Source organism: Macaca thibetana, chromosome 2, assembly GCF_024542745.1.
Source record: "Macaca thibetana thibetana isolate TM-01 chromosome 2, ASM2454274v1, whole genome shotgun sequence".
Lineage (NCBI taxonomy): Eukaryota > Metazoa > Chordata > Mammalia > Primates > Cercopithecidae > Macaca > Macaca thibetana.
The window spans coordinates 54,389,582-54,461,670 of NC_065579.1; the positions used below are offsets into that span (position 1 = coordinate 54,389,582).

A 72,089-nucleotide genomic window follows, 5' to 3' on the forward strand; every position below is an offset into this window, starting at 1 on the left:
GCACTGATAGTATAGAGAATTTCTGTATTACTTTCACCCATTTCCCCTATTTTTAACATATTGCATAACCATAATACATTTGCCAAAAATAAGAAACCAACATTGGTATATTACTGTTAACTAAACTCCAGATTTTTTCCAAAATTTCAGTATTTTTTCCAGTCATGGCCTTTTTCGATTCTAGAATTTAATCTATGATGACCCAATGTTTCTATTTGTCATGTCTGTTTAGACTTCTCTGGTCTATGACAATTTCTCAGTGTTTGCTTATTTTTCATGACTTCATAGTTTTGAGGAGTACTCATCAGGTATTTTGTGAAATGTCCCTCAATTTGTATTTGTCCTATGTTTTCTCATAATCAGTCTGGATCATGGGTTTGAAAGGAAGACCACATAGGAGCAATGACCTTTTCATATCACATCAGGGAAAACAATGCTTTCACCATGACTCGTAACTGATGATATTAATCTTATTCATTTGGCCAAGGCAGTTTTTCCCAGAAGTCTCTACCATAAAATTACTTTTTCCTCCATCTTTCTGTATTCCTTAGAAGCAACTCATTAAGTTCAGTCCACACTCAAGGAGCAGGGAAAACTAAACTTTATCTCCTATAGGGTCAGAGCTACATAAATTGTTTGGAATTCTTCCATAAGGAAGACTTGTCTCTTCTCTTTCATTTATTTATTCAATTATTTATTTAGATCAGTATGTCAAGATGTATTTATATATAAAACTTCCTTTTGGTCTAAAAAGTGCTATATAATATCTGAAGACAATCAGATTTTTCTGTCTTCTATTACATAAGTTATTCGATTTTTTTTTTTTTTTTTTAAGACAGCGTCTTTCTCTGTCCCGGGGTGGAGCGCAGTGGCACCATCTTGGCTCATTGCAACCTCCGCCTCCTGGATTCAAATGATTCTTCTGTCTCAGCCTTCTGAGTAACTGGGATTACAGGCACGTGCCACCACGCCCGGCTAATTTTTATATTTTTAGTAGAGACAGGGCTTCACCATGTTGGCCCGGTTGGTCTCCAACTCCTGACCTCGTGATTCACCAGCTTCAGCCTCTGAAAGTGCTGGGATTACAGGCATGAGCCACTGCGCCTGGCCTGTGCAAGGGAATTTTTAAGTTTAATAATCTTACTATTAATAGAATGTGTCAGTATTAGCTACAATGCTTTAACTTTTTTTCTTGTTATGTTGTTTACCTCACTAATATGTAGCTTCAAATCTTAATTTTTTTAAGATTTCAGGAATATCTTGAATTGTAGTTTTGAATAATTGTTCCATTCCCTTCCTTTGGTTTTTCTTTCATGGACAGTATCATTATATCTATGTTGGATCTTCTTTCCCTGTCTTCATTTGCTGTTTTTTTAAAAGTCATTCTAATTTTGATCCTAATTTCTTTTTGCATTCACTTATATGTTTATATACTATAAATTTCAACATATTTGGTATACAATACTGTGTGTTTTGGCAAATGTATAGCATCATGTAAATTTTACCATAATTGAGGCACAGAACAGCTTCGTAGCTTGAAAATATTTTCTCCTATTTCTCCCTTGTAGTCAAACCCTTTTTTTGCCTTCAGCCCCACAGAAACTACTGATCCATTTTTTTTCTGTAAATTTACTTTTTTCAGGATTTCATAAAAATGAATCATAGAGTATGTAGCCAGTAACTTCCTTTTATTTGAAACTTCTATCTCATTTTTACGCCATATTTCCCCTATGACATTTTCTGTATTCCTTGTAGCTTTATATAATTTTTATTCGCCTTTGTGTCCATTTTGGTTTAGTCTTTATTTTTGAAATGGTGTTGTTTGTTTGTTCTTTAATTTGTTTGGGGGTTCTTTATTGTGTGTTATTGACTAATTTCTGAGTTTTCATAATTCTGGTTTATGATGTTCTTTCACATTGCAGATTATTGTGTTAATGACTTTGGCTTATTTTAAAACATTAGGATATAGTTTTCCTCTGCTTTGTGGGCTTTAATTGTCTATAAAGAGGTTGTTTTGCTTATTATGTTTGCTGTTATAATGACTCTGAATGATATTTAACCTCAGTTATTTCTGAGGCTTGTTTTCACAGGAAATTCATTAACTTAGAAGTTAGTTCCTTAGAAAGGAACCATGATTTTGTGTATTTTCTATTAATAACTTTTCTTCTTCTGTTGTTCTTATAAAATATTCCATTTTATTCACACAATTTAATCCGCTTCTTTCCCCATTTCCTGCTTAATTTAGATTATTTTCCAATTTCTTCTCAGTATGGAGTTCTTTTCTGGAAGAGCCTTTGATTGACTAGTGTTGAGGGACAGTAGGCCCCAGCCTGTTCCACCCCCTTCAGGTCACACTGAAGATAGTTTATACTCAGCATAAGGCTGTGCAAACCCCAGCCAGTTTCAACTGTTTTCTCAGATTTGTAACCACAATTTCAGGTGAATATTTGTTGATTAATTCTTATTCTGTCAAATACTTCATCGCTTTCCTCTGCTTCCACCTGCACGTAGGGAAGCTTATACCACAGAGGCTTTGTAGTTGTTGATAAATTATTCCCAACATAGATGCTTGGAAGCTGGTTTGTTGTTATATTTTTGCCTCACATTTTTCTTCTTATTATGTTGTCCATAGGTTTTTGGTTTTGTTATATTCGTTTCTTTGTGAGTTCTTGTGAGGAGATTTGGGGATTTTCAAAAGTTGAGAACCTGTAGTAGAAGATTTTAACTCATTTTTTTTCAGTAACTGATAGAAAAACACAAAAATTAAGTAAAAAAAAAGTTTCAATAACACAATAAAATTGACTTAATTTACACAAATTGAACTCATACCAAATAATGTCATAATACACATTCTTTTAAAGTACATATGAAACATTTTTTTTAAGTTCTTGGCCACAAAGCAATTATCCTCAAATTTAAAAAGATAGAAATACAGAGGTTAATAACAACTTCAGACTTAGGTTGGGAGTTACAGCATTGGTTCTCAGGCCGTCACACTTAGGCTGAATTACACTATCGGCTTTCCTGGTTCTCCAGCTTGAAGATGACAGATAGTGGAACTACTACACCTCTCCAATCACATGCGCCAATTTCTACAATATGTTTCTTGTTTTATACATACATATATCTGCTTCTACATTCAGTCATGCACCCATAGCAACGTTTTGGTCAATGAAAGACTGCACATATTGATGGTGGTGCCAAAGGATTGTAATATTGTATTTTTATTGTACAGTTTCTAGGTTAAGATATTGATGTAGTTCGGCTCTGTGTCCCTACCGAAATCTCATATTAAAGGAGGGTCCTGGAGGGAAGTGATTTTATTATGGGAGCAGACTTCCCCCATGCTGTTCTTGTGATAGAGTTCCCATGAGATCTGGTTGTTTGAAAGTGTGTAGCACCTTCCCTTCACTTGCTCTCTCTCCTGCTCCACCATGTGAAGATGTGCCGGCTTCCCCTTCCACCATGATTGCAAGTTTTAAAATATTCTGTTTGGGCCAGGCGCGGTGACTCACGACTGTAATCCCAGGACTTTTAGAGGCCTGGGCAGGTTTATCACCTGAGGTCAGGAGTTCGAGACCAGCCTGACCAACATGGTGAAACCCCATCTCTATTAAAAGTACAAAAATTAGCCAGGCGTGGTGGTGTGCACCTATAATCTCAGCTACTTGAAAGGCTAAGGCAGGAGAATTGCTTGAACCCTTGAGGCGGGGGTTGCAGTGAGCAGAGATCGTGCCATTGTACTCCAGCCTGGGTGACAGTCAGACTCCCATCTCAAAAACACAAAACAAAACATAATAACAACAAAAAAATTATGTTTGTTCTTCCTTACTCTAAGGTTTGTTATTTGAGACATACACTGGGTTTCCTGCACTGTCACATGGCCTTTTTAAAAACACAGTATTCAACTCTTAGTAACTGCGCATTAAATGTTTACTAACTGCCTAGCAACATAATAAGGCTGTTGGATTGGACAGAACTTGCAGAAAATAAGTGCTGATTGTTTCTCAGAGCTCTCCTTTGTTGTTCTGCTAAGTATATTTATTTAGGCCCATGAAATAAAAAACTCAACAGTGGAATTTGTACTCAGGAAGTTATGTAACACTTTATGGCAGGACTTAAAACAATGAAAATTCAGCCACTGAATGTTTCAAACATGTATTTGCTGTGTTGCCAAAGTAGAAAAAGCAGAAGGGAAACATCATGGGAAGAAAGACTATTTTGTTTCTGATTGCAAGGGTCCTTGGGGCGTATTATGTTTATACTCCTCTCCCAGATAATATTGAGGAACCCTGTTGGCTGGTGTGGATAGCTGCACATGTGAAAACGGTAACAAATTTGGTAATTTCAGAATTTCACTGTCTCTGTGAATATTTAAGTTTAATCAGGAGAAAATAATTACCAGCTATATTATTTTTAAAACTTTCTGCTGTCTTGGAAATTTTGCTCTTAAAGTTTGCTTGACGATTTTCAAACCTAAAAAAAAAAAAAAAAAAAAAAAAAAAAAAAAAAAAAAAAAAACTTTATTCTTTAACACAGATCCCTAACAGAATAAGTATGAAGGAAGTATTCAAGTAATTTTAATTTTAAATATTAGAAAACAAAATATGCTGGCTGAGAAAAACAATTAATCTTACTGTGATTTTCATGGCATGAATACTGACAGAATGAAGTATTTATGAAGTATAAACTTCAGAAAAGGTAGAATTGAGAGGCACTGTGATTAGTTATAGAAAATTCTACACAACAATCTTGGATTCGGACATGAAAATGTATTCTTACTGAAATATTCTGTCGAAAGGTCAACTGGTAAAAGGCCAAGGGAAATGGAACACACAGCATGATTCTCAGTTGAAGGAGAGTGAGCCACTGAGGTGACAGGGCAGTTCCCTGGCTGGCTGCCCTCAGTGTCCACACTGGCCCTCGGAAACCTGTGGTTCTTTTCTAGTGAGGCTAACTACTTGGATATGAAGCCGTTCATGATTTCCTTGAAACTTCTCTGTAGCAAACTGCCTTCTTGTAGCAAAAGAAAAAGATAATTAAAGGACACTTAGCCTGGATATTTACACCTGGCTCACACTCTGTTTCCTTGCATATATTTTTTAGGTGTTTCAACATTCTCTACTGGCATTTATTGCAGCCCTGAATAAGTGTGATACATGCCTTATTCTCAGGGTTTTTGTTTTCCTTCGTTTTTTCTATTTTCTATTTTATTTTTTTTTTAGAGATAGAGTCTTGCTCTATCGCCCAGCCTGGAGTGCAGTGTTCCAATCTCAGCTCATTGCAACCTCTGTCTCCTGGGTTCAAGTGATTCTCCTGCCTCAGCCTCCCAAGTAGCTGGAATTACAGGCTTGCGCCACCATACCTGGCGCATTTTTGTATTTTTGGTAGAGACGGGGTTTTGCCATGTTGGCCATGCTGTTTTGAACCCCTGACCTCAGGTGATCCGCCAACCTCGACCTCCTAAATTGCTGGCATTACAGGTGTGAGCCACAGTGCCTGGCCCTCTTTGTGGTTTTTGTTTGTTTGTTTGTTTTAAAGACAGGTTCTTGATCTCTCTGTTGCCCAGAATGGAGTGCAGTGGTGATCATAGCTTACCGCAGCCTGGAACTCTTGGGCTCAAGTGATCCTCCCACAACTTGGCCTCCCGAGCAGTTAGGGCAACAGGCACACACTACCATGCTTAGCTATTTTTTTTTTTAACATTTTTTGTGGAGATGGGGTCTTCTTTTGTTGCCCAGGCTGGTTTTAAACTCCTGGCCTCAAGTAATCCCCAAACCTTTGCCTCCAATGCCCTGCTACTACAGGCATCAGCCACTACATTCAGCCTCACATTTTCATTTTCTATTAGTTACTTCATTTTCTAGTCATTTTATTAGCATATAGAGTTGGTCCTCTGTATATATGGGTTTTGCATACCACATATATTATATTTTTCATCCTCAAGTTTAATTTTTAAAAATCTGTGTGTAAGTAGACTCACTCAGTTCAAACTTGTTAAACGGTCCAGTGTATGTTGTTACTGGACTTGGGTCAGTTTCACTGGAATATAGCTTTAAGCCTTATTTTTAAAAAGTTATTCTGGAGTTATTTATAAAAATATTTATTTTGGGTCACTGTTTTGCTCTATTTTATTATTTGTATTTATTTTGTGTATGTGTATATATATATATTTGTATACTAAAATATGTCATTTCTCTTTGAAAGTTCCTAGTCCCTTTTTACATTTCACTTCCTTGTGTTTGTTTTTTTGTATCTATCATATATATTACCTTGAGTTTCTTTACCTCGGTTTTATTTCTGAAGTTATGTGTCTTTTTTGCCTTATTGCTTTTCTGAGTTCTACCAGTACTAGTACTAGTACTAATTTTTAGTCACTCCTTCCTTCCTTTTGACTAGCAATCATTTGCCAATATCTGCCTATTATTTGAATATGTGTTTTTGCTTTTTAATATTTCTTCTATGTTATTTTTAAAAATAACTGTGAAATAATGTGTTATATATTTTATCTTTGTAGTAACTTTTTTCTAGTTTGTTTTCTTCATGTGTCAGAACCTGTTATTACTTTTCATATAATACATAGTAACTTGCATGAATGTTATGTATACAACTTTTGTATTATTCATACTTTAATAAGATGAGTTTTCTTGGGCGAACTATTACAAAAATTTCCTGGGACATAGAGGTAGTCAAGATTTTTTTCCTTTACTTTTTGTGCCTAAAGGGCTCCTATTGCTACTCTCTCTCTCTCTCTATATATATATATTTATACATATATTTATATATAAATTTATAAATATTAAAAAATGTATACACAATTTTTATATATCAAATTACACCTATATATTGCTATACTTATATATATGACTAACATATCTGTCAATTAGATTGATAAATATTGATATAGCTATAAAACCCTCTTTCATATTTTCATCTGTTTTTCTCTCTGGTCCTCCTGAATCCCCCAGTCTATTACTGGCAATTGTTAGCAAAGTATGTAGCCACTCCTTCCCGAAGTTATCTTCCACTATAGACTTGGTTTGTCTTGAGATCAGTTACCTCTGGACCCTAGAGGTTTTGTTTTTGTTTTGTTTTTGCCACTTATCTTAGTAATCAAGCCTTGTTATGTTTCAGTCCTGCTAGCAAGAGTCTTTAAACTTGGCAAGGTGCTTTCATCTTTGGTGCCAATACTTAACATCTTTTTCGAAGATCTGCCACCTTCAGAGCCCTCCACTCTCCCTTTTTGTCTTTCATTCTGCTCTATCACAGTTGTTTGCTGTGCAGTTCAGTTGCTTTGGTTCAACACTGCAAATAATTTATAGTTCATGGGTTTTCTTTAATTCCTCGTTTCTTTGAAGAAATAGAGTTTATCACCATGATTATTGATTATTTGTTTACTTTCATGTTCTGTATGGTTTCCTGCAGAAGAAAAGCATAGATTTGAAGGAACTTAAAGCCCTGACTCCTTTAAAAAAAGAAAAGAAAAGAAAAGAAAAACACGTATTTGCCAAAGTACATCAGATTACCACAGAATCTGGCATGTTTTCAAAACCTCTATAAAATCATCACCTTTTCATGAAGTACCTTATTTTTTCCCCTTTTCCTCCAACCCTTCCAAAAAGAAAAAAAAAACCCAACAACTTGCTTGAATTTATTGCCATCTGGTCCTACCTTGTGGTTACCAATCAATTTGAGCATAATATATTAAAATGGTAATTCAAACTTTTAATAATTCAGTGATGAAGATAAATGGAAGTGACTGAGTTGAATCAAGTCTCAACTAGTCTGTGATGCAGCATTATCTTCTAGAGTAGCAATATCAATTATATTTAGCCACAGTGCCAATTCTGATAGATTGCTCAGCATGACCTTGAAAGGACTCTGAGGTTGCAATTTAGGCTTAGTAAGAAATAATACTGCAATCAAGTAACACTGTCAGACCTATCCCAGACTAGGGATTATTAGCATTTGTGAAAAGAGTTTTCTATCATTACACCAGATTGTAAGGGTTTTAAGCTTTTAGGTTTGAGGTCATTTTCAAAAAAAAAAAATAGTTTTATCTTCTGTTTTCATTCTATTTGCCATTGATTCTCACAGCCCTGCTTACTTCTTTTTCCTGGTATGGCCTACCCAAAGATACACTGGCTGGCCTCCAAAGCATGAACTTCAAAGCCCAGTGATAATTTGAGTTTCCAAATTGTTGAATAACCACACTGGGTAAACAAAGCTCTAACTTGGTGTAGCCAGAGGCCTGGACACTGTTTAACTTTGAATCATTAGAAATTCAATTTTATTATTTTTTCTTGGGTAATAGACCTTTCTACGATGGATTAAGATTCACCAATAAACAATTTTGTATGTACACTGAGGGATATAAATTTCAGAGTTAGTCAGAATTTTATTCTATACCATTTAATGTTTCAAATTTATATCAAAAATTGCTTTTAGGTTATAGTGTCAGTATAAAGAGAGCAAGATGATCAGTATAAAGATATGTCCATTAAGCCACTGCTCCAATTCATCATATTCCACTAAAGAGAAGACAGCTGAATAAAGTATAAAACTCCTGTCATTCAATTCAGATTTCAGACACCAGGCAATATGTTTTGAATGCTGATGAATCCTCAGTCTTTTGTTATATATTTACTACACTTACTAATAGAATCTAAAAACTTGTGAGATTATAGAATGCCCTTGCAAAATATTATGCTTAGTAATTTCTCCCATATGTTACAATTAGTACTTTCACAGCTAAATTCCTATTTTTAGTTTGTATTGCATATACCTTTCTGTATTATTTTAATAAAATATTTAGTTGAAACATAACAAACTTTCTTTACAGATGAAATAGCTGAGGCCAGTGATTTATGTTTTGAAAAACAGGCTTGTATTTCTGTACTTAACTGATTTAAATGCAGGGAGGACTAACTAAGCCAGCATAAATTACTTTTGTGGGAAAAAGTGGCAAACAATGCCCTCCCTGCTTACTGGTGCCCAGCAGCTGTCCCAAAGGGATGTTAGGAGTTAGACCCACAAAAAGCACACAGTTTCGAGAAAGGACTGCTGTGATGTCACAATTGAAGCCAGAAGAATAGAACTTCATGCAGGTGAGGGTGAAACACAAATGCTTAGTCAGTGTCTGACAGGCTTTGGAGGCTGATTACTCCAGCATTAATGACCCAGATGTAGCATGATTGGGCAGGGAAATGGGGTTAGCCACAGGAAACAGCAATCCTGCTAGATTCTGGGCTGGGCCCAGGGTGACCTCGATTTTAGGTTTCTGCATAGACTCTCACATCCATGAAAGTTCAACAAATACTGAGGGATTGGTGACCACTGTGTCTCTGGTCATCTTCTCTCTTCTTTGGGCCTTTCATAATGTTGGTCACTAAGGAGCAGCATATTGGCTGCTCAGGAGTGACCACTAGTCTACATGCCAGCACTTACTGCCTCTGGGGACCTACATGAACAGTGTCTTAATCACTTTTACCTCAGTAGACTCGTCTAAAAACTAGAAAGATATTACTGCTTACCAGATTTTAGTGAGAGCCAAATGGGTGCATGGATGGAAAGCAAGTATCTGGCAAGGATTAAAAACTCAATAAATAGAGTAGTTATCTGTATCTTTCTGCATAAAATTGCTAGTATTATCAGTGGATATTTGTGATTTTAGTTCCTGATGTAATCATATAAAAAGTTTTCCCAGCTAACATGTGCCAAAAAGATTAAAAAAACATAGCAAATCATGCCCAAGTGACATTTGTGGAAAAATAACTGACAGTTTTATGTAGATAAATATATGAATTTCAATATAGATATACATATGAACACAGATTTCTGTATGGATTAGGTATAGATTTAAATAAGACATAACTCAATGTAAATATACATACAGTACATTATATAGGTGAATGTATACATTATGAAGTCATTATTATCTATATCTATTTATAATAGCTGTTAGTTGGTTAATTGTTGCCTTTTGTTTTGATTATAACTAACTTCTTAACTTCAGGAAAAACCTAGTAACAACTGAATATATGATTTTGGATAAAATTAATCTGAGACAGCATTAAATAACAGAATAATAATTATAAAAGACTTTTCAATAAATGAATTAGGAAATTAGACTATTGTATAGTTTAACTCAATGACTGTTGCAAAATCACTACTTTTAAAAACAGTGGTAGGCTTGGGAGCAAAATGGCCAAATAGGAACAGCTCCAGCCTCCAGCTCCCAGCGCGAGCGACACAGAAGATGGGTGATTTCTGCATTTTCAACTGAGGTACCAGGTTCATCTCACTGAGGAGTGCCAGACAATCAGTGCTGGTCAGCTGGTACAGCTCGACCAGCAAGAGGTGAAGCAGGGCCAAGCATCGCCTCATCTGGGAAGCACAAGGAGAAGGGAATCCCTTTTCCTAGCCAGGGGAACTGAGTCACACAACACCTGGAAAATCGGGTAACTCCCACCTGAATACTGTGCTTTACCAAGGGTGTTAGCAAACGGCACACTAAGACATTATATTCCACACCTGGCCGGGAGGGTCCCACGTCCACGGAGCCTCCCTCATTGCTAGCACAGCAGTCTGTGATCTAACTGCAAGGCAGCAGCAAGGCTGGGGAGGGGCACCCGCCATTGCTGAGGCTTAAGTAGCTAAACAAAGCTGCTGGGAAGCTTGAACTGGGTGGAGCCCACAGCAGCTCAAGGAGGCCTGCCTGTCTCTGTAGACTCCACCTCTGGGTACAAGGCATTGCTAAACAAAAAGCAGCAGAAACCTCTTTACATGCAAATGACCCTGTCTGACAGCTTTGAAGAGAGCAGTGTATCTCCCAACACGGAGGTTGAGATCTGAGAACAGACAGACTGCCTGCTCAAGTGGGTCCCTGACCCCTGAGAAGCCTACCTGGAAGACATCCCCCACTAGGTGCAGACTGACATCCCACACCTCACACGGTGGGGTACACCTCTGAGACGAAGCTTCCACAGCAAGAATCAGACAGGAACACTCGCTGTTCAGCAATATTCTATCTTCTGCAGCCTCTGCTGCTGATACCCAGGCAAACAGGGTCTGGAGTGGACCTCAAGCAATCTCCAACAGACCTACAGCTGAGGATCCTGACTCTTAGAAGGAAAACTAACAAAGAGAAAGGACACCCACACCAAAACCCCATCAGTACATCACCATCATCAAAGACCAAAGGCAGATAAAACCACAAAGATGGGGAAAAAGCAGGGCAGAAAAGCTGGAAATTCAAAAAATAAGAGAGCATCTCCCCCTCCAAAGGAGCACAGCTCATTGTCAGCAATGGATCAAAGTTGGATGGAGAATGACTTTGACGAGTTGAGAGAAGAAGGCTTCAGTCCATCAAACTTCTCAGAGCTAAAGGAGGAATTACGTACCCAGTGCAAAGAAACTAAAAATCTTAAAAAAAGAATGGAAGAATGGATAACTAGAATAATCAATGCAGAGAAGGCCATAAACGAACTGAACAGAGATAAAAACCATGACACGAGAAATACCTGACAAATGCACTAGCTTCAGTAACCGACTCAATCAACTGGAAGAAAGAGTGTCAGCGATTGAGGATCAAATGAATGAAATGAAGTGAGAGGAGAAGTCTAAAGAAAAAAAGAGGAAAAAGAAATGAACAAAGCCTTCAAGAAGTATGGGATTATGTGAAAAGACCAAATCTGTGTCTGATTGGGATGCCTGAAAGTGAGGGGGAAAATGGAATCAAGTTGGAAAACACTCTTCAGGGTATCATCCAGGAGAACTTCCCCAACCTAGTAAGGCAGGCCAACATTCAAACTCAGGAAATACAGAGAACGCCACAAAGATACTCCTCAAGAAGAGCAACTCCAAGACACATAATTGCCAGATTCACCAAAGTGGAAATGAAGGGAAAAATGTTAAGGGCAGCCAGAGAGAAAGGTCGGGTTACCCACAAAGGGAAGCCCATCAGACTAACAGCAGATCTCTCAGCAGAAACTCTCCAAGCCAGAAGAGAGTGGGGGCCAATATTTAACATTCTCAAAGAAAAGACTTTTCAACACAGAATTTCATATCCAGCCAAACTAAGTTTCATCAGTGAAGGAGAAATAAAAATCTTTACAGACAAGCAAATGCTTAAAGATTTTGTCACCACCAGGCCTGCCCTACAAGATATCCTGAAGGAAGCACTAAACGTGGAAAGGAACAACTGGTACCAGCCATTGCAAAAACATGCCAAAATGTAAAGACCATCGATGCTAGGAAGAAACTGCATCAACTAATGAGCAAAATAACCCGCTAATATCACAATGACAAGATCAAGTTCACACATAACAACATTAACCTTAAATGTAAATGGACTAAATGGTCCATTTAAAAGACACAGACTGGCAAATTGGATAAAGAGTCAAGACCCATCAGTTTGCTGTATTCAGGAGACCCATCTCACATGCAGAGACACACATAGGCTCAAAATAAAGGGATGGAGGAAGATCTACCAAGCAAATGGAGAACAAAAGAAAGCAGGGGTTGTATTCCTAGTCTCTGATAAAACAGACTTTAACCATCAAAGATCAAAATAGACAAAGAAGGCCATTACATAATGGTAAAGGGATCAATTCAACAGGAAGAGCTAACTATCCTAAATATATATGCACCCAATACAGGAGCACCCACAGTTATAAAGCAAGTCCTTAGAGACTTACAAAGACATATAGACTCGCATACAATAATAATGGGAGACTTCAACACCCCACTGTCAACATTAGACAGATCAATGAGACAGAAAGTTAACAAGGATATTCAGGAATTGAACTCAATTCTGCACCAAGCAGACCTAATAGACATCCACAGAACTCTCCACCCCAAATCAACAGAATATACATTCTTCTCAGCATCATATTGCACTTATTCGAAAATTGACCACATAATTGGAAGTAAAGCACTCCTCAGCAAATATACAAGAACAGAAATTATAACGAACTGTCTCTCAGACCACAGTGCAATCAAACTAGAACTCCGGACTGAGAAACTCAATCAAAACCACTCAACTATATGGAAACTGAACAACCTGCTCATGAATGCCTACTGGGTACATAACGAAATGAAGGCAGAAATAAAGATGTTCTTTGAAATCAATGAGAACAAAGATACAACATACCAGAATCTCTGGGACACATTTAAAGCAGTGTGTAGAGGGAAATTTATAGCACTAAATGCCCACAAGAGAAAGCTGGAAAGATCAAAAATTGACACTCTAACATCACAATTAAAAGAATTAGAGAACCAAGAGCAAACACATTCAAAAGCTAGCAGAAGGCAAGAAATAACTAAGATCAGAACAGAACTGAAGGAGACAGAGACACAAAAAAACCCCCCCAAAAAATCAATGAATCCAGGAGCTGGTTTTTTGAAAAGATCAACAAAATTGATAGACCGCTAGCAAGACTAATAAAGAAGAAAAGAGAGAAGAATCAAATAGATGCAATAAAAAGTGATAAAGGGGATATCACTACCAACCCCACAGAAATACAAACTACCATCGGAGAATACTATAAACACCTCTATGTGAATAAACTAGAAAATCTAGAAGAAATGGATAATTTCCTGGACACTTATACTCTCTCAAGACTAAACCAGGAAGAAGGTGAATCCCTGAATAGACCAATAGCAGGCTCTGAAATTGAGGCAATAATTAATAGCCTACCAACCAAAAACAGTCCAGGACCAGACGGATTCACAGCCGAATTCTACCAGAGGTACAAGGAGGGCTGGTACCATTCCTTCTGAAACTATTCCAATCAATAGAAAAAGAGGGAATCCTCCCTAACTCATTTTATGAGGCCAACATCAGCTTATCCACCATGATCAAGTGGGCTTCATCCCTGTGATGCAAGGCTGGTTCAACATACGCAAATCAATAAACGTAATCCAGCATATAAAGAGAACCAAAGACAAAAACCACATGATTATCTCAATAGATGCAGAAAAGGCCTTTGACAAAATTCAATAGCCCTTCATGCTAAAAACTCTCAATAAATCCGGCATTGATGGAACGTATCTCAAAATAATAAGAGCTATTTATGACAAACCCACAGCCAATATCATACTGAATGGGCAAAAACTGGAAGCATTCCCTTTGAAAACTGGCACAACACAGGGATGCCCTCTCTCACCACTCCTATTCAACATAGTGATGGAAGTTCTGGCTAGGGCAATCAGGCAAGAGAAAGAAATCAAGGGTATTCAGTTAGGAAAAGAAGAAGTCAAATTGTCCCTGTTTGCAGATGACATGATTGTATATTTAGAAAACCCCATTGTCTCAGCCCAAAATCTCCTTAAGCGGATAAGCAACTTCAGCAAAGTCTCAGGATAAAAAATCAATGTGCAAAAATCACAAGCATTCTTATATACCAGTAACAGACAGAGAGCCAAATCATGAATGAACTCCCATTCACAATTGCTTCAAAGAGAATAAAATACCTAGGAATCCACCTTACAAGGGATGTAAAGGACCTCTTCAAGGAGAACTACAAACCACTGCTCAGTGAAACAAAAGAGGACATAAACAAATGGAAGAACATACCATGCTCGTGGATAGGAATAATCAATATCATGAAAATGGCCATACTTCCCAAGGTAATTTATAGATTCAATGCCATCCCCATCAAGCTACCAATGACTTTCTTCACAGAATTGGAAAAATCTGCTATAAAGTTCATATGGAACCAAAAAAGAGCCCGCATTGCAAAGACAATCCTAAGTCAAAAGAATAAAGCTGAAGGCATCATGCTACCTGACTGCAAACTACACTACAAGGCTACAGTAACCAAAACAGCATGGTACTGGTACCAAAACAGAGATATAGACCAATGGAACAGAACAAAGTCCTCAGAAATAATACCACACACCTACAGCCATCTGATCTTTGACAAACCTGACAAAAACAAGAAATGGGGAAAGGATTCCCTATTTAATAAATGGTGCTGGGAAAATTGGCTAGCCATAAGTAGAAAGCTGAAACTGGATCCTTTCCTTACTCCTTATATGAAAACTAATTCAAGATGGATTAGAGACTTAAATGTTAGACCTAATACCATAAAAATCCTAGAAGAAAACCTAGGTAATACCATTCAGGTCATAGGCATGGGCAAGGACTTCATGTCTAAAACACCAAAAGCAATGGCAACAAAAGCCAAAATTGACAAATGGGATCTAATTAAACTAAAGAGCTTCTGCACAGCAAAAGAAACTACCATCAGTGTGAACAGGCAACCTACAGAATGGAGAAATTTTTTGCAATCTGCTCATCTGACAAAGGACTAATATCCAGAACCTACAAAGAAGTCAAACAAATTTAAAAGAAAAAAACAAACAACCCCATCAAAAAGTGGGCAAAGGATATGAACAGACATTTCTCAAAAGAAGACATGCATACAGCCAACAGACACATGAAAAAATGCTCATCATCACTGACCATCAGAGAAATGCCAATCAAAACCACATTGAGATACCATCTCACACCAGTTACAATGGCAATCATTAAAAAGTCAGGAAACAACAGGTGCTGGAGAGGATGTGGAGAAATACGAACACTTTTACACTGTTGGTGGGATTGTAAACTAGTTCAACCATTGTGGAACACAGTATGGTGATTCCTCAAGGATCTAGAACTAGAAATACCATATGACCCAGCCAGCCCATTACTGGGTATATACCCAAAGGATTATAAATCATGCTGCTATTATGACACATGCACACATATGTTTATTGCAGCACTATTCACAATAGCAAAGAGTTGGAATCAACCCAAATGTCCATCAGTGACAGACTGGGTTAGGAAAATGTGGCACATATACACCTTGGAATATATGCAGCCATAAAATGGATGAGTTTGTGTCCTTTGTAGTGACATGGATGCAGCTGGAAACCATCATTCTCAGCAAACTATGGCAAGAACAGAAAACCAAACACCGCATGTTCTCACTCATAGGTGGGAATTGAACAATGAGATCACTTGGACTCGGGAAGGGGAACATCACACACCCAGGCCTATTATGGGGAGCAGGGAGGATGGAGGGATATCATTGGGAGTTATACCGGATGTAAATGATGAGTTGATGGGTGCTGACGAGTTGATTGGTGCAGCACACCAACATGGCACAAGTATACATATGTAACAAACCTGCACGGAACTTATAGTATAACAATAAAAAAAAAAAAAAAAAATAAAAAAAAAAAAAAAAAAAAAAACCAGTGGTTTACACGATTTAATAATATTTAATCATACATTTAATCATACATTTTTTATATATATATAAAAAATTTATTTTGTTGTTGGCTCATTAGGGCATATTAAGCTGCTTGTTAATACTCTTGTAAAGAAAGAATGGACAATTGTGTTCTGAATACAGCACCCCACAATGTCATCGTAGTAGAGCTTCCCAGGATAATTTCAACCATATAGCCCAAGAAAGTTAGCTTTCAAATAAAATGGTTTTTGTAAACACCCATGAAATATTGTCCTTCATTCAGGATTTTGATCAAGTTGCTCTGGCCTTTCTCACTGAATCTAAAAATTTTAAATACATTTTTTCAGATTAAGATCAAATCGAGCATTCATGAGAAACTTTCTCCATGATGGTCAGTTAGAATCGATCCCACTCCTCTTCCTACCTTAGCCCCCTATTCAAGGTCTTTCCTCATTCTGCCTTGTATTAAATCTTATTTACGAGTACAGTTGAGCTTATTCATAGAGTCTATGAAGACTGGACTCTGTAAAACAGGCATCTTTAATCAATTGCACTTTTTAGCACTGTGCTTTGCACAGAGTGGACATTCAGTACATTTGATTGTCATAACATATTCACCTGCATTGAAGACCCACTCTCTGCCAGAAGAAACTTACACTTCAGGGACTCCTCTGAGGATGACCAAAAGGGAATCTTTGCAGAGATGTCAATGCTACCAACTCCTCTGGGTTCTCATAGGGAACTCAAGGGGATTAGGGTTCCCAGTGCTCTTGAGCATTCCCAGGGACTCTCATCAGTGAACAAACCAATAAACACGCAGGAAAAAGTATTGTCAATGTATCTGTTCATTTAAAACCTCCAGAAGAATTCTGGCATCTAATCTTTCTTAAATGAGACTGTTACCTGCTGTTTCTGCTAGGGGAGGTTTGGTGGGACTTTGGAATTCAGAGTGTTTAGGTTCATCAGAACCCATACAAATGGTTCTAATCCAGTACTCAGAATGTTATTTAGATATAAATGTCAGACCAAATTTCAACTTTCGACTAAGACATCCAGGAGGACCATGAATTCGGTTGGTATTGCAGTTCCACGATACTTTGTTTCTATTTTCAGACAGAGATGTAAGATATAAGAGATTTCTTTCCGGGAAGGTATAGTAGTATTTGCTTTCCTGACTGTAATTTAAGACGAAAACTAAAATCCTGAGAATGTAATGCTTCTTTCTGTTACATTTCACATGCAGTCGCTGCTTCACTTATCATTACTTACATAATATTTTTTTTTTGCAAGTCACTTAATGTCTGAAAACTCTCCCTTAATAGAAACTACAACAGTTGTTGAACTAAGTAACAGTTGCTACTGCATTTCATGCATTAACAGAATTTCATTTTTACATTGGCAATGAGGCTATTACTGTCTTTACATCTAACCAGATCAGATATCTAATTCTAACACATGTCTTAAATGTTCTTTTTTGAGACCTCCTTTTAGACCATATGCTTTATCAATCATGATTTTTTCAGAATACAGACACCACTATAAGGAGGTCAATAGGAATCAATTCAGAATAGAAGATTTGAGATACACAATCTTTAGAATGGGGGAGTGAGGAGCAGTCATCAATAATTCCAGCTGCCTGCATTACTGAAGTGGCAGTTCTCAGAAGGACAATCAGAAGCATTAAAAGCCACATATTTGTCAATGTCTGTATGAATGCCCACAGTATTGCAAAATCAAAAAATAATGGCTTTTCCTTCTTTTCTGTCCTCTAAGTCTTATAAGAGTGCCTCTCTGTGGCATAACTTAATTATAATTACACTGGCAAGGAGTTCCAGGAACTGTATTTCCTGACTTCCTCTTCCGGAATAGGGTGGGGACAATTTATTGTTGAAAATAGACAATGTTGTTATTTCTTTTGTACTTATTTAATTTTCATTAATAGGAAAGAGGTTCAGCTAGCTGTTTGATCACCCAGCCCTTTAATCCATGTTTCCAACTTAAGATAGGAAAGCAAGTCTTCCTTATCCTTGGAATCCCAACATTAGAGGTCCGTTAGGATTTGGCTCATATTCACCTCTGGAGGTCCTTCTTCTTTATGGATCCCTGTACAGACATCTTTATTGTTTTACCAAACTACATGCATTTCTCTGATTACAATAGAAGTGTCCTTGTGGAGATTGCTTTGGCCTAGCATGAGATATTCCCCTTTGGCCGAACTCTGCTCTCCCTTCAGTACTCATATCAGGGCTCACCCGCTATTTGAAAACTCTTCAGTTCTCATCCAGGCAGGTAGTTGACCCACTGACCACTGACAAAGTTCTTTGTACATATTTATGAGATATGCGGTGATGTTGTTTTGTAATTGCTAACACATCTATTTTTCCTTCTTGAATCTGAGCTTCTTTAGAAAAGAGAAGTTGTCTTATCTATCTTTGTAAATCAAAATGTCTAGCATGGAATTTATCAAGTTGTAATTCCTCAGTAATTCCTTACCTTTTTTTAACCTAAGGCAACTGTTTGACAACACCACTAAACCTCTGGTATTTCCAACTGTGCCATTCAGATTCACCTGTGAGACTATGAGACAGGACCATTGGGAATACCTATGCATAGTTCTGTGTTCATAAGCAACGCTGGCATTTGATATTTGTAAATTAGTATTTTCTTCTTATGTCTCCTTTTAGGTTTTGTCGGCCGAACCCTTTGGAAATCAATCATTTCATGAACACTGCAATGTTCTTTATGAGCTTTCAAGAAGTCCCACCTACATCTGGAGAAAATGTCACTGTGATGGAGACAACTTTCAATAATATTCCTGTCCATGTATATGTGCCAACACTAAAGTCAGAGATACTAAGAAGGAGCTTAGTTTATATTCATGGTGGTGGTTGGTGTATGGGGGATGCTGGTATGTGCTCCATGTTAAAAATTTTAGTGTATCATATAACATACATTTTACTGAAATGTTGACTCCATCATATCAAGACATACGTGTCAGATAACAAAACACTTCAGCCGTCCAAAATTTATTTCTTTGGAGCTATGTAGATTTAAAAGAACTATTTTAAATCTCATTCTGAAAGAGGGCATAATAACTACCCAAAGCTGTAGCAAATCTCAGATAAGAAGAGAACTTGTTTCACGAACTTAGACATTTATTATTAATTGCAGATTTGATAGAAAGTTGCAGTAAAAAACAACAAAGTGAGTTGAACAGTGGATTAAATATGAAGAAATAGAAATGGTAACTCTAGTCTTTTTGTAAGCTTAAATATTAAGGAAATGAGAAAGAAGGTGTTAGATTAAAAACACAGAGCTGGCACTTTGGGAGGCCGAGGCAGGCAGATCACCAGGTCAGGAGATTCAGACCATCCTGGCTAACACAGTGAAATCCCCTCTCTACTAAAAAAATACAAAAAATTAGCCAGGCGTGGTGGCAGGTGCCTGTAGTCCCAGCTACTTGGGAGGCTGAGGCAGGAGAATGGGGTGAACCCAGGAGGCGGAGCTTGCAGTGAGCTGAGATCACGCCACTGCACTCCAGCCTGGGCAACAGAGCGAGACTCTGTCTCAAAAAAAAAAAAAAAAAAAAAAGAAACAGAGTTGAATAGGGGTATTTTATTTTGATTTCATATTATATCATATATATTTTGTTTAATGCATTTATGTATTTATATAAACATGATATATTTTATATATAATTTTATTTGCTATAGAATCTAAAATTATTTTATTTGTATACAAATATATTTTATATTATATGTTTTTATTATATATATTTTATAATTATGTATGGGAGGTCTAGGAACATGATTATAAGCTGAAGTTAAGATGGTGGTAAATTGAGGTACATTGGAGAAATGTGGGGAGTGCTAGCTAGAGGAAGGGATGGGGGTTTATCTGACCTAGAGAATATGGAAGCAAATTGGATTCAATGTGGATGGGAAGAATTGGCAACACACAGGAGGAGGAACATATCTTCATTTGTGACAGAAGGAAAGTAGGTGTTGATGGGTATTGATGTAGATTGGGAATGTAAATTGGAGAAGTAAATGGGGTGATTCTATCATTTTCTCTAAATTCAGATAGTAAAGTCATCACTTAACAATGCAGTGATATTTCTAACACAAAAACTGAGTATGACATACCCGTTTCCACGAGTCTCTTCTGCCCAAAGACCTTCTTTGAAAACTTTTACATCAAAGTATCTGTGAAAAATGAAAATATGTTTACTAAGGTAAAGGAACTAAATAAGAATAAACTCAGAAAAAAATAACATTTGCCTAATACTATTTCAATGTTAAAGGAAAACATAAAAATATGTATTCTAATAAAAAATATGAGCATGACTTTTTATAGTAAAGGTCAAATAAAAACTTAAGACTTAGTGTGTATTTGACATGTCAAGATTACTCAGCACCTGATTTTGGAAACGTTACAAGATAATAATATCTACTCCTCTTTCCATGGCCCCCAAGAGATGGGTTTTGTAAGAACCTCATATCCTGTTACTTCTCCTTCACCACTGTATGATTTCTCCTGACACTTGTTACTACCAAATTCTATTTATCTTTCAACAATTTTCTTATCTGCATTTGCCCAAGCCCCATAGCAAACAAGTGTGACCCATCCCCAATTCATACACATACCAAAACAAAACAAAACAACAAAACAGAACAAAACACATTCTTTCTTGTATGCCAAGAAAATATGAATACCTAATTCAAGTCTTAGCTCTCTCTATTTCCTATTTACTCTTCTGTATCTCTCTCTGGGAGTTTTTGTGAATTCTAATTTGATTTCCAAAGAGCACTTTCTGTACTCTATTAAAGAAATTATTATTTTGCATTACTGCTTTTGGTTTGTATGCCTTCCCTCCCTACCCCTGTCTCCAGTAGACTGTGACTTCCTTAAAGTTGGAGCTAATATAAATGTGTTTGTACTTTCAACATCTAACACCTGCTAAATGACTGAGGCAGAGATTAATCTTGAGGAGAAAAAACTGGTTTAAACAATCCAGTGTAAAAATGTAAGAATGAATGAGAAAGCTGACAATGCACATGTAAAAGGAACACTGGGAAGAATTAATGTTCTATAATTACAATAAAATATTAGAAATATTTTTTCTAGAGTATATCAATGAGGATCAAGGTGTACTAGTAGGCTTTCTGTTGAAAAAAACACTCATCAATTCATTTGGCTGCTTCTTTTTTACAAAAAAATTTCAGCTTTGTTTAATTATGACCTTCTGTCAAGACGAAGAACCGATAGACTTGATGCTGTTGTTGTATCAACCAAGTAAGAACACCCTTGGTTTGTTTGGGTTTTGGCCAGATGCTTTTATATTGGAAAATGCTCTCAGTTTTTTGGTATTTCTTTGGTTATGCCAAGAAATTGAGAGAATGAGCATAGAGAAAGTGAGCTTGAGCATTATAGGAACAGACACGGGAAATAATAAATCAGATCAAACAGGAATCAGAAACAGGAAGCTTAGAAATAGTTAGAATACAATTAAACTATTGGATCTTATGGACAAATTACCTCTGCTGGATTTCCAGCCTAGTTTTCACTAGGAGAGTGAATAAGAATGAGGGCCTGGAAATCAGACAATCAGGTTCAAATTTGGGTTCTAAAATTAATTCTGCAACTTCGTACAAGTTGAATGTGATCTCTTTAGCTTAGTTTCCTCATCTTTAAACTGGGAATCGTATAATATTTTCTACATAATAGGGTTGTTTTGAGGATTAGATGATAAAGCAAAGGTACTATAAGGTTTGTCAGAGTAAAATCCTTTACTAGAAGCAATTAGCCACCAAATTGCACTTGGGAACATAAGCAAAATCTATTCTCAAAAAGCATTCTAGATCAATAATTCCTGGAAAATGGACCCAATAAAAATGGGTAGAAAAACGAAGAACCATTTGAAAAAACACAGTAGTGACCATATGCCAACTGACCATTAGATTAAGGTAGAATTCTAACAGCTCTGAAGATTTGCTTACCATTTATTGGTTACCACCAAAGTGTAATGATCACAGAAGAAAAACATTCTGGAAGAAATTTATCTAGGGAAATGTAACACCTGCTTGTGTGTTTGTTTTTTCCTTAAGCTTAATCCAAGCTTTGTATTAAAGAGTTTACTTGTGTAAATGACTGTTGTAAAAGTTTTCATATAGAGCATCATCATAAGGATGAAATCTGTTTTTGGATTTGTGATGACCCAAAGTATCAGGTTTGCTAAAGAAAAAGTTTACCTTTGATTTTAGGGTTACAGTGAGCAGAAAATCACATACCTTTTAATTAAAAATGGTTGATTTAAAAATTATTATTCTGCCCACAGCTATAGATAGCACCTAAATATCACTTTCCAAATCAATTTGAAGATGTATATAATGCACTAAGATGGTTGTTATGCCAAGATATTCTTGAAAAATATGGTATAGACCCTAAAAGAATTGGCATTTCTGGAGGCACTGCTGGTGGAAGTCCAGCTGCAGTGGTGACCCAACAGATATGATGCTCAGATTTGCTTTAGTTCTTAAATATCCTATGCTTAAACATATTTACTTCAGATAAAATTTTTAGAAAAAAAATGTTAGCAGATTCATAGATATTATATACTTGCAGAAGAAATTATACTTTTCATATATTATTCACACCGTTTATATGACATTTAGCTAAAATTATACACCTATGAGTTGTCAATTTAAAGTATTCCATAATTATAACTAGCCTACTATATTATGGATAAAATTGTTTTAGGTACTTTTTCTTTGACATAATAAACCAGGCAGTGATATCTTAGAAGCAATGTTTCTACAGGGAAAAATAATTACATAAACTTTGCAAATGAATGTCTGTAGTTTAATAACTGATTCTGCAATTTAACTACTGACTTTGATAGTAAATATCACATCTCAATTTACTGTGCAAAAAATATTGTTTTCGCTGATTTTATTATTTATTTTATATACTTTGGAAATGTGTAAATTTTGGTTATTGGTACGTTCAAGATAACCTTTTTCTGATTTCTAGCCAACGGAAAAATACAAATTTTGTGATTCATTCTAATATACTACAGAACAGATACATGCAACTTCCCCAAAATTGAATTATATATTGCCTACACATTGTTGCTCTGAGAGGCCTCCTAGTGCAGTACAATTAACCCATGAGGAGGCACAGATTATTGGAGCTGAAGCAATGTCCAGTTATGACCTTAGACAAGCCAACTAATCTCTTCAAGCATCAATTTATTTTTATTATATTACATAATAAGCCTTTCCTCTTATGGAGTTTAGACTTCTAAAATGATGAACCAGTTAATTCTGACCCATACTTATTAAAAATCTAGCTAAAGTATCTTGTAAAGGGCTAAAAAGATATAGAAAACTTCTAGGCCAAAAATTTTAAAAGACTAAAAAGAGAAAACTTCACAAAAAATAATTGTAGCACTCAACATCCTCTCTGCCCTAAAGACATATGGTAGTCAAAAGGAAACAATTAAACCAAGATGAGCTTTGGAAGCTTCTCAGGGTTATACATTCAAATCCTTGCAGATATGAGTACACTCATAAATCACTCCTCTCTTTAAATGACGCCCTGTAGAAATATACTCTCAGAGTCAAAGTGAACCTGATGTAAAACAAAACTCACTTCCATTTAAAGCCTTGCTGCACATCATCCAGATGGCTGGAGGAACCTCAAGCTTTGAATTTAAATTAAATTAAGGTAGTGTGAGTGGTAATTACTACTGTGCGATTGACTGAAATACATAAAAGACATTGCTGGAGAAATACGATACCATCATAGTCTTTAAATTATTATTGCAAATACCTTGTGAAATTGAATGCCCAAAACACTGTAAAATATACTTGGGCAAACAAGTAAGCAAGAAACCATGAAGGAAAGCAAGTTGAATCAGCAGACAATAGAAATACTCTACAAAATTTAGATCTTAGAGCTATCAGCCACAGAACGTGAAACAATTGTTCTACTTTCTTCAGTGAAAATGAGGGTTACAAATTTCAGCAGAAAATTCGAGGTTTGTTAAAAAAAACAAATTCTGAAACAAAAAAAATAAACTTATAAAAATTAAAACCTTAAAAATGGCATAAGTAATTTTACACAGCTGAAGAGATCATTTGTAAATTGATAGATGGGAAAGGTGAGTCATATCAACTCATGTAACCATGCAAAATGAAACTTGAAGAGCCAAAAAGGTAAATAACACAAAAAAGAAGATTAAAGATATAGTAGATACAGTCTGAAAATCCAATAGTGCTTTAAATGTTATACCAAGGCTGGGCACGGTGGCTCAAGCCTGTAATCCCAGCACGTTGGGAGGCCGAGACGGGCGGATCACGAGGTCAGAAGATCGAGACCATACTGGCTAACACGGTGAAACCCCATCTCTACTAAAAAAAATGCAAAAAACTAGCCGGGCGAGGTGGTGGGCGCCTGTAGTCCCAGCTACTCGGGAGGCTGAGGCAGGAGAATGGCGTAAACTCGGGAGGCGGAGCTTGCAGTGAGCTGAGATCCGGCCACTGCACTCCAGCCTGGGCGACAGAGCGAGGCTCCGTCTCAAAAAAATAAAAAAAAATGTTATACCAAAAAGAGAGGTAAGAGAATGGGAGAAAAAGATACTTAGAAATATAACAGTAGGCTTGCTGCGGTGGCTCACGCTTGTAATCACAGCACTTTGGGACGCCAAGGCGGGTGGATCACCTGAGCTCAGGAGTTCAAGACCAGCCTGACCAACATGGTGAAACCGTGTCTCTACCAAAAATAAATTAAAAAAAAAATAGCCGGGCATGGTGGTGGGCGCCTGTAATCTCAGCTACTCAGGAGACTGAGGCAGAAGAATCTCTTAAACTCGGGAGGCAGAGGTTACAGTGAGCCAGATCGCGCCACGGCACTCCAACCTGGGTGACAAGAGCAAAACTCCATCTGAAAAAAAAAAAAAAATATATATATATATATATATGTATATACGCATATATATACACACGCATATATGCATATATCAAAGGCGCGTGCCACTATGCCCAGCTAATTTTTGTATTTTTAGTAGAAACGGGGTTTCACCCTGTTGGCCAGGATGGTCTCCAGCTCTTGACCTCGTGATCCGCCTGCCTTGGCCTCCCAAAGTTCTGGGATTACAGGCGTGAGCCACCGTGCCCAGCCAATGTGCTTGATTTTCTATGCTTATTTTATTTAATAATAAAAGACAGCTTAATAAAACAGCTGCACGTTCAAAGATTTAGTTACCTGTAAATTTGATTTATTGGTAAAATATAAAATATTTTGGTTTTTTCTTATCTAAAATCAACCACCTATTAGCTACCTACTTAATTATTTACCACACCTCTATTAATGTAAACAGCATCTTTCATACTAGATATTGAGCTAAATGGAATGTGTGTGGCAATCTTACTTGAGCTATAACACTAAACTGATTATTTAAATTCAGAAATTATTTTTATATAAAAATATTCTAATGGAATTATAAATATTTTATTTTACTAAGTGGTTCTTATTATTAACTTTGTTTTAAATGTAATAAAATAAAATTTGCTGCTATTTGGTTTTGCTGCGGTATGTGCATATTTTATTTTTTATTTTTGGAAAGTTATATTTATATTCCCGGAAGAATGTCAGCATGCTGTGCTTTCTTCAGCGCTATACAGAAAATGCTGTTGTGAGTTTTCAGAAATAGGCTTCCAGTTTACCCATTAACCTTTGATCTGAGAAGCACCAGAATGCATAATGACTATTTACGACCTATACCAGTGGCTCCCAAATTTTAGCTTGCATCAGAATCACCTGAAGTCGTTCTTAAAACTCAAATTGCTGGTGTCTACTTCCCTAATTTAGTACCCCATTAACAGGAAACTTTTCGCACACCCTGAAAATATGCATGTTGATTTATAGATAATATTTGTCTTAACACTACTATAATTTGAATATTTAAAACATGAAAATTAAAATGAATTAGACGTTTACAGCAGGAATGAGAATCCTAATATGTTCTTGCTTAACTTTAATAAATATTTTTGTATTTATGGCTCCCAATCTCCCACATAACACTGAGTTATATTCTAATTAGGATACCACTGCCATATAGAAATGTAAAAAGATAATTATACAGATGATTGCAGCAGGAAGAGAAAGAACACACTTGAAATACTCCCATTTAAAAAACAAATCAATCTGATCCACATGTTTCACAGAGGGACTATAGGACTTACTCAGAACTAATTTGTTCAGTGTTACAGCCAATTAGAATTCTTAGTTATTTGATCTTTTTTTTTTTTTTTCTTTTGAGACGGAGTCTTGCTCTGTCACCCAGGCTGGAGTGCAGTGGCATGATCTTGGCTCACTGCAACCTCTGCCTCCTGGATTCAAGCGATTCTCCTGCCTCAGCCTCCCCAGTAGCTGGGATTACAGATGTGCGTCACCATGCCTGACTAATTTTTCTATTTTTAGTAGAGATTGGGTTTCACCATGTTGGCCAAGGCTGGTATCGAACTCCTGACCTCAGGTGATCCACCACCTTGACCTCCCAAAGTGCATAAGCCACTGTGTCTGGCCTGAGATTTTGCTTTTTAATCACAGATTAGATGGTCTCTTTCCCCACCAACGAAAAAAATAGCACAAATCATTTTGCTTACGTTAATAGTATTATATTATAGATTCCTATAATATTGAAATTGGGAAAGTTCCTGAGATATATTTTTGTTGTTTCTGATTATCTTGTTGAGAATCTTAATTAATCTCACATCAATATATTGTTTTTAAATAAAAATGTTTTCAAATGAAAATTATTTATTCAAGAAACTTATTTTTAATTGTTTTTCAGCTCATAGAAGATCCAGATGTCAAGATCAAACTCAAGCTTCAGTCTTGAACATATCTTGCCCTTCAGACTCTTGACATGGATTTACTATCACATCGGGAAAACCTAGACTCTCTAGTTCTGTCCAAACCATTCATGGTCAGGTTCTGGAGTGAACACTTTACCACAGACAGATCACTTGAAAAAACATGTTCTTTAATCAACATGTACCGATGGAATCAAACCATCTGTTCAAATTTGTTAATTGGATTTCCTTGCTCACTGAGAAGTTTAAGAAAGGCCACTTTTGTTATATTCCAACTCATAAGTAGTTCTGAGCTGGCTAAAAAATATCCAGGGTTCCTAGATATGAGGGCAGCCCCTTTTTTGGCTGATGACAAGTGGCGTGGCCTATATCATCACCTGACCTATGTCATCACCTGTCAGTATGACATCTTAAGAGATGATGGACTCATGTACGTCACCCGACTGTGGAATGCTGGAGTTAAAGTGACCTATAACCACAGTGAGGATGGATTCCATGGAGCTCTTTCCTATAATGGGCTTACAATTGGGTATAGAATGAAGATCAGTATATGAGTTGGCTAAGTAAAAATCTATAGTAAAAAATGTAAGCAATGGTTTATTTAAAATGTATGAGGCTCAGAACAGGAAACAAATTAGTGAAAATCAAAGAGTTGATGTTTGAATTGATCTTTATCATCTGTGACCTTTCTAAGTTCCTCATCATCATAGTGGGTTTTGGTTTTGTTTTTATTTTTTGACTGCTAGCAAATTCTTCTCCATTTTATTTATTATTATGTTATTTACTCACTTCTGTGAAGATCCTTTCATATTTTCTTCTGCTACTCATTTGTTAAATCTCTAGTTTACAGCTATAGTTTTTTGATTGCCTAATAGTATTACAGATGAGAAGAAAGTTTTAAACAAACACATCTGGTTTGTAAAATGCCAGAGTTTCAGTCAGCATGAATTTAGAAACTTGAAATATTTCCCTGTGAGAACCGATATGAAATATGTGCCATCTCTTTTAAAAAGCATTTGCCTCAATATAATGGTGTTTGCCTATCACTGTAAAATTTATATCTTAATACAGACCTCTTCCTGTACTAGGATACCAACATTAATGCAAATGATCTTTTAGTTATTTTAGGGAAAGGCAGCTCTAATTTTGTGAGACATTAGGGAGATTGAGGTAGGCACAGAGCTAGCATAAGGCAGTAGCTCCACATGTGGCAGTGGCTTATGGTGGCGAGCGAAGCTTAGGACAAGGAAGAAATGATACAACCAAATTAAAAAACTTAAATCTCTGAAAGTTCTTGTGTCCATATAGGCACCATATGGGGGAAAGACCACAAAGAATAAGCCTTAGTGATCATATGGTATGTAAGGTTTGATCGTTTTGGAGGTGTACTGAGGAAGGCAGCAGAGGACCAGCACAGTTTCTTCATAGCAACTGGAAACCAAGCTTGCTTTATTTTCTTGCTCAGCTGTTGACAGGCAGGAAGCACTTGTGGGGACAGTGGGGGAAATCATACACTTCCATTTTTGTTTGTTATATCAGAAAAAACAATAGCATTCCTGGAAGCCCCACTTTCTCTATATACATATACACATACATATACATTTTTATATGTCATTTTACAGAATTTTATCTCATGTGATCAGCCTTCGCTGTTAAAGTTGCCTGAGGAGTCATATTTTTTTAATCTGAGCACATCATTCTGAATAAAACTAATATTCAGTAAAATCACGTGAGCAGTAGATAGGCAATAAGAAGTAGGCCACAAATTCTTTAGGGTAAGTGATTAAAATTAAGTGTGAATAATATATAGAAATATTTGGGGTCATATAATGCATAGGATGGATGTATAAATGAATTACACTTACAACTCCCAGTGGAGCATCACTGTAATATTTGTGTACTCAATTAGTTGAAGAAGGCATTTGTCTGTTTTTTTTTATTTGGATCTCTATGCCCTATTCCTTAACCTCCCTCAAGCCAGGTGCCTATAAATCAAAATAATCTACGTTCCCGTATGAGAACATAGTCTTAATTTGGAGTAGGAAGATACATTTAAATATAGACACGAGTTATGATACAAAAAACCTTATTAAAGCAACATAAACAATAATGATGAAATGAATTGGTATTAGTTATACCATGTTTTCCCACGACTACAGTCAAAACGAAGATGCAATAGAGTGAGGGAATGATAGCAACAGCAACAAAACATTCTTTAATTATTTACCTACAGATTCAGTTTCTGGTACAAATATCCATCTAGGTGCCTATCTTTGGTTTTCTCAAAGTAAAATAGGATAAATAATTATGGGTGTCCTCTACCTTACCAACTGGCTTTTTGTATTCTAAGTCACCAGATCTGGCTCTTACTAATTGTTTTTTATCCCTCTCTACATCAGTCATCACTCCCAAGTCACTCTCATCTCCCAAATCCTAATCCCTGTAAAGTCATTCCCTGTACCTTACTCTGTCTTTTCCACAGTCCCTCCCTGATTCCTATAAATTCCACTGTGCTGTCTGGGACTCGTGATTCATTATGCATGACACCCTCAAGCTTTTGTAAGTGTTTTCCATCAACTTTCAACTGAGATCCAGTACTTAATTTAGGATCATGCTGCTTCTGTTTTTCTTCTTCCACATTATTCATACTATAGGATTTTAATGTGCAGTAGATGTCTTCCTTGCTCATTGCTGCTCCCAGACTGTTACCTCTCTTTACAGCCTTCTGAATTATTGTAGCAGACTAGATCACCAATCTCCCTTCGCATTTTGTAGTCATCTGCTTACCTCTGAGTCACTGGCTCTCATGTCTCAAGTATTTTATCTTTAAGCTCATTGTCACTCTAATATCCAAATCCATTATTATTGTCATTCCAATATCCACAATGTAATATCTCCAATATTACATTTGAGAATTTCAAAATCTATACAGATAATACAGCCAGCAACACAGACTCTGATTTTTATGACTTGCTGTTTTCCAATGATCTGTCGTCTATTCCTCTGTTCTGCACAAATCATTTGTCCTTATAATCATGCCTTAGACCTTGTTACTAACAAAACTATACCCTCTCCATAATCTCAGCATTAAATAGACTACTGTCAGATTATAACCTGCTGTATTTGCAGACCACTCCCACTAATACTTCAATAGTCACAATGCTTGAGAATTTTACCTGGATTTCGTATTTCCTCTCTATGCTCATATATTTTTCTTTTTTATTTTCTTCATTACTCATATTAAGTTGTATAGTCAGTCATTATCACTTCGTTGCATATATACCCCCAGGTTTTCTCTCTGTCTCCCCCATCTCTTTCTCCTTCCTCTATCACTCTTTATCCTTCACAGATGAGCATGATAGAATAAAATAATCCTGCTTCAATGTTCTCATTGTAAATTCAATATTGCGAGCTTCCAATGTGCCCTTAATGCTGTCCATCAATCATATTATTTTCCCCAAGTCAATCTCTCCTATTATTATAACTAAACTGTGCTCTTATATAAAGCCAAATTCTCTTAAGTGTATACTAGATTTCATCCCCTTTTGCTTTCTCAAAGACAATATTCTAGAAATTATCTCTTTTTCATTCTGCTTTATTGCTATCTCTTGGATCATTTCCACCAGAATACAAATATGATAAAATTTCACTTTCTTTAAAAAAATCTCTCATGACTCTATTTCCCCTTCCAGTTCCACCATATTTCTCTATTTTCCTTTATAGCAAAACAAATAGAAAAACTGAGTGGAGCATACTTTCTTCCAAATCGTTCTTATATATCTTCTCCAATCAACCTTTCATCCAAAATTGCTCTAACCACCAAAATCTTTCTTGTCAATGTTAATGATGTAGCAGGCTAGATCACCAATCTCCCTTCTATTTTGCAGTCTTCTGGTTACCTCTGAGTCACTGGCTCTCATGTCACTACATCTATTGTTGCTTTCGGATCTATTTTGAGTAGAGTGCTTCTGATCTTGGAACTCAGGCCTCTTCTCTATCTTCAGTTTATTCTCTGAGATGCCATTCAGTCTCATGGCCTTAAATGACAGGGAAGGCAACCCCCGCAGGTCACATCTTCAGTCTGGAGATTCTCAAATCCAGATTAGTATGTATCCAGTGGGCTACTTGGCAAGCTCACTTGGATTTAAATAAAAATCCCAAACAAATTTTTGATCTCCCTCAAATAACCTCTGATCTTTGTCTGTCTTATTTCAGTAAATAGCAATCACACTTTCAGTTGTTCAGAACAAAAGCAAAACAAAAGAGCAAACAAAATTAGCTATTTTTTATTTTACTTTTTTTTTTTTTTTTTTTTTTTTGAGACGGAGTCTCGCTGTGTCGCCCAGGCTGTAGTGCAGTGGCGCGATCTTGGCTCACTGCAAGCTCCGCCTCCCAGGTTCACACCATTCTCCTGCCTCAGCCTCCCGAGTAGCTGGGACTAGCAGAGATCACACCACTGCACTCCAGCCTGGGTAGGAGAGCAAGACTATGTCTCAAAAAAAAAAAAAAAGTAGATATAAAAGTAAAATGTTTGGATAAGCCATACTATGCGTCTTCTATTCATAAGAAATCTGGATTGGCTATATTAATATCAAAGTAAATTTCAGAACAAAACAAAATTGTGGATAAAGAGAGGCATTTCAAAGATACAGCAGTCAAAGACAAAACGATCTTAAATGTATGTACACCTAGTATCAGAGATTCAAAGTGTAGGAAGCAAAAAAAATGACTAAACTGAAGAGAGAATTGATAAACCCACAGTTATGATTGAAGATTTCAAAACTCTTCTCTCATTTTATAGAACAAAATAGGGGACAAATTTATAGGAACATAAAAGTCCTGAATAATATCATCATATGACTTAACCTAAATATAGAATAGATATTGACTATCTCTTAATAAGTTGTTCTAGGTATTCTTATTTTTGATAGATTTGTATTTTGGGCTTCATACTAGAGTTGTGAGTGGACTGCCCACCAAAACTACAGTATTACCAGGTTCTAGGTTTATTCATGTACTTAATTTTACCAGCGGGTTTTATACCTTCAAATGCTTTCTTTTTACATATTAGTGTTTATATTTCATATAAAAACAGTTAGAAGAAAAGCTAGAAAATATTTACCAAAGTTCTCTTTTTCCTTTTTCACGTTCCCACCTTGTCTCTAAAGGTCTCCACTCCCTCCCCTTTACCATCTTTTTCCCTGGTTCCCATCTTCTCCCCTAGTTACCACCCACAGTGAGCTGTGCACACCTGTTATTAATTACCTTCACTAAGTTTTATGATCTAGCACTCAGATTCTTGTACAAGCTTTTCATGCTTTGGGTTCACTTTCTCTATCTGGGGGGATGATTTTAGCTCAGTCTTAGACTTTCATTTCCCTTTCTTTTCTGTGTACTTTTCCCAGACAATTCTCTCCCATATCTCATTCTCTGTACAGTTTCAAGGCAAGAACTTGAGCAATAACTCTGTTGAAAGTTACCGTTTACTTTTCTACTTAGAAGTAATTTGAAGTTTGAGGCTTTGTAGCTTTATTCGTTCTTGTTGAACTGTTTTGTTGGAGGATGTTTCTTGAGATTTGAATTTTTGTGGTCATCATTATTCTTGAGCACTTGGAAGATTAACAATTGAAAATTAAAATATAAAAGATGGTTTAAAAATCATATTTGACTTAGCTGAAGTGAATATTAGTGAACTAGAACATAACTATCAAGAAGTAGATTACCTCAGAGAGAGCGATAAAGACATAAAAGATTTGAAAGAGTGACTAAATATGTGGAGAATAAAGGTAATGAGTACAGGGGAATAATTTGCAGTCTTTGACATAATAGGTGACATATGGTTAGGATATAGTTAAATTTATATAGCTGTTAATATGTAAGTCCTCAATTTTTCTATTAAGCCATTTGTGTTTTATTGTTAATATGTAGAAATGTTATTCATAGTAAAGAAATTAATCCTTTGTTGCTGAATTGTATTTTCTTTTGAGATAGCCATTTATCTTTTAACAAAATTTCTTTCTACATTTGTATTGTCCATTTTCATACTTCTATAAAAATGCCTGAGACTAAGCAATTTATAAAGAAAAGAGGTTTAATTGACTCACAGTTCTGCATGACTGGGGAGGCCTCAGGAAACTTACAATCATGGCAGAAGGCAAAGGGGAAGCAAGGCACATCTTACATGGCAGCAGGCAAGAGAGAGAGACAGACAGAGAGGAGAGGGAGAAGCGCCAGATATTTATCAAACAACAAGATCTCATGAGAACTCGCACACTATCATGAGAGTAACATGGGGGGAAACTGCCCCAGTAATCCAATTACCTCCCACCAGGTCCTTCCTTCAACATGTGGGATTACAATTCAGATTACAGTTCGAGGTGAGTTTTGCATAGGGACACAGCCAAACCATATCAGGTTCTACAAAATGTGTTGTGCTATTATCTTAAAATTTATTTCCAATGTTATTGCACTGTGCTAATATATAATTATGTCAAAGTGCCTTAAGAGAGTAAAATCTGGGTATGCAAAATAAAGCTATTATTTTTAAAATGGCATAAAACATGATATATTTAGAGAGAAATTTAACAAAATACATACAAGACGGGTTCACAGACAAATGGAAGCTATTCTGGGAAAAATTAAAGATGTCCTAAATAAACAGAAAGAAATAAGATGCTCATTGCCCAAAAGACTCAAGGTTACTTAGGTGTCAGTTTTCCTACTTATTTACCACGATCCCAATCTAGTTTCCAGAAGGCTTTAGTTTGATTTTTAAGGAAAATATCATATTTATCCTAAAATGTGTATGAAAATAAAAATGAATGTAGAATATTTTAAAAACTATTTTAGAAAACAAATTTATAACATTTACAGTACATGATTTTAAGATTGTATATAAAACTACTGTAATCAAGATATTTCAGTAGAATAATATTCAAAAAGGATTTATTTCAATGAAGTATTTCAATAAGGATAGACAGATAGATCATAAAAAGACAATCTAGAAATAAATCTGTAACTTTGGGGTCAATTTTTTCAAGACAAAATTGCCAAAGTAATTCAATTCCAAAAGTGTAGTATATTTTTAAATGGTGCTTAACATTTGAGTATCCGTATAAAAAATCCTTAACCCCGACTTTTATTTCATTCCATATATAAAAATTATTAATAATATCAAAATGAATCATGGATGTAAATACAAAAAAATAAAAAAAAAAACCAACCTTTAAAACTTCTGGGAGAAAACATAAGAGAAAAATCGTTGTAATCTTTTATTAGGCCAAACTTTCTTAGATTAGACATGGGACAGAAAAAAGCACTAGGCATAAAAGAAAAGTAGATAAATTGAACTTTATCAAAATTCAAACTTTGTTCCTATTATAAGAAGAGATACAAAAAAAGAAAGCAACATTTAAAAAGTGGTTTTAATTCTTTATTAGAGAGGTATCTTAATACCCTCACAGTTAAAGAAAATTAATTTATTCAACAAACATGTATTAAAAGACTTTGGATTTGGGACTGTGCATATAGCCATGATGCAAGTTCTTGATATTGTCTCTTTCGAGAGAGAGAAAGAAAGGGAGTTATTAAAACCTGACAAGTTCTTTGATAGAAATGTATGTGTGAGTGTACGGGTGCATGGATTAGAATTCAGTCTGTTTTGATGCTCTCTTTGGTGGGCTATATACACTAGTTCACATCCTAAATTCCATGGCATTTATGTTTTCTAAGCTGCAAAGCTTGGCATATTGAGTGAATTATAAAGAAAAGTGAAGACATCTGCTATTTCCTTAGCCTTGTGCAAACACTCAGTCATGACAACCAGAGGTAGCAGCATGACATAGCTAATTTTTTTGTGCTCCTTACTTACAGCTTTGGAGGCCAATCCACTAGGAAAGCAGCCAATTTGAACACTTCTTAGTCCACAGTTTTCTCCTGCTTCCAATAGCACAACTGTGTTGTATATTGCTGTGTTGCAACGTTAAGAATTGTCTTATTCTGCCTTATTTTGAATGACTATATGTGCACATAACATGATTTATGTCAGTATTAGCCTTGTGTCTTTCTATAGCAATAAAGATTGCTTTAGTTAAATCTCCTTTGGTCCATCAACAACTAATGAGGATTCATTTGATAAACAGATTGCTTGAAAGTCCCGCCATTTTTTCTAGATGAGGTGAGAAGATTAAAGGGAGTAAATGAAACCATTTTCAAAATGATTTTCTCTCTTTTATGAGATATTTTTCAATATCCACAGTGATTTTCCAGTTCATAAACAAATTTCTCAGTTATTTGGAAAGAAAGGTATTAATTAAAAAGCTTAGATTAATTTGGTAAGAATGATACACTCTCAAATTACAACCACTTTCTAAGTTTTCTAACTTGAGAAAAGCCTTAATTTGCTATTGAGAACATGCTTAAATCTTAATCTTTAATTGGGTCAAAAAATAAGATCCTAGGGTTTACTTATTATTTAAATTCTGACAGTATTTCTACAAACACTTTGGAAACATTTACAAATGTAAAATTGAAAGCTGTACCATTTTTTGCCTTAGTAACATTTGTTTGAATATGAGTGAAACTAAATATCTTTAAAAAGTCAAGAATTTGGTGCAGCAAGAAGCTCTGATGTCAGTATTTTTACATTGTTGTTGCATATGGGGTTCTGATATGCCATTATTTTACATGGTACCTATTATCCACAAGGGAAAGTGTGACTCATGTGGACAAAGGGGAAAGAAAAACCACGGAAAACTTTCTCTTATCTGTGTAAAAGTTGCACTCCTTTAATCTGTAAAACTCCACTTAGAACTGATGATTTATACATTGTTTCTTTTCTCCATTTTTAATAGATTAATAATCTATAAGAAGTCAGGGAAAGGCTTTTAACTTTCATTGGTCATTAGGCGTTAATCTACTGCACTTTTGCACTGTACCATCTTGGCCTTTTTTTTTTTTTTTTTTTTTTTTTTGAGACGGAGTCTCGCTCTGTCTCCCGGGCTGGAGTTGCAGTGGCCGGATCTCAGCTCACTGCAAGCTCCGCCTCCCGGGTTCACGCCATTCTCCTGCCTCAGCCTCCCGAGTAGCTGGGACTACAGGCGCCGCCACCTCGCCCAGCTAGTTTTTTGTATTTTTTAGTAGAGACGGGGTTTCACCATGTTCACCAGGTTGGTCTCGATCTCCTGACCTCGTGATCCACCCGTCTCGGCCTCCCAAAGTGCTGGGATTACAGGCTTGAGCCACCGCGCCCGGCCTCTATGCTATCAAAAATTGCTACATTTCTACAGATTTCAGGTCAGCAGTTTCGGCAGCATTTTTTTAAAATAGGGGACAGATTAAGTCAGATCTATATCAGCATGAATCATGTTTGCGTCCCTTTCTCACTGTAATGATGATATTATGCAGTGATAAAAGTAGTAACTATATTACCATTTATTGTGAATCTCCTAGATGCCAAGCGCTAGCTTAATTCTTTGCATTCATTACTACCTTAACCCAAACAACAGTCCTATTAGATGTGAATTAACATATCTTCATTATAAATCACATTATTGAATCAAGAACATTCTAACAAACTTCCCTTAAGTGAGTTGAAATCCTCATCTTGAAATGGTGAACACAATATATACTTATTATGAAGTATTGTTTAAACAGTAAATATCTTCATTATATGGGCTTTTACAGAAAGGGGTTTATTTAGCTTTTTGTACCTTGTTTTTACTCCGAGCTCCATTTTCTTGATTTTAATCACAAAGTAAACTTTTGATTACATTGAACTTGGACTGGCCACAAAGTGACGAATGCACAAGTGTTTCCTGCTAGAACTTCAGCTGAAGTCTATTGATTTTAGCATTCTTTCTTCATATTGTTTTTGATTTTACTCTTCCTCCTTGGGATTTGGTAAATAAATATGGAGAGTAGTAAGATAGAATTCAATAGAGCATCCACTCAGACAGTGAAAATCATTAAGAAGCAACCTGCTCAAAATTGTAATGTTTTGAAGAGAAATCTATCTGTCTGTGATATATATCTGCTATACAGATAGATTACATAGATTGATTACATAACGGTAAGAAGACAGATGATGATGATGATGAAGAAAGACAGATAGATAGATAGATAGATAGATAGATAGATAGATAGATAGATAGATTACATAGATTTACACACACAAACACAAGATTGGAGAGACTCCTGAGAAAGCTTCCCTTATGGTGTGAGCCAGGGAGGGAAATGGCAGCTGAATGGTGGCAGAAGTCCATTGGGATCCTTGTCCTCTATCTCTCTTAAGAAATAAAACCCTAACATGCAGGAGTGAAGGACACCAGTAAAGCTGCCCTAGGGCACTGGTGAAAATACATCGCAGTTGGCAGAAGGGAATAAAAAACAGCAACAACAATGACAACAACAAAAAACTTCAATGCCACAAGGAGGAGCAGCATTTGAAAATGAGAATATTATAGCTAAGAAAATAACCTTAAGCTTGGCACGGTGGCTCAGGCCTGTAATCCCAGCACTTTGGAAGCTCGAAGCCAGTGGATCATCTGAGGTCAGGAGTTTGAAATCAACCTGGCCAACATGGTGAAACCCTGTCTCTACTAAAAATACAAAAATTAGCCAGGCATGGTGGCACACGCCTGTAATCCCAGCTACTGGGGAGGCTGAGGCAGGAGAATCACTTGAATCCAGGAAGCGGAGGCTGCAGTGAGCCGAAATAGCACCATTGCACTCCAACCTGGGTGACAAGCAAAACTCCGTCAAAAATAAATAAATAAATAAATAAATAAATAAATACCCAAAGAACAAAAAACAAAACCTTAAAAGTTAGGCTTAGTATTCACATATCTGTTTTATGATTGATACATAGTATTTATGGGGTACACGTGATATATTGTGGCATGTGAGAAAGGTTTACTTTTGGAGGAGTTAAAAATTATAGCTCATAATTTGTTATCGCTTACTGAAAACTAGATGCCCTTGTAGTACAGATGAGTCCAAATGACTATACACAATTGGTTTAAACAAGCCCCCATGATCCTGATTCATCAGGAAAGAATCTTTGGTTGGATTCATGTCAGGATTAGCAGGATTACTTAAAGGTCTTGGTTCTTTAAGAGGATAGTGTCAGAAGAATTATAGCGAAACACAGCGTTTAATTTTGATTCTCTCCTGGACAAGTGCAGCTGTAAATTGAAATTTTTCCATTTATATCATCCACTCTCCATGCAAAAATTTTCTTGACTACACAGAAAAAGGTGGTTATCCAAATTGTTTTCTTGCCTTTCTAGAACATAGAACCGTGTTAAAGAAAGAGTAAGACTTGGCTGTGCGTGGTAGCTCATGTAATCCCAGCACTTTGGGAGGCCAAGGCAGGAGGATTGCTTGAGCCCAGGAGTTCAAGACCAACCTGAGCAACATAGCAAGACCTCATCACTACAGATAATTTATTTTTAAAAAATTAGCTGGGAATGATGGCACACACCTGTGGTCCCAGCTACTCAGGAGGATGAAGTGGGAGGATCCCTGGAGCCTAGGCGGTAGAGGCTACAAAGAGGTATGATTCCACCACTGCACTCCTGTACTCCAGCCTGGGCAACAGAGAAACACCCCCTCTCAAAAAATAAAATACAATAAAAGGGAAAGAAAAGAAAAGAGTGAATCCTACATTAAAGACAGCAGAATAGCAGAATAAGCTTAAGGACACATCAGGGACTCCTTCATTTCTTATCAAGTACCTTGATATTCAACAACATATCAGGTGAGGTCATATATTAACTAAGATGGGATATGAAAGAGCAAGAAGTTATATAGATTAAAAGTTATATTTACAAAGCCTACTTTAGTGCCTTTTATATTACAAAGTCCTTTATTTTTCTCATCTGCCAGTCGGCCTTTCTAAGACATGACTCAAAGTTTCTTTTGCAGCAAGGTTTTCCATTATTCACTACAAACCACTCCAATCAGTACTTAAGATATTCAATTTGCCCATATTACTTGGAGTTTATGAAAGATAAAATAAAGTTAATTATTTAAAATATATCAGAACTTTTAAATGAATCAGTTTGTTTTCTCTCCACTGGGAGGATGTGCTTCTACTATTTTTTTCCAGAATATCTGAGAATTAACATGCTTTTCTCCAAGTCAGTGGGCAACAGACCTCTGTCCAGTGACGATCTGAAGATACAATAATGCTAGCAGTTTGGACAGAAGTTGCCAGAAGTGAGTATTTTCCTTTTCACAGTGCTCACTGGAATTTGTACTATTACTGGTAACACTTGATACAACATAACAATCTGTTTTGCTGACAAGAATTCTCTGGGATAGAAAGTTAGGTAATAGTTTTGGGTGGGGGTTTTCCAATGTCTATTTAATTTCGGGCATGGATATAAACTATAATGCTGTCTTGCTGAAGAAACAGAGTTACAAAATGAGAAGAAACTCTTTTACTTTCTGATATTGGGAGTCCTCATAGCATATTGTATCTATACACTCCTCTCAGATAATGTCAAGGAACCATGGAAAATAATGCTGCTAAAAGCTGTTGTGAAAAGTCGTCATATTCGGGAAGTGAAAAAAATTATTGATCAAGAAAGACAAGTTTTCTAGGATTCTGATTGTTTTTCTTTTTAAAAAATAAGTTTTATATGTACTTGGTTTCTTATTGTCAAATTTTACTGGCTTCTTTATTGTATCCCTGGATGATCCTAAAGTATACCACTAACAAGATGAAGAAGGTGATATCTGGATTATATTTATAATAAAAATGACCTATTCTAATAGCAGTAAAACCATAAAATATACAATAATTTAAAAACATTCTTCTATTTAGGTATGATTTTTAAATTTCACACAATTCTCAGAAGTCATATGTTTGAGCTACTCTAACTGTGACATTTAAGCCTTAATAGTAGATTTGGGGTATATACTACAGATGGGTAAGTTCTTATAAAAATATACTATAGCTTCACTGACTGAAAAAAATGCGTAAAAACTATGAGAGATGCGGTTAGTAGCTTTGGAAGAATGTCTCTCTCTACTATGACTATTTCACTGAGAATCTGACCCAGTCAGTCTCCTCAAATCTTCTTGCTACAAAATTAACTCTCTCAGTCTCTCTCTTTCTGTATGTGTATGTATCCATAGTTTTATATATATATATACACACACACACAAAAAAAAGTGTGTGTGTATATATGTGTGTGTGTATATACAACCATATATATACACACACACACATATACCAATGTATAGAGAGAGTAAATTTTAACTGTAACAAGTAAGAATTGTTTGGTGGTAGACATTAGAAACTGCTGAATCTTCACAGGAAGAGGTCTTTGATCTTAACATCCATAATTCCAAGAATGGAGAGCTTATTACTTTCTTATGTACCCACTCCTTGTCTGCAAGATAATTTAAAGAAAATTTTATTTTTTAAATAGTAATATATTTAAATAGTTGAAAATCAAAGCAATATTTTAAAAAAGTATACAATGACACATCCTGCTCCCATTTCTAACTTTATTTATCCTATTCTCAACCCAGTCATCTATAGATCATCAGTCTTACTAGCTTCTTGTGACCCATCCTGGGTATTCTGTGTACAAGTAATACTAGTAATAATAAATACAGATAACAGAAAAATATACTCTTATCCTTCTTTCTTTCTTACATAAGAAACAGCATCACATATATGCTATTATGGTCGTTACATTTTCATTTAATTATACATCCTAGAGATGTTTCTACACCTTTACATACAAATCGTCCTCATTCTTTTACATCGTGGCATAGGACTTAATATCTGTATAAACTATAGTTTATTTAATCAGATCTGTTCAAATGGAAACTTTCGTTCTTTCTAATGTTTTGTCATTACAAACAATAAAATGGTATTTCATATGGTTTGACTATGTTCCCACCCAAATCTCATTTTGAATTGTGGTTCCCACAATTCCTGTGTGTTGTGGGAGGAACCCAGTGGGAGTTAATTGAATCATGGAGGTCTTTCCTGTGCTGTTCGCATGGTAGTGACTAAGTCTCACAAAATCTGATGTTTTTATAAAAGGGAGTTCCTGCACAAGCTCTGTCTTGCCTGCTGCCATGTAAGACATCCCTTGCTCTTCTGCCATGACTGTGAGGCCTCCCCAGCCACGTGGAACTATGAGCCAGTTACAACTCTTTCCTTTATAAATCACCGGGTTTCAGATATGTCTTTATTAGCAGCATGAGAACAGATGAATACAGTATTATATAATAACATATTTAATTTGGAGGCTAGATTTTATCAATAAATAATCTATGTGTTGGGCCAATTGTAATTTTGCTACTCTTTGCAAAATTGTCCTTTAGTAATTTCAACTCCTACAAATAAGGCATGAATATACCTTTGTCTTGTTAACTTCTCAATAAAGTGTGTTATGATTTTTCTGGATTTCATTTCTCCAATATAATTGAGAAGCGGTATCTTAGTATAATTTAATTTTATACATCACTTATTAAGAGTAACTTTTAAAATCTTTTATGTTTGAGTCATTTGCATCTATTTTCCTTTGAACTCCAAGAAGCTTCTTTGTCCAATTTTTAATTGGGTTTTTGTTTTTTAAAAATTTCTATATTAAGAAAATACAATTTTTCCCAATTTGTCTTCTGTCTTTATTACAATAAATTGTCCATGATGAAGTATGTTTTTTTACTACTCTTCATTTTTAAATCAAAATTTATTGGTCTTTTAAATCATGTCTTCTAGAATTTGATTCATAGCTAAGAAGTTTATCTCCACTCTAAGACTATAGAATAATTCCCCTTTAGTGTCTTCTGGGGCTTTCCTGGCTTCTTTTTTATGTTTAAATCTTTGCTGCAGTTGGAATATATGTTGATAAGTAATGAGAAGTTTAGATTGAACTTTTACTTATCTCAAATTTTCTATCCTAGTCCCATTTCTTGGAAAGTCCATTGCGATATAAGATCATTATAAAAGATTCATGAAAATCAGGCATCTAAGAAAAGGCTGAAATGCTTCCTGCAAAATCTATGAGATTTAATTAGATAAAGATAGGCATGGAGAGAATAAGATAGCATTTTCTTTCCAAGAAAAATGGTGGTGGTGCATTCAATATAAAGGAGCAGATTTCCCTTAAATGCACAAGTGGCCAAAAATGAGGATGAAAATGGCATTTCTGAGCACTGTCCTCAGAACACTAGAAAACCATCATAGCAGCCTACCATGAACCTGGAGCTTGGATATTTTTTTCTTTAATTTAAAGTTTCATTTGCATTAAAAAAATTTCACCCAGTCAGGTAACGTCAATGACTTTCAAACTTTTAGCTGTGATCAAGTTTTCAAAATTGTTCAGGGAAATACTTTTGGAATTTAAATAGTAATCACAATCGAGATTTTGCGTGGCCCCAATAGGTACTGATGATTAATTATGTTTTCAGTAGCAAATCAAGACTCTTCTCAAGCATTTGGAAACTTATTTTGGTTTGGATTTGTTTTTTTATTGCCAAATTTATTTGAACTTCTCAGTAAATATCTTTCTTTCTAGGAATACTGGAATCTGCTCACAAACTTGGAATATCAGGTTTTGGTATATCTGACATTATGGTCACTGAATAGTTCTCGCTGAATAGAGAGGCAAGAAATACGTTGTGCCTCACCTAAGTAAAATAGCCTGACCCATAAAAGTGTTATGAATGAATTGCACTGTTATGGGATATTGAGAATCAGAGACCACCAAATAAACCTACCTTTATTGCTACAGAAAAACACTAACCCTGCTAAGCCAGGACTAAAACTGCTGTAAATCAGTACAGCATATTATCATAGCCATTCAAATTTAAAACAGTATTGACAGCACACACCACAGCACTTCTCACTAGCAGGATTATCTATTATTGAAGAAGAGCAGAAAATAGTCATTGACCAGGAAAGGACCAATTTGTCTGCTAATGACAGGACACCAAAGCTATTAGTAAGGGTGCCCCTAGACTCTGCCTAAAGATCTCAGAGAACAGAAACTTTCTCTTCCACATTTAATCCTTTAAGCTGAGTTACAATGCTACTACTGTGTGCGAAGTCTGGGAATGCTTACACAACACGAAGGAAATACCCAATGTCTTCGCCTTTGTAACTACTAGCTCTATTGTGGTTTTTTGAGTACACTGATATTCATGACACGGGCTCATGTATTTGTTCTTTTAGGGAAGCATCATAATAGTCTAGCCCCCTCCTCTGTACATCCATATTATCCAATGTGCATATAAAAGTGCATATCAGAGTTGGCTACATAATTTGTGGAGTGCAGAGCAAAGTAAAAATAAAGGACACCTTATTCAAAAGGCAGACTTAAAAATGCAGTTAAAAATATTAAAACATAAAGACTTTTCTTTAAAAAATGTATTATATTATAAAATAGGAGTAATAGTGATATGAATACAACATAAAGTTACAAATTGCAAAACCATGTTTGCATCATTTTGTATAATATAATGAATAACAACTGAATAAAAACAATTTTTCAGTGTGATTTATTGATTGATCATAAGATTTTCTGGCCCACTTTTTTGTAAATTTATTTTATCGTTCAAATTTATTTATTTTTTTGCTTCATTTTCTTTCTTTTTTTCTTTCTTTCTTTCTTTTTTTTTTTTTTTTTTGGAGACAGAGTCTCGCTCTGTTGCCCAGGCTGGAGTGCAGTGGCATGATATCAGCTCACTGCAACCTCTGCCTCCTGGATTCAAGCAATTCTCCTGCCTCAGCCTCCCAAGTAGCTGGGACTACAGGTGCACTCCATCACGCCTGACTAATTTTTTGCATGAAACTAGGTTTCACTATGTTGCCCAGGCTGGTCTCGAACTGCTGAGCTCAGGCAATCTGCCTGCCTCGGCCTCCCAAAGTGCTATGATTACAGGCGGGAGCCACCGTGCCCTGTACATTTTCAAATGACATAGTTGAAAGTGAAGTCAGTTATTCTTGGCAAATGCAAGACTGCAATTAAGTTTTGATAATTTTTAGTTTTGAGAAGGCTCATTCTTCTGATACAACTGTTAGTAGAAGTGGGAAGAGTATTTTATGGACTGTCACAACATTGGGATACATTTCTGATAACATTTAAATTATAAACTTCAATGCATCTGGAGTTGATGATTCCTTTGAAAGAATTCTTTAAAAAAGATTCAACTCTTGATATAAGTGCTTTTATAAAAGTTTGAATTAATTTTAAATGTACATTTGTACCATGAAATGTTAATGTTTGCTCTGACATTACCTATAACTTGTGGAGGCTGTACAAGAAACTGAATTTTTTGTATGCCTACTGTTTTTCTGCATACTTGTTCTAATCATAGAATAATAATAATTAAAAGAATATTTTTCTAATAATAATAACCTATTATTAGACCATGTAAGAATTAATGAGATAAGAGTGTTAATCGCCAACTAATACTTTTTTTAAATTCTTTTTATTTTTTGAGACGGAGTCTTGCTCTTTCGCCCAGGCTGGAGTGCAATGATCTCGACTCACTGCAAACTCCACCTCCTGGGTTCACGCCATTCTCCTGCCTCAGCCTCCCGAGTAGTTGGGACTACAGGCACCCGCCACCACACCCGGCTAATTTTTTGTATTTTTAGTAGAGACGGGGTTTCACTGTGTTAGCCAGGATGGTCTCGTTCTCCTGACCTTGTGATCCACCCGCCTAGGAACCCAAAGTGCTGGGATTACAAGGGTGAGCCACCACGCCTGGCCAATAATTTTTAGTATTACTGTCTTTCCCCTTACTTTTTTCAGCTCTTGCTTCATTAACTATGAAGTTCTGTTGTTACATGCATATACACTTAGAATTGTTATGTCATCTTGGAGAACTGAACTTTTTGTTATTACAAAATGTCTCTATTCCAGTTAATATTCTTTTTTCCCAGACACTTATATGAATATTTTTCTCTTTCTTGAGATCATTATATTAAGATTTCTCCTTGAACATCATTTTAATAATATTTGGAGAATAGAGAGGATGTTAAAACATTGATTACTTTACCATCTTGTTTTATACGTATTTCCTTTTGAAATATACACTTGAAAAATGAATAGGATTTTTTCTTTGAAATCTCAATAACTAGGCCTTCCATGAAAAAACTGTAGAAGTTTTTCATCTACTTTATTGAGTTGTTGGTCTATTCCTTCTTGGTATGAGTTTGTTATACTTTCTATATACTAATATTTTCATATTTTCTTATTTATATGTATTACATATATCATTATCCACATTGTAACTTGTCTTTTCTTTCCTTTCTTTTTTTCTTTTTTTGAGATGGAGTCTCGCTCTGTCGCCCAGGCTGGAGTGCAGTGACACAGTCTCGGCTCACTGCAACTTCTGCCTCCTGTGTTCAAGCAATTCTCCTGCCTTGGCCTCCCACGTAGCTGGTATTACAGGTGCCCACCACTGCACCTGGCTAATTTTTGTATTTTTAGTAGAGACAAGGTTTCACCATGTTGACCAGACTGCTCTAGAACTCCTGGCCTCAAGTGATCTGTCTCAGCCTCCCAAAGTGCTGGGATTACAGGCGTGAGCCTCCATATCTGGTCACGTAGCTTGCCTTTTCAATCACTTTATAGGGCAGTTTGATTAACATAAATTATTAATCTTAACTAAACTCAATTTTTCAATATTTCTATCATGGCTTTTGATGGTTTCCTTTGTTTGTTCCTTAACGTGTGTGTGTTTTATTAAATTTTTCTTAAGGATTGTCTCCTCTTACCCACTGTCATACGCCCAGAAGTATAGGAATAGCAGAAGACCTGCACTTCTCTCTTCCTATATTTTTGTTTTTCTCTAGGCTAAGCTCATTTAATCTGACTGAGAGGCCTTCTGTTAAGTTTGTTGTCCAAACTCTACTTTCCTTTCAAGTTCCAGTTCACTCCAAGTTGAAATTCTTTTCCTTCTCTTACATCTTTATGATTATCTCAGATAACTTTGTCTATATCTCTGGTAAGATCTTGTTTTGTCATTCATGTCTCTCATTTGGCTCCAAGGTTTTTGTTGGTGTCAGTTTTGTTTTGTTTTAGGATGATGAATTTACCTGTTTCCACTTGGTCTTCACACTATTTCACGCAGAATTATAGACCCATAATGGTATTCCTATTGAATGATGGGTAAATGAGGATTCATTTCACTTAGAATAATTCTTATTTTACAATATTTGAACTTCTGTATATTAAAGTGGTATCATTTTTCCGAGAATATGTAATTTAAGACCATTTGGATCATATCATATATGAATGCGCACTTCTTGGTTCAAAATTATTTTTGACACTTAGAATGTGTGTGTATGTGTATGCGTTTTATTTTAGACCCTGTTTGCTGAAATGTTGGGGCCAAACAACTTGATAGAGCCTGTGATGTTCCTCTCAAGCTTCCTAAAGCTTCCACCAACCTCAGATGAAAATATAACTGTGAGAAGTAAATTTAACAGCATTCTTGTCTGCATATGTGTGTCAAAATGGAAGCCAGAATCATGAAGAATCAGCTTATTTTATAACCATGGTGGTGGCTTGTGTTTGAGTAGTAACAGTAAGTATCAATTGTTGGAAAATGTATTTAATACAATTCTGATATTACTTTGACTACTCATATATAATCTGCAAATTAAATATCATGTTCTTACTTCCGAAATTTATTTCATTAAAGCAAGATAAATTAATTGAATTTTTGAAATCTCAATCTAAATAAAGGTTTAGTAACAGCTGAACTTTGAAATATTTTACTAGTGTTTTGCCCTACCTAAGAGTTTCTGACCCTTCCATTCACTGACAGAACTTACAAATTTCACAGATTTACCAAGCTCCTTTGTGAGCTTGCCAACATACCGCTGGAAATGACTCATTTTTCTTTCGTGGCTCAAATAAATAATTCTTTTCCAAATATGCTTCTCTCAAGTCCCCAAATAGAGGTAGGAAAACTGCAGAGTTTCCATATACTAAAATTAAATATTGGCTAGGTGTGATGGCTTATGTCTATAACCCCAGCACTTTGGGAGGCCAAGGTGGGAGCATCACTTGAGGCCAGGAATTTGAGACCAACCTAGGCACAATAGTGAGACTCAGTCTATAAACTAAGTATAAACAATTGAATATTAAGACATAGTTTGCTTTCTTTGAATTGTTTCCTGCTTAATATTATAGGATTAAATAATGGGTTGTATTTTCCTTTTAATTTTTTCTCCAACAATATTATTATCCTTTCCAAGATCAAAACATACTCCAGAAAAAATGCTTCAGTTTTCCTGTTTAATAAAACAGCTAGTATTTTTTTTTTCATGTGGAATATTTCAATGAACAAGACAATAGATTAAATGTAGAAAGATAGTTCAAGGCTCAAGGTCCAGGGTGCTGGGAGTATGGCCTAGAAAGGAAGGGACATGCCCCCTTGCTCTGCTAGTCTATGCCCTACAGTGAAGCCAGCAATCAGAGGAAAGCCAGACAGTCCTCTAGAGTGTGGGGCTTGGGACAGAGGCCTCAATTGCCAAGATTTAAGAAGGGTTCTGATTGTCAGTGTTACAGGTTTGGGCTTAGAGTGTGCTGACCTGTAGCTACTTGCAAATGGTGAAGAGAGAGGGTACACTCTTAGGTGACTGAGAAGGGCTAGAGATCTACAGGAAGCCAAGAGAAAAGAATATCAGGAAAGAGGATGGACTTAGTAATTTTCCTTTTTGCATATAAATGTTTTATAATTTTATGCAACAGAACATAAGATTTCAGTAACGTAAAATGAAAATTAAATGTTAACTTGAAAAACTATAAAATTGCAAAAGTAATGAAATCGAGACAATCTTGTAGTATTAAATTTAAACATCGTTTTAAGCTCATGTTTTCAAAAATCTGTCTTTTCTAGCTCTGCAAACTAAAATGGCTTAGTACCAATGACTACATATAATGTCAAGATTTTTTTCTTTACTAACATTTGCCAGTAAAGGAAACCAGGACTCCTTGAAGAAATTATTTACTCCAGGCTTCAGCCAGGAAAGATTTATGTATGTATTAAAAAAGTTATAACAGTAAATACACGAAGGTGTCAACATCAGTGAGCTTAGCAATGTAGGAATCTGGTTTATTATTACTGTTAGGGTCCACCCAACTGGACTGTTTTCCCCTACCATAGACCTAAGCCCCAAAGGCCAAAAGTAAAACCCCCTACCCCAAACCCACCTGTGACTGACCAGAGGCCAGCTGTTTCAGGATGTGGTCAAGACGTCTACCTTACACAACAGAGCTGGCAAGAAAAACATCCCCAGGAAGCTGTCAGACACCTGGCACAAAGGACCCCCGCCCCCAACCTTTTCTTTTTCCTTTACCCTGACCCGTTTCTACACCCTGTACAACCTTGCTATAGCCTGTAAGCAGGGCTGCTTCCTCTGCTTTTGTCAGGAGGTAGCCGGGCAGGACTGACAATAAATCAGCTTGCCTGAACTTGGGTCTATTGGCCTCATTTCTTTCTTGGCTGTCCTTCCAATTATGCCTTACAATTATTATTTTTCTTTTGTGCATTTTTATTGTATAACATATATATATGTATATACAAGATCTTGCAAAAAAATAAGTTGTTTGAAAATGTTTTCTATGTACTCTCCGAGCTACCTTGATTTTTTCTGGCTTTAGTACTTGAAGTATAATGACCTTGGCCAAGTGATTTAGACTTTTAAAAACTCATTTTACTCATTTTGAGAAAATAATAGTGCTAGTCTTATAGGTGTCTGGACTCAGATTATATATCCAAATCACTTAACATAGGGTTTGAATCTCAGAATAAATAATAAATGTCCACTATTACTATTATCATTACTATCATTATTATTTTTATAATCTCCCTCTCAAAAAATTTTCAGATTGAATTACCAATATTTCTGTCTCTGACAAGATAATTTAAATTTTATAAGGGCAGAAATAATAGCTGTTTTGTTTTCTACACTCTCAACACTAAGAATATATTTGGCCGGGCGCTGTGGCTCATGCCTATAATCCCAATACTTTGGGAGGCCGAGGCAAGCAGATCACTGGAGGTCAGGAGTTCGAAATCAGCCTGGCTAACATGGTGAAACCCCGTCTCTACTAAAAATACAAAAATTAGCCAGGCATGGTGGCGCAGGCCTGTAATATATATACATATATGTATATATGTATATACATGTATACGTGCATATATGTACATGTATATGTATATATGTATATACATATTTACGTATATATGTATATACACATATATGTACGTATAATGTGTATATACATATATATGTATGTATATGTACATATATATGTGTGTGTGTATATATATAATTTGTTTTTTCCATGATAAGCTATTTTAAAACAAAGATGCTGAATTCAGTATGTTTTCTATGGATAATTTTGTTAGAGTTAAAGAATTTTTTCCCAAGTTATTACTCAATACATGCTGTTTATTGGAATACAAATAACACTATGATCATTGACAAACTTTGCCCTAGTTTCCTGTTACTCATTAAACCTTGAAGTTGCACTTAACACAAGTGTATCTGGATAACAGATAAAATTTTGACCTTATTATGCCAACCCTTAAACTAAGTGAGCAACTCTATATTCAGAAGAGCAAGATAAAGCTTTTGGGTGGAGCTGAAGCACACTACTTATTAAAGTACACTATTCAGACACATCATGTAACTTTACTTTCTGTGTTTCTAGAGACCAAGAAGCAGGACGTACACCATGGGAAGAAAATCACTGTACCTTCTGATTGGGGGGATCCTCATAGCATATTATATTTATACGCCTCTCTCAGATAACATTGAGGAGCCATGGAGATTGATGTGGATAAACGCGCATCAGAAAACTATAGAAAATTTGGTAAGTTTGGAATTTTATGAATTCAGATGTGCATACACCACGAACTGACCCAGAGAATTAAGTTTTTCAAGATTCTATTCTTTTGATTTTTTGACTTATTCATCTTTTAAAATAAACGCTGTGGCCTCTGACAATATATTACTTAGAAACGTCGTTTGTTTTCTGTCTTATGTATTGGAATCATGTTAAAAAGCTATCAAGAACAGCAAGCAAGGAGTCATTTGAATAGGTTTTACTAAAAAGTACTTTGTTTAGGTAGCTTTAATGTCACGATAGTGGCTCTCCTTTGAATTATTATCTTAGGTATGGTTTGTTACCTAAATTTTATACTCAAATTAGAGATCATCTGATTATGCAGCACTGTGTTGGTTATAGATTTTTATGCATTTATCTTTAGAATTCAGAATATAGACTAAGGACACGTAAATAAGTTCTCAAGAAAAGATTCAATAGGCAGGCTGGTTGGCACATGCCTAGGATTAACCACGAGAGGCACAATATGCATAAATGAGAAGGGGAGGGAGACCTCGGTGTCCTGGCAACTGGCTGCTTGCCAGGGCAGCTTGAATGCTGGCAAACTAAAAAGGTGTAGCTCTCTCTGGATCCTTGAGGATATTTTACTATTACTTCTTTGGTTACTTTATTATCTTCATTAAAACAAAAATCTCTTTTCAGAACTTAAACCAAATGAATGTTGTAACTCCTGGATTAATCTTTTACTATGCATTTATTCAACAATTCAACTCTGTCAAATCCTATTAGGCAAACAAGTGGTCTGTCCCCACACAGTTGACATTCTAGTGGTGGAGAAAAAATATAAATTAGAATTAAATGAATAAATGATTTTAATTCATGAGAAGTACCTTGAAGGAGGCAAGATGGAAAAAAGGAGTAATTTGGGCAGAAGGCAAGAGTGGGATACTGTATGTATGGCAAGAAAAAGCCATTCTGAAGAGGAAACATCTACTTAGGGACCAGAAGAATGAAAAGAAACCAACCGTTCTAAGTGCTCAGACAAATGTTTTCCAGCAGAGACAGCAGCAAGTACAAAAACCCCAGCTACAGAATATTGACAAGTCCAAGAAATCATATGAAACATTTGGGTTTAATGGGGAAATTGTTGCAATTAGTTTGGAGAGGTTAGAAGTCACATCATACAGTGCTTTGTGGGCACTGGTAGTAAGTTTTGATTTAATTCTGTATGTGATGCAGAACTATTAAAGATCTTTAAGAAAGGGACACATTTTTTTTCCTCATATTTGCTGTCTGTGCTACAATATGTGAGAGGTCTTTGATTTTTTTTCTTGGAGTCTTTATATTAATTTTTTATTTATTTAAGCAATTATATATATATTCTTATCTGCTAGCCTTTTAATTCATTCATTCATTAATTTACTTACATTCTGCTCACAATTTATGAAAGTAACATATTTTCAGAGCTCTCAGTAGATATACTTTTTAAAGGTTGTTTTAATGCTTTTTCTTATTCCTGAATTATCTGCTTGTTTGTTTGCTTGCTTTTTTGTGGTCAGTTATGCTCCTGGTTTGTCCCTTTTTTCCTGATTAGTTTTGCTGGCTTCTCTGAAATGTCTGGCAATCTTTGAGTGTTCATACCCTTTATTAAATGTTTACATTATGAACATTACATCAAGAATCAAACTACTAGATTGAGAATCCTGGTAAATATCATTTACTAGCTGTGTAGGCATAGACGACATATTTAACCTTCCTGGGCTCACTTTCCTCCTATCTGACATGGATATGAAAATGTTATCTTCCTCCCGTATAAGCAAGTTGTTAATATTACTGAGATGACAACAATAGAGTGCTCAGAACTGACTCATTCTACAGTGAAAGGATGGGCTGCAGGCAGGCAAGCTGCCCTCCCTTTTTCTCCCACTCATTCCTTCCCTCCCAACCCTGACTCTCAGCTCCCATGTACAACCAGCTGCATAGCCACACCTCACTGCACCTCCCTATTTCTAAACTAAACCAGTTCCTCGACCTGCCAGGGTTTTTCCTTTTCTTACTTGGTTAGCAAAAGACTTAGGAAAAGGTATTTATTTCAAGTCTCAGATAAAATTGCTTTTCCAGTTGCTACTCCCAGGTAGCTTTTTGTAATTGCCTGCTGTTTGCTCCCAAAGTACCTTGTACAGAGCTCTGTAATATATTTACATTGTTTGGTAACCATTTATTTATCTGTCTTTCACACTTAACTCTGAGATGCTTGAGAAGAGCATTTGTCTGGTTCATCTCTGAAACCCTAAAGCTTGGTAGAGAACCTGACACATTTTAGTGAAATAGGAACTAAATCAGTAGCAGGGGTCAATATGAAACTTCATCTTTGCCCTCTGAAGGTTGCTGAAAGTCAACTGACAGGTCTGGTTAATAGAAGAAAAAGGCATATACATTTTTTAGCATACTTAATAGACTTACAAAATATAAAATCTCAAAGAAATGGCCAGATGGGTGACCTTTTATTTTTATTTTTATTTTTAAACTATCTTGAGGTTACAGAAAAAATGATGGCTTGGCCAAAAAATGTTATGGTGGCAAGACAGGTTATGGGAAGAAGAGAAGAGGAGACATGGTTAGTAAAAGTGGTCTTGTTAGGTACATGGATCCTCATAGGTAGTACCCCTCAGAGAGAATAGATGGTAAAAATTTCTTTCAGACCTTTAAAGGTGTCAGATTCTCAGTAGATTTTTCCCAAATCTGGACAAATGAAGGCTCTCAGAGAAAGCCTGCATTAATGCAGATTTTCTCTGCAGATGCAAATCACCTTCACAAAAGAAAAGCTTTCCAGCTATTCTTGTATTTCCAGCCCTTCTGAAAAGCCACCTTGCAATATGTCAAGGAGATATATTTTGGGATGAAATATTTTTATTTCCTTCACAGTATACTCCCTCTTTTTTAAGAACCACCCTAGGCATCACCTTCGAATTTCTGGTTTCTTTTAAAAGGACCAAACAAGATTCATGCATGAAAATTTAGTTCATTCCATTTGAGTTTATTAAGGATTAATGTGTACCTGTGAGTCCATAGATCTCTTTGCCATTTGATACTTGAATTTTAAGATGTTTTTGAATTTCATTTTTAGGCTACATTTGTGGAGCTGCTGGGACTTCACCACATTATGGATTCTTTGAAGGTTGTCTGGAGCTTTTATGAAGTCCCACCAACCTCAGATGAAAATGTCACTGTGACTGAGACAAAATTCAACAACATTCTTGTTCGAGTATATGTGCCAAAGAGAAAGTCTGAAGTACTAAGAAGGGGGTTGTTTTATATCCATGGTGGAGGCTGGTGCATGGGAAGTGCTGGTAAGTGAATGCTTTGAAAAATCTCTGTCACTGAGGTAGTTCGCAAACATTTTACTAAGTCTTCAGTAGGTATACATGCCCTTTGGCATGGACATTAATGCCTCTTTTATCTTCTCGTACTTTGTTCTGATGGCAAAGTTTTACTTTTCCTTGAATCTTTATATCACTCTTTTCCGCATATGCATTTCCTCATCAACCCAGGTAGAGGTGAGAAGACACTTTTTTTTTCTATTTATTGCAATTACTCTAAGAAAGCCGTGTTATTTCTATCATTCTCCACTTGATGTTACAGAACCATTTAATGTTTTCATCCATTTACTCATGTGTACTATATGCCTGGTAATATTTTGAGATCTTTGAATATATTTTTGAATAGACAAAATTTCCTCACACCTGTAATCCCAGCACTTTGGGAGGCCAAGGCGAGTGGATCACTTGAGATCAGGAGTTTGAGACCAGTCTGGCCAACATGGTGAAACCCCGTGTCTACTAAAAAAAATACAAAAATTAGCCAGGCATGGTAGCAGGTGCATGTTATCCCAGCTACTTGGGAGGCTGAGGCAGGATAATCTCTTGAACCCAGGAGGTGGAGGTCACAGTGAGCCAAGATCGCACCATTGCACTCCAGCTTGGGCAACAGAGCAAGACTCTGCCTCAAATTAATAATAATAATAATAATAATTCCTGTCTTCCTGTCTTCTTGGAGCTTACATTCTAATGGAGACAATCTTTAATCAATTGATAAATAACTAAAAAATGCAGTGTGTTTTAAAGTGATAAATGTAGGAAATAATAGGCCAGAATGTTAGAAGAAAAACCTTAGACAAATTGGCACCGTCCCAAACCAGAATAGGTTCAGAGAGTCTCCAGCGCTGCCTCATGGTTGAAGAAGAGTTACGAATAGAAAAAGGAAAGTGACATTTAGAAAACAGAAGTGAGGTACAGAAATAGGCGGATTGGTTACAGCTCAGCGTTTGCCTTATTTGAAACTGATTTGACAAGTTGGTTACCTTTGGCTGAAACTCAGTGATTGGGACAAGAGTAGATTACACATCCAATTAAGTTACAACTCACTATGTATCGAGAAACCTTTAAACTATGGAAAGAGGCAACTGTAGGCTAAACTTAGTTTATTTGGCAAGAGTAACCAAGATTGGGTGTGAAGGTTGTATATTTCTTGATGTATAGAATTACAGCAGAAAGAGAAAAACGTTTAGAAGTGGAAGCACTAGGATAAAAGTCCCAATTGTGTGAGAAAATCACCTAACCCACCTGAGCTCTAGGGCTCTTGATATTTATCTGTTTACCTCCAATGAATACAGTATAGATTAACTGGAGGAGTGAAGATTGGACTGGGCCTACTAAGTTAAGAACTCTGAACTCTAGAGAGGAAGAATAAATTAGTCCTGAAAAGAAAATGTTACAAGCTTGAAATTAAGCAGATTTGTCCATTGATGTGGGAAGTTAGATGAAAAAAAAGACAGAAAAAAATGAGAGGGACACCTGAATGAGTGCCTTGTTTCTGACAGGCTGACTGGGAGGGTGAGAACAGATTTCTGGGGAATGCAAACAAAATTGTTGGGTGAAGGAATAAGCAGACAGCAAAGCACTGAGGTGGTCAAAAAAGTCAAAAATGAAAAGAAAGCCAAAGAAGGTGAGAACCTCAAGAAAGACGAAATAATAAAAGTACTGGATTGTGTAGAAATGTCAAGTAAGTAGGATGGAAGTATGTCTCTTGGATGTTGAACTTTTTATGTTAATATTGTTGAGGAGAGACTTGTTGACATGACGGATATTCACAGAGAAACACATCACAGCAAGCAAAAAGAGAGACAGAAGAATATAAAATGGTAAGAATAATTGCTGGCCTTGTATTGATGGAACATATCGCAAAATAATAAGAGCTATTTATGACAAACTCACAGCCAGTATCATACTGAGCGGGCAAAAACTGGAAGCATTCCCTTTGAAAACTGGCACAACACAGGGATGCCCTCTCTCACTACTCCTATTCAACATAGTGTTGGAAGTTCTGGCTAGGGCAATCAGGCAAGAGAAAGAAATCAAGAGTATTCCATTAAGAAAAGAAGAAGTCAAATTGTCCCTGTTTGCAGATGATATGATTTTATATTTAGAAAATCCCATTGTCTCAGCTCAAAATCTCCTTAAACTGATAAGCAACTTCAGCAAAGTCTCAGGATACAAAATGAATGTGCAAAAATCACAAGCATTCTTATACACCAGTAACAGACAAACAGAGAGTCAAATCGTTAATTAACTCCCATTCACAATTGCTTCAAAGAGAATAAAACACCTAGGAATCCAACTTACAAGGGATGTAAAGGACCTCTTCAAGGAGAACTACAAACCACTGCTCAGTAAAATAAAAGAGGACACAAAAAAATGGAAGAACATACCATGCTCATGGACAGGAAGAATCAATATTGTGAAAATGGCTATACTGCCCAAGGTAATTTATAGATTCAATGCCATCCCCATCAAGCTACCAATGAGTTTCTTCACAGAATTGGAAAAAACTGCTTTAAAGTTCATATGGAACCAAAAAAGAGCCCGCATCTCCAAGACAATCCTAAGTCAAAAAACAAAGCTGGAGGCATCACGCTACCTGACTTCAAACTATACTACAAGGCTACAGTAACCAAAACAGCATGGTACTGGTACCAAAACAGAGATATAGACCAATGGAACAGAAGAGAGCCCTAAGAAATAATTCCACACATCTACAGCCATCTGATCTTCGACAAACTTGAGAGAAACAAGAAATGGGGAAAGGATTCCCTATTTAATAAATGGTGCTGGGAAAATTGGCTACCCATAAGTAGAAAGCTGAAATTGGATTCTTTCCTTACTTCTTATACAAAAATTAATTCAGGATGGATTAGAGACTTAAATGTTAGACCTAATACCATAAAAACCCTAGAAGAAAGCCTAGGCAATACCATTCAGGACATAGGCATGGGCAAGGACTTCATGTCTAAAACACCAAAAGTAATGGCAACAAAAACCAAAATTGACAAATGGGATCTGATTAAACTAAAGAGCTTCTGCACAGCAAAAGAAACTACCATCAGAGTGAACAGGCAACCTACAGAATGGGAGAAAATTTTTGCAATCTGACAAAGGGCTAATATCCAGAACTCATCTGACAAAGGGCTAATATCCAGAACCTATAAAGAACTCAATCAAATTTACAAGAAAAAAACAAACAACCCCATCAAGAAGTGGGCAAAGGATATGAACAGACACTTCTCAAAAGAAGACATTCATACAGCCAACAGACACATGAAAAAAATGCTCATCATCACTCACCATCAGAGAAATGCAAATCAAAACCACAATGATATACCATCTCACACCAGTTAGAATGGCAATCATTAAAAAATCAGGAAACAACAGGTGCTGGAGAGGATGTGGAGAAATAGGGACATTTTTACACTGTTGGTGGGACTGTAAACTAGTTCAACCATTGTGGAAAACAGTGTGGCGACTCCTCAAGGATCTAGAACTAGAAATACCATTTGACCCAGTCATCCCATTACTGGGGATATACCCAAAGGATTATAAGTCATGCTGCTATAAAGACACATGCACACTTATGTTTATTGCGGCACTATTCACAATAACAAAGACTTGGAATCAACCCAAATGTCCGTCAGTGACAGACTGGATTAAGAAAATGTGGCACATATATACCATGGAGTACTATGCAGCCATAAAAAGGATGAGTTCATGTCCTTTGTAGGGACACGGATGAAGCTGGAAACCATCATTCTCAGCAAACTATCGCAAGAACAGAAAACTAAATACCGCATGTTCTCACTCATAGCTGGGAATTGAACAATGAGATCACTTGGACACAGGAAGGGGAACATCACACACCAGGTCCTATTGTGGGGAGGGGGGGAGGGATAGCATTAGGAGATATATCTAATGTAAATGATGAGTTAATGGGTGCAGCACACCAACACGGCACATGCATACATATGTAACAAACCTGCATGTTGTGCACATGTACCCTAGAACTTAAAGTCTAAAAAAGAAAAAAAAGAATAATTGCTGGCCTTAAAAGGACTTAGTTGTGAAATAAGCAAGAAAATTATAGATTGAAACGAGAGCTAAGTAAGAGCATTTTCTTTTATTTTTGTGCAGGAGAAATATAAACAAGTTGGAAGACTGAAATAAATGAAGGTAATAAGTAGAAATACGTTAGCCAAGTAATGGGCTGGGAGTGTTGACTGATAGATACACATCCCAGAGGAAATGAAAGGGAAGAAAATTTAGAGCACTAGTAAAATAATTGGATATAGAGAGGAAGGTTGGAAATGGAAAAAAAGAGTATTACGTCTTCCTCTTAGACAAGAGAAAAAGAGGCAAAGACAGGCCTCAGCTAAGTATATTCTTAAAGTAGTAGTACAGATGCAAGCAGTAAATTCTAGTGTTTGTTTAAGGGGACCTAGTTCTATTCCACTTATATTCAGGTGCCTTTTCTATTGTCCCGTGCAGACTTAGGTGATCCTTCTATGTTGCTACAATTCTGTCTCCATCTCCTTGGCTCACATATCTGACAACATGTTGGTCAAGTTAGCGACTTGTCTTTTTATCTTTGTATACCTATCATCTAAAACAGAGCCAAATCATTACCTCCTTCCAGTAACAGAGCTGGGTTAATCTAGAGAATGAGTCTGACATAGAAGGGTCAATGGCAAAATGTGCAAGACAAAAGATAAAAGGCAGGGAGAGCATTAGGAGGTTCGCTGGGAAACTTGAATTCCACTGAGTCGTGGATGGATGGCTTCTTATAAATACAGTGTTAAATTTGTCTCTCCTGTTTTAAGGTAAAACAGAACTTCCAGAACGTGAAAGAAGTGCAACAGGATTTTTTTGTGAAGGAAACAGCCTTGTCTTCGTTTGTCTATTTTACTAATATGTTGCTTTTATCCTTTTATTTCAGCTATAAATGATTATGACTTGCTGTCAAGATGGACAGCAGACCGACTTGATGCTGTCGTCATATCAACCAAGTAAGAGCTGTGCTGTTTGGTTTTCTGGCCAGATTCCTGACATGCCAAGATTCTCTCAGCTTTCTTTTTTTGTTTGTTTGTTGTGAGTGTGTGTGTGTGTGTGTGTGTGTGTGTGTCACAGTCTCACTCTGTCACCTAGGCTGGAGTGCAGTGGTAGGATCTCAGCTCGCTGCAACCTCTGTCCTGGGTTCAAGTGATTCTCAAACCTCAGCCTCCCGAGTAGCTGGGATTACAGGCGCGAATCACCACGCCCAGCTAATTTTTGTATTTTCAGTAGAGATGGGGGTTTCACCATGTTGGTCAGGCAGGTCTCGAGCTCCTGACCTCAAGTTATCTGCCCTCCGCAGCCTCCTAAAGTGCTGGGATTACAGGCGTGTGCCACCACGCTCAGTCAATTCTCTCAGCTTTCTCAGCCGATGCATGATTATGCCAAAAATAAATGTTTCTCAGATGACACTAAGTAGGCAATTGCAAGTGAGTGCTAGGCCTGACCTGATTAGAGCTGAGAAAAAAAAATCTGTATATGTGTGTACACGTGTTATTTAGGCAAAAAGAAACAACAAAAAGTAAAAAAACAAATTGTTTTCACATAAATTCAAACTGTATCATTTATGGACATAATTACCTGAATGATATTTCCTTTCAATCCTTAATTCACAGTCTTTAAAAATGAGTGCCCTGGAGTCACAGGATCATCTATAAAAGTGCATCATAAATAATTTCCATCTCAGATGGTCATTGTGAAGAGTAAGTGATAACATCCTTGAAACAGACTTAGCCCAGTGTATAGCACTTGGTGAGCCTAAACTGTAGGCTATATTTTAAATATTTAAATATTTTATATTTTAAATAATTAAATATTTTAATATTTTTAATATTTTATAAATTAAATAAATTAATATTAAATTAATATTTAAATTTAATATTTTTAATATTAAATATTTTTAAATATTTAAAATTATATAGCCTACAGTTTAGGCTCACCAAGTGCTATACACTGCACTAAGTATATTAAAAATTTATTATCAAATTAAACAAAATAGATGAGTTCATATAAAATTGTGTTAAATAATCCACTTATGGAAAGAGCACTTAGGGACAGTAAAATTAGGGGTGGATTGCTGGGTAGACCCATGCCAGAGTAGTATATATTTAAATTGAAATTTCAGAAAGTAAATGAACAGTTAAAAAATAACATACTTATCCCCATTTGTCAAGTTAAATCATTATTATAATGTTGGGACATAATCTTGATCAATATTTGGTTGTATGTGATCACTCATAAATGTAGTGGCTAGAATATTATTTTGTAAAATGCTGTTAGAAAATCCAGGCTTATGGTGTTTTGCATTCCAACTTTATTCTTAAAGAGAATTTTCTTAAATATGGCAAGTCAAATTACAGGATAAGACCTACACCTGTGTTTGATTCATTGAAATGACTAATAAATCACATGCACTTGAAAGATAAAATATACTTTAAAATATGTATGAAATATATGCCTTACCTTCAAATATTCTCATTTTATTGATATTAAAGATGAAGAACTCCAACATTAAAAGATAGATAATTTTGGTTGTATTTAAATTAAAATGACCATTAAGCTCATGAAAAGATGCTCAATATCATTAGTCATTAGAGAAACGCAAGTCAAAACCACAATGAAATACCACTTCACACCCATTAGGATGGGTATAATATATATATTTAAAAAGATAATAACAAGTGTTGGTGGGGACATGGAAAAATCAGAATCCTCTATACTACTGGTGCGAATAAACACTTTGACAGCTCCTTAAAACGTCAAACAGAGTTACCATATTGACCCAGTATTTCCATTTCTAGGTGTATACACAAGAGAAATGAAAACATGCCCATATAAAAACTTGTATGTTTGTAGAAGCATTATTCATAAACCTTAAAAGTGGAAGCAACCCAATGTTCATGAACTGATAAATAGATGGATAAAATGTAGTATATCTATACAACTGAATATTTAAAATTCAATCAAATATTTAAATCAAATGCGGCATATCTATACAGATATTCAGTTGTGTAAATATACTACATTTTATTAATCCATTTATCAGTTAATTATTCGTTTGTTAATAGAAGGACTGCTACAGTATGGACAAATCTTGAAAATATTATGCTAGATGAAACAAGTCAGTCACAAATGGCAAGTTTTGTGATTCCACTTATAGAAAATGTCCAAAATAGGGCAAATGAGTAGAGACAGAATGTAGATTAATGGTTGCCTATGGTTGGGTTTGGAGGATGGGGAGAAATGAGAAGTGACTACTAATGGGTATAGGGTTTCCTTTCAGCGTGAGGAAAATCTTCCAAAATTGATTGTGGCAATGAAAATCACTGAATTGCATACGTATAATGTGTTAATTTCATGGGTTATGAATGTCTCAGTAAAATGGTTATGTTAAAAATTCAGGTCGGGTGCAGTGGCTCACGCCTGTAATCCCAACACTTTGGGAGGCCGAGGCAGGTGGATCACGAGATCAGGAGTTCGAGCCCAGCCTGGCCAACATGGTGAAACTCCATCTCTACTAAAAATACAAAAATTAGCCAGGTGTGGTGGTGGGCACCAGCTACTCGGGAGGTTGAGGCAGGAGAATTGCTTGAACCTGGGAGTTGGAGGTTGCGGTGAGCTGAGATCGTGCCGCTGGACTCCAGCCTGGGCGACAGAGCTAGACTCTGTCATTAGCAGAAATCTTAAAGTTTGTGTGTGTGTATATATGTGGGTATAGACATATATGTAAGTTAAACAGTTTTAAATACATATATACTTTTTCAAATCCAAAATATAAAAACACTTACCGGCCGGGCGCGGTGGCTCAAGCCTGTAATCCCAGCACTTTGGGAGGCCGAGGCGGGTGGATCACGAGGTCAGGAGATCGAGACTATCCTGGCTAACACGGTGAAACCCCGTCTCTACTAAAAATACAAAAAACTAGCCGGGCGTGGTGGCGGGCGCCTGTAGTCTCAGCTACTCGGGAGGCTGAGGCGGGAGAATGGCGTGAACCCGGGAGGCAGAGCTTGCAGTGAGCCGAGATCACGCCACTGCACTCCAGCCTGGGAGACACAGCGAGACTCCGTCTCAAAAAAAAAAAAAAAAAAAAAAAAAAAAAAAAAAAAAAAGCACTTACCAATTAATAGAAGTATAGGGGAAAGACTCAGAAAGACAATTTACAGAAAAGGATATCCAAATCATCAAACAATATATGAAAATGTACTGTATACATCAGGAAAATACAAATTAAGACTATTGCGATACCTTTATATACTCAAAATTATAGATAAAATGAGAAAGACATAAAATACCAAGTGTTGATGAGGTTTTGAATCAACAGCACTTCCATAAGCTCTGGTTTGAGAATGACTTGGTAAACTACTTAGCAAAACTCTTTGACATTATTAAGTAAAGCTTATGCATACCTCTGTTACTATCAGTAGCACAGGTATATATCAACAAGAATACATCCATATGATCACAAAAAAAACATGTACTAGAATATTCATAGCAGCACTGTTTGTGGCCAAGACTGCAAGCAGTCTAAATCCCCATAACAATTTTTTAATCTGGAAAAATATTTATTTAGTATTTATTGTTTGTTTAACTATTTGCAAGAATATTTAATATGTGATCTACCCTCTTAATGAATTTTTAAATTTGCATTATTTTTGACTCTACAGCAGATCTGTAGAGCTTATTCAACTTGTTTGACTGAAACTTTATGCCAGCTGATCAGTAACTCCCCATTTCCTCCTCCCCACAGCCCTTGCAACCATAGTTTCACTCTGATTCTATGAATTTGACTATTTTAGACACCTTATATAAGTGGAAACATACAGTATTGGTTATTCCACGACTGGCTTATTTCACTTAGCCCGTCAACATGTTAATGGCTAAATGATTTGTGGTATATTCAAACAATAGAGTACTATACAGGAAGGTAGAAGCAATGTGAATGAGGCTCAGAAACATAATGTTGAACAATTGAAACCAGATACATAGTATATGCTATATGATTTCATTTATTTAAAGGCAAAAACTAGGCAAAATTAATTTATGCTGTTATGTCAAATTAGTGGTTACTTTAGGAATTAAAGAGAGTAAACAAAAGGTTTCTGGGATGCTGGAAATGTTATATTTCATGATCTGAGTGCTGATTATGTGGCTGTGTTTAGTTTGAAAATTAAAGAAATTATATACTTATGTGCACTTCCAGCATGTACTAGGTTGGTGCAAAAGTTATTGCGGTTTTGCCATTATTTTGCACCAATAATATATTACGTTCTAATAAAAACAAAAAAATGTGTGAACTATGTTTTCTCTCTACAGCTACAGATTAGCACCTAAGTATCATTTCCCAATTCAATTTGAAGATGTATATAACGCCTTAAGTTGGTTCTTACGTAAAACAGTTCTTGCAAAATACGGTGTGAACCCTGAGAGAATCGGTATTTCTGGAGATAGTGCAGGAGGGAATTTAGCTGCAGCAGTGACTCAACAGGTATGATGTTGATAGTTTCTATGCTTTTTAAAAATAGTCTACTTATAAACATATTTAATGCATGTATTAAAATATAAATGCAAATAGAAGATACTAATTTTTTGAAACTATTAAAGAGAATATTGAGAAGAAATGACTAAAACATTATAATGTCAATCTCTGCTTCTGTCATAGATTTTTTTTTTCTTTCTTAAGGGAATGTTAACTCTTTGGATAAATCATTAATTTGAAATTATAGCCTGCATGTGGTAGCTCAGAAGTGCAATCCCAGCGCGCTCTGAGAGACCAAGGCAAAAGGATCACTTGAGACCAGGAGTTTGATAGCAGCCTGGGAAATACAGTGAGACCCTGTCTCTACAAAAATAAATGAATAAATAAATGAATAAATAAATAAATAAATAAATAAAGAAGAAAAGAAAAATTAGCCTGGCATAATAGTGTGAGTTTGTAGTCCTAGCTACCTGGGAGGCTGAGGAGGCTGAGGCGGAAGGATCTCTTAAGCACAGGAGTTCAAGGTTACAGTAAGCTATAATCATGCCTCTGTACTCCAGCCTGGTTGACAGAGTAAGGTCCTGTCTCTTAAAAGCATAAAAAATAAAATAATATGTGTCAGTAAAATATTATACTAAGTAGGTGAATGAGATCATGTAATTGTGAGACTAATGATCCTATTACCCTATTAGAGGTTCAGATGAATTCATAGAACCTTTGATGGCATATTCCTCTATTACCATAACAATAATCCTATTATTAGAAAATTATCAACACATTCAAAGATTCCCATGCTACTTACAAAGAAGAAATATGAAGAATTCAAAAGATTTTTGTATGTAGATGTAAAATCAGATCTTTTTATCGTCATTTAATGATGACATAATAATAATAAATGGCATTTTTGCCCCAGATTATATGTAGAATAGATTTTGTTTTTATGATGAAGAAACACTGCTATTGATTGTTTAAACATCTAAACTCTTTTCCCATGTAGTAGTCGGAAAGGGACTATTTTCCCATGGAGTGGCAGTCAGGAGAAGGAGCTACCTAAGATCTTCTCTCTAAGAATGTATGTAGAAGGTTAGATTTTATTAGTTGACTTTAGTTACAAATGAGGGTTCTAAAGCAATTTTAAAACATTGCTGTTATTGGTTTTGTTAATTACATTTACTTATAATTTTTCACACTTAAAAGCATTTTGACTGCTAGAATCTGTTGAACAATATTCTCAAAAGTAAAGATTTATAATTGCACTTTGTTTCAATCATAAGACAGAACAAGTATTTGAAACTTCACAGGTAGATTTCTAATCATTACGATAAATTTCATAATGTAGCAGCAAAAGCATTAGATTGGACATCAGGAAACTTGGAGATGCAGTAATTTCTAGAATTGATACTGGCTTAATCTCTTTAAATAAATATTCATTTTCTCTCCTGTAAGAAAAATGAACTCTTTCAACTTTAAAGAGTTGTTTGAGGGTCATATGAATAAATTTATATAAAAATGCTTGGCAACTTGTACCAATCTTTACAAATAGTCTCCAAAATGTTCTATTTTGATAATTATAGTTAAAATGTAGATAAATACCACAATTTGCAAAATATTTGAGGTTACATCTAATAATATCTGTAATTTTATGTAGAAGTTCTATACATCTTTTATAGTATATTATACACTTTGAAAACATAAAATTATTTTTTAACCTATATGTTTTCACAATTTAAAACATATTTTGTAATATTTCATTCTTATAAGTCTCCTTTTTTCCTACCTGGTATTGGTATATCTCTTTTTACAGACTGATTATTACAAATATTAGCACAATAGACTTGATATAGAAGATGATGTTAATAGACCATTTCACAGAGAAGTCTTGCCCAAATCTCCTAAAGTAACATGTCACTTTAGCATCAAAGCCATGTCAGAAACCTCTATTAAGTGATCCTTCTTCTTCATAGCAAAGCTTATTAATATACTGGTATATTTTAATAATTTTTTTTTTGAGACAGTGTCTCACTCTGTCTCCCAGGCTGGAGTACAGTGGTGTTTTCTCAGCTCACTGCAACCTCCACTTCACGGGTTCAAGCAATTCTTGTGTCTCAGCCTCCTGAGTAGCTTGAATGACGGGTGTGTGCTACCACACCTGGCTAATTTTTGTATTTTTAGTCAAGACAGGTTTTTGCCATGTTAGCCAGCTGGTCTCGAACTCCTGACCTCAAGCAATTCACCCACTTCAGCCTTCCAAAGTGCTGGGATTACAGGATTGAGCCACGATACCAGGCCTATTTTAATATACTCTTACATGAATAGAAGAGAATATTTATGCAGTTCTTCTGGTTATCATTCCTAGTAGAAAGTATAGGAGATTGACTTTGTAATGATCACTTAGATCTTTCTGTATTATCCATAAAGCATATATGACAGATGATTTTCCTTAAGTTGAAAATATTGATGAACATCTAGCTCTAGAAACCCATTTCGAATGTTAGAAAGTTTGTTGTGATGGTATGTTTCATTTATTACTTAAGTCTTTTTGAGATCATGAATAGATAGATAGATAAAGACAAGATAGATAGATAGATAATCTTATTAGGGCTACTTTATTGTTTTAAATGAAAATGATTTGTGCAAATCATCTTGTTTCTCAGCTCCTTGATGACCCAGATGTCAAGATCAAACTCAAGATCCAGGCTTTAATTTATCCTGCCCTTCAGCCTCTTGATGTAGATTTACCATCATATCAAGAAAATTCAAATTTTCTAATTCTATCCAAATCACTCATGGTCAGATTCTGGAGTGAATATTTTACCACTGATAGATCACTTGAAAAAGCCATGCTTTCGAGACAACATGTACCTGTGGAATCAAGTCATCTCTTCAAATTTGTTAATTGGAGTTCCCTGCTCCCTGAGAGGTTTATAAAAGGACATGTTTATAACAACCCAAATTATGGCAGTTCTGAGCTGGCTAAAAAATATCCAGGGTTCCTAGATGTGAGGGCAGCCCCTTTGTTGGCTGATGACAAAAAATTACATAGTTTACCCCTGACCTATGTCATCACCTGTCAATATGATCCCTTAAGAGATGATGGACTCATGTATGTCACCCGACTTCGCAACGCTGGAGTTCAGGTTACTCATAACCATGTTGAGGATGGATTCCATGGAGCATTTTCAATTCTGGAACTTAAAATTAGTCACAGACTTATAAATCAGTATATTGAGTGGCTAAAGGAAAATCTATAGTAAAACATGTAGCTATAACATATTTTTTAAAATAAAGTAAATCTCAAAACCTCAGAAAATTTGCATTAGAAATTGGCCTTTCTTAGAATGGTCTAATTAAGTTCCACATGTAGCATAATTCTTAAATAGTCACTTTTCTGTTTTTTTTTCTTACTGTGGGATTTCATTTCACTTTTCTACATTGTCTATTTGCTTTTTCTGAAATTTTCCTTCTTACACTGTTAATCTTATTTTTAAAAATATTACATTCTTGTATACTTTATTTTTGTGTGTTGGCTACTATTTACAATGCAGGAGAATAAATGTGAGCAAATATTGCCTGTCTGAATAATGTCCAGATTTTAATCAATGTTCATTTACAACCTGAAACATTCCTAATCACAGATATGAATTAAATGCCAATTCTTTTCAAAAGCAGTTGTCTCAGTGAAATGTCAATTTATTACCACAGTAAATTTCTCTATATAACACTTTTAGAATTCAGGTACCAAGTGTTAAACTAATCAATGCTAAAATATATATATATATCTATCTCACTGTGGTACTTTGGGGAATTAGCTGCTTTTTATTTGAGGAAAGGTAAAGAAACTGAAGTTTAGTAAAGACAGAAGAAATATTTGGGATGAAAACTTACCTAACAGCCAAAGACTACAGATGTGGAAGTCACTGGCCAATGATAGAAAAATCAGAGAAAATTTTAATCTCTGAAAATCCCATCCCAATATTGCAGGGAGAAAAATAAATAAAATGGAATATATTTAATGCTGGGCAGAATTACTTGTATTGACTATGAACTATGTAGTGTATTCTAATTATAAAGAAGCCCAACTACGGCAGTCTTCAGATGGTGCAGAAGCTCCACATCATTATCGGGGACTAAAGCTTTTTCTATCTTTGTACTCACTGATATGGTTTGACTGTGTCCCCACCCAAATCTCATCTTGAATTGTAATTCCCACAATTCCCAAGTGTCATGGGAGGAACCCAGTGGGAGGTAATTGAATCATGGGGACGATCTTTCTCATGCTGTTCTCATGATAGAGAATAAGTCTCACAAGAGCTGATGGTTTTAAAAATGAGAGTTTCCCTGCACAAGCTCTCTCTCTCTTTGCTTGCTGCTATCCATGTAAGATATAACTTGCTCCTCCTTGCCTTCCCCCATGATTGTGAGGCCTCTCCAACCATGTGAAACTATAAGTCCATTAAACCCCTTTTGCTTCCCAGTCTCGGGTATGTCTTTACCAGCAGTGTGAAAACAGACTAATATACTTACCATCCTCAGTGTCTGTTTGTGTGCATACTTATAATTATTGTATTTTTGAGTACCATCTAAATATTCTATCTAGGCAGAGAAGGGATATGGCAGAAGAGCTATATTTGAGGTAATTTTATTTTATCAGAAAAGCAGTAGTAATCTCAGGACATCCAACTAAGAGACTTCTTATATTTCATTTTCTAGGACAGTGTCACAAGGAATTTTGCAAAATAGAATTTTAGTAGTTGGGCAAATTGTAGTTTTTTATTTTAAAAAATAAGGCAATACCCTAGCCAGAGCAATCAGACAAGAAGAAGAAATAAAGGGCATCCAAATCAGTAAAGAGGAACTCAAACTGTCACAGTTTGCCAGTGATATGATTATACCTAGAAAACCCTAAAGACTCATCAGATCATAGGTCTGATAAATGAATTCAGTAAAGTTTCAGGATACAAAATAAAATTACACAAATCAGTAGCTCTGCTATATACCAGCTCAGTGACCAAGCTGAAAATCAAATCAAGAACTCAACCCCTTTTACAACAGTTGCAAAAAACGAAATAAAATTAAATACTCAGGAATATACCTAACTAAGTAAGTGAAAGATCTCTACAAGGAAAACTACAAAACACTACTGAAAGAAATCATAGATGACCTAAACAAATGGAAATACATCCCATTCTCATGGATACATAGAATCAGTATTGTGAAAATGACCATACTACCAAAATCAATCTATAAAATCAATGCAATTCCCATCAAAATACAATCATTATTCTTCACAGAACTAGAAAAAATATATAAAATTCATGTGGAACCAGAAAAGAGCCCACATAGCCAAAGCAAGACTAAGTGAAACAAAAACAAAAGCAAAAACAAAAACAAATCTGGAGGCATCACATAACCTGACTTCAAACTATACTACAAGGCTATAGTTACCAAAACAGCATGATACTGTTATAAAAACAGGCATGTAGACCAATGGAACAGAATAGAGAACCAAGAAATGAACCCAAATACTTACAGCCAACAAAGCAAATGAAAACATAAAGTAGGGAAAGGACAACCTATTCAACAAATAATGCTGGGATAATTGGCAAGTCACATGGAGAAGAATGAAACTGGATCCTTATCACTCATCTTATACAAAAATCAACTCAAGATGAATCAAAGACTTAAATCTAAGACCTGAAACCATAAAAATTATAGAAGATAACATTGGAAAAAACTTCTTCTACTTATTGGCTTAGGCAAAGTGTTCATGATGAAGAACCCAAAAGCGAATGCAACAAAAAGCAAAAATAAATAGGTGGGACTTAATTAAACCAACACACTTCTGCATAGCAAATGAAATAATCAGCAAATTTAACAGACAACCCACAGAGTGGGAGAAAATCTTTGCAATCTATGCATCTAACAAAGGACTAATATCCAGAATCCACAAGGAACTCAAACAAATCAGCAACAAAAAAACAATCAAATCAAAAAATGGGCTAAGGCCATGAATAGACAGTTCTCAAAAGAAGATATACAAATGGCCAAGAAACATGAAAAAATTCTCAGCGTTACCAATTATCAGAGAAATGCAAATCAAACCGCAATACAATACCACCTTACTCCTGCAAGAAGGCCATAATTTAAAAATTAAAAAATAATAGATGTTGGCATGAATGTGGACAAAAGTGTAAAAGAAAACACTTTTACACTGCTGGTGGGAATGTAAAGTAATACAACCACTATGGAAAACACTATGAAACTTTCTTAAAGAACTAAAAGCTAAACTACTATTTGATCCAGTAATCCTGCTACTGGGTATCTTCCCAAAGGGAAAAGAAGTCATTATATGAAAAAGACCTTTGCACATGCATGTTTATAGCAGCACAATTTGCAATTGCAAAAGTATGGAACCAGCCTAAATGCCCATTAACCAACAAGTGGACAAATAACATATATATGTACACACACACACACACACACACACCCACCATGGAATACTACCTAGCCATAAAAAGAAATGAAATAATGGAATTTGCAGAAACCTGGATGGGTTTGGAGACCATCACTGTAAGTGAAATAATTCAGCAGTGGGAAACCAAATATTATATGTTCTCACATATAAGTTGGAGCTCAGCTATGAGGACACAAAGGCATAAGAATGATATAATGAACACTGGGGACTTGGGGAGAAGGTTGAGAGGGTGGTGAGGGATAAAACCCTACACATTGGGACAGTGTATACTGCTCGGGTGATGGGTGCAACAAAATCTCAGAAATTACCACTAAAGAACTTATCCATGTAACCAAACACCACCTGCTGCCCCAAAATTATTAAAATAATGAAAAATGAAAAAAAAAGTCCAGGGGATAAAAGTTGGAAAAAAAATTAAAAGCACTTAATCTGTAAAACAGGCAAAAAATAAATAAAGAAAAGAAAAGAAAAAAATAAAAGAAAAGAAAAGAAAGGAAAGGAAAGAAAGCAATAATATAGGCAACTAGTAGAATGTGCCACACATATCTACAGCAGGAATTTGTTAAAAAACAATTGTGGAATAATGATTTTCTGAGTAAATAAGGAGAGTTGTAGGTTAATATTAAAGGTAATGAATAGAAACATAAGTTGCATTATGGTCCCAAATTGACCGTTTCTGTACCATGTACAAATAAAAAATGTGTTGGCTGCTTTGAAATAATCTCTAGAACTCATCCATGCCTGGCATGTGCTATTGTTTTATCTGATCCTTCTTCAAGGGTAGAAAGCAGTGACACTAACATAGATACTAATAAGCAAACACCTTCTTGGTCAGAAAGTTGGGTTTTTAACTGTTATCTGTGATATCTGTACGTTAAGCAAGTATTTTCTTTGACACTTTGATATTCTGCTTTTTGCCTTTAGGACAAAAAGAACTAAAAGCTGAACTACCATTTGATCCAGTTTTCAAAGGCATAAAGTCCTAAAGGCAGAAAGCAGACAGGAGAAGCAGGTCAGAGTGTCAGCCTACTGAGGTCTATGAAACTAACATTCTGAAAGTTGGAACTTTATCTTCATAAAGGTGATAATCTTTTTAGATTAGTTTAATTTTTAGTAAAGTTGAGTGGCAGTGATACGATTTCAAAACAGGGGGATTACTTTGGGAGAAAATCCAAAAATTCCAATGATCTGGCAATTCTACTTTCAGGTGTTTTTCTCAAAACAAATTGAGACATAGGTCTACAAGACAGACTGGTACAGGTAAGTGTACTTTAGCTTTATTAGCATCAGCAAAAAAATTGGGGAGGGTGGAATTCTCTAACATTTTGTATTTTCCTCCTCTTCAACTTCTAACAACTGAAATTTAGTACTTGAGGACGCTGCTTTCTCTATACTCCTGACACCACAAGGGCTAGGAGTGAAGTGGGGATTTGCCTTACTTACTGCTCCTTGAAGACCATTCCTTCTACCTCCAGTTTTGTTCAGGGGTTAGCAACCTACAGCCTACAGGCCAAATTCAACCTCTTGCCTGTTTTTGTACAACTCTAAGATAAAAATGATTTATACATTATAAAGCAGTGTGGAAAAAATAAGAAAAATAAGAAGCAGTGATGGTAGCAGTGGAGGAGGAGTAACAGGAGGAGCAGCAGCAGGAGGAAGAAGAGCAGGAGGAGGGAGGAACGGGAGCAGGAAACAAAGACTATATATGACTGGCAAAGCCTAAAATTTTATTATCTGACCCTTTACAGAAAAAGCTTGCAATAGACCTTACCACTAATACTCAGTTCTCTTTGAGGTCATCTCCTGAGCCCTGTGTTACTCTCTCTCATATCTTAAAAGATTTTTAGCTCACTGACAATATCTCACAATTACATTGGTAATCTCAGTATTTATCTAGATAATCTGTTGAACTACCTAGAATCTCAGCTGTTTGGCATTCTCTCCTCCAATAATCTTGTTATTTTCTTGGATAAAAGACTCTCATGGTCAATCCTAGAATGTGTTATGATCAATTACTGTGCCCACTCTAGAATATACCAAACATTCTAGTTCACTCCCGTTGGGTCTCTAATTTTAATAACATTTAAGAAATAATAGAACTTAAAATTCATTGACTATATCCAACATTTCACTCTTCCTCATTGCCCTAATGTAATTTTTTCTCTTCCTTACCCAGAATATGTTCTGTGGTCAATTAGAATAATGTCTCCCTTGCATATGCCATCAACCATCAACCCCTTTGGATCTCTACTAATGTACTTGTTTATCAGAACTCCAACCTTGAAGACCTTCACTCACTGCCTACTCTTCACATGTACCTATGCAGCTACACATGGTTGAAGAAAAGCAAAAAAGTGCTGAAATGTCCCAATTAAATGAAGTCTGTAAACCTCAATTATGCCTTTAATAATGCCTAGCAATCATACTATAATTTTCTAGTCCCTTGAGTCTTTTGTTCCTAACTCTCATCAGATCTACAACACCTCCTCCACCATCTTTTATCTCAACTGATTACTGTGCTTCCCATTTCACCAAGGACACAGAAACAATTGAAGAAAATTTCCACAAGTTCTCACCCTGTATCGACCCAAGCACCAATATCCTCACCTCTATAGTCTATTTCACCTTTTATTACTATAGATGAACTGAGCGTTTGTGCTTCTGTGTAAGGATTGTTCCTCTCAATATGTGCACACATGAATGACTTGATTTTGATATTTCTTCAAGTTTAGTGTGT

At 35.8% G+C, this 72,089-nt stretch overlaps 1 protein-coding gene and 1 pseudogene across 1 annotated transcript; both read left to right on the forward strand.

Moving 5' to 3' along the window:
* Nucleotides 1–4,203: 4,203 nt before the first annotated feature.
* On the forward strand, nt 4,204–27,701 carry LOC126948935 (arylacetamide deacetylase-like; annotated as a pseudogene).
* Nucleotides 27,702–49,693: 21,992 nt separating this feature from the next.
* On the forward strand, nt 49,694–66,448 carry LOC126948261 (arylacetamide deacetylase). Its single transcript, XM_050779813.1, has 5 exons — nt 49,694–49,992; nt 53,093–53,315; nt 58,288–58,357; nt 62,715–62,886; nt 65,532–66,448. Exons 1-5 carry the CDS (start codon nt 49,855–49,857, stop codon nt 66,126–66,128), a joined length of 1,200 nt encoding a protein of 399 aa, XP_050635770.1. The 5' UTR covers nt 49,694–49,854; the 3' UTR covers nt 66,129–66,448.
* The last annotated feature ends 5,641 nt before the right edge of the window (nt 66,449–72,089 follow it).

Excerpts from the sequence above, each read along its gene's own strand:
- LOC126948261 (XM_050779813.1), top strand. The coding sequence starts at position 49,855 with ATGGGAAGAAAATCACTGTACCTTCTGATTGGGGGGATCCTCATAGCA. Across the intron at positions 53,316-58,287 it reads CTGGTGCATGGGAAGTGCTG|CTATAAATGATTATGACTTG; the intron begins GTAAGTGAATGC and ends CTTTTATTTCAG. Across the intron at positions 58,358-62,714 it reads GCTGTCGTCATATCAACCAA|CTACAGATTAGCACCTAAGT; the intron begins GTAAGAGCTGTG and ends TTCTCTCTACAG.